Here is a 60,948-nt window from a genome sequence, read left to right as displayed (position 1 = left end):
TGTAATCGACGATGTCTTGAGTTTGTGGAAATATTGATAAAATGTCAATGTCGATGAATATTTCTGCAACATTATAAAAATAAAAGTTCATAACAAATATTTAAATTAAAAAATAAGTATTTCACCTCTTAAATAAGTTAGAAATTAGGGTAAAATATATTTGGTGTCCTTGAGTTTTAGACTTAGTTTATACTTGGTCATAATTCTTTATCGTTGGGAATTAAATTTAATTTCAATTTGATTCTTTTGAAGTTTTGATTTACTTTTTAATTAGTCCCTGAAGTTTGAATTTTTTAATTTCTAATTTAGTCCCTGAGTTAAATTGACAATTAATTAACTTAATGAGATTATTCATTCTCTTTTTCCTAAGTAACAACGTTTACTCAACCTATGTTAATTGCGAGATCATCATTCTTAACTCAACTAATGATCAACTCACTTCAGGCACCAATTAAAGACCAAATTCGAACCTTATGGATCAATTAGAAACCACACTCAAACATCAAGGACCAATTAAAAACTAAATTCAAATTCCAAACACCAAAAATGTCATTTTTTTAAACTTAAAAGGACACTAAGTAGAAACTAAATTTAAGTCCGAGGGACTAAAAGTAATAGTTTTTTAAACTTAGGAATCAAATAGAAACCAAGTCCAAACCTTAGGAACTAAAAATGTATTTTACCCTATAAATTATTAATGTCAATATTATATCTATATTAGTGATATTTTATTGATATTCTTTAATGGAAATATCGATTCATCCTTCATATTGATGTCAAACTTGAACCTATAGTCACATAGAAATGTCAGACATAAAATTTGTTGTTTTTAGATTCATATACAATTATTTTTTTAACATTCAATTAAGTTCCCATTTATGTATAAAGGAAAATTTTCATTTACATAGTTTGATAACCAATCTTTATAACATTGGTATGCTAGAAATTGACAATCTCATAAAACTTGCCGTTTTTAGATTCATATAATTGTCATTCTTTTAGCATCCACATGAATGGCAAGAATTTTATGGTAAAAAAAGATTAAATGAAACTTTTAAAATAATAAGAATAAAAAATTATTTAATAAAAAATTACCCAAACATTTTATGGACTAAATTATATATCTAGCCAAGTTAATACATTGAAATTTTTTAATAGGTATCTCCGTTTTCTAAACTATTTACAAACAATGTATTCTTTTAAAAATTTAATTACAAATATAATATTTTTAAAAAGCAATCACAAATCACAAATGTATCATTTTCTTTAAATTTATAAACCATTAATGAATTTTGGTAAAGATAATTATTTTATATAATATTTCACGAATTAATATAAAAACGATGCGTTTCTTACTATAACAAATGTAGGAATGGGGATTGCACATTCTAACTTAAAAGGAATGCTCATGTCTCAACCATTGAATTATGTTTGATAATGACAGGACCTGCCCCAGAACACTCTACTAGTTCTAGAACGAGTCACGTCGTGCCCCAACTAGTTGCAGAGTCTATAGTCACATTAACTGGTCTATCATTTGAGAGTTCAATCGTGCTAACAAATTTTGTCTTAAAGAAAATCATAAAAATTTCGACAGAATTTCCTTTGAAATTTGATAAAACACACCGAAAAAGAAAATATTTACACTTCAAACATTTTATCAGCAACAACAACAAAGCGTGCCTCACTGCACACTAGTTTAGAAACTATTCATGCACATAAACACAATTTTAAAGCAATGTACGTTGTAGGAAGAATGTTAGCCATACTAGTTACATAGACAAAGCACATTATGATGTTTACATGCAAAATGTTATGCAATCTAGACGAGGTTGGTGGCAGATCTTGATCCCAATTAGCTCGTTGGAGACTCAAGTGCTACCTAGAAAGAAAAAAATAAGGATAAAAGAGTGAGCTGACAAGCTCAGTAAGTGGAGACAATTTATAACAAAGTAACCCCGAGGAAACTATTAACATATATGTGTTAATGTAATCGGTTAGACTACCATGAATACGTTGGAAAATAAATAACTTGAAATACTTAATGGTAATATATCTTTTCAAACATCACCTTTAAAATATAGTCATGGCTAGGATCCTCTTCTTGGATCTCACATGTTCTGGATATAGAATCTTTGGACCTAAGGAGAAGCTAAGATATTTCTACAGTTTTTTTTACGTATTTATTTACCCTCTTCCAGATAAATTTAGAGATTAAAATTTTGTCTACATACTTCAATAGGCTTCTAGATATATTTAGTTATTTTTAACAAACATAAGCATATTAAGGTATCTATTGATTCTCTCGAGGCTGAAAGCGAGTAAATTAACTCTTTGCTATTTTATAACTACAACTATATTTCATAGAAATTAATGACAAGAAATGTTACCATTGGTGTGAATATGTTTTTTTTTTTTTTTACTTCCAATGAAAGAATATGTGAAGTCCAACTCAATACTGGAAGAGACAGTGATAAGACTTCACTGAAAAGTAGCATTTATGATACAATATGTGGTGTTTGTAGGAAGGAACTATATAGAAACAATTGATGGGATTTCACTGAAATGAAAGCATTTATGATTCAACATGTGATGGTTTGTAGGTTTCCATTGAATTAGGGTCGCAGGTGAAACTAAGCTCTTGGATTGTCGTGTAAAAATAACATGGTAATATTCTTGTTTCTAATTTTTTTTTAGAAATGTAAGTGTTTATTAATTGGTACTGTATCTCGTTTCTTACTAAGAAATGTTTTCAACCTTGTGTAGAAATTTTGGAAACAATAAAGTCAATGGTCCATTTGGTAATGTTTTTCGTTTTTTGTTTTTTGTTTTGTCATTTAATAAAGAAAAATATAATTGCATTTTGTAAGTATTTATTGTTCTTCACTTTTTATTGAAAAAAAAAAGAAACTTAATTGTGTTGAAAATGGGAACATAAAATAAGAGACTTGCATTTTTTTTTCTAAAATTTGTATACAATTTTGAGAGCGTTTCTAAAAAAAATGAGAATAAAAAAATATAAATAGTTGTCTAATGTCTAAGGTTCTTAATAAATCTAGAAACAATAAACAAGAAATATGAATCAAATGGCCCAAGTTTCTTGTTTATTGTTAATATTTCCGGTTTTCTCCAAAATGTAAATAAAAGCATAATTTTATAATTTTTTACCTATACAATTTAGAGCAAATATCAAAAAATAAATATAACATAAAAATTTTGAATATTTGATCCAGTGGGTCTATCCCCAATGACGTACCATCTCTCAAAAGTACTTATCCAATCCATCTCCACAGAACAAAAGACAAACTGAGAGAACAAAGTGAACCTATGAAAAATAGCTTTCTACGGATTTTTGGGAGTACCTTTCAACTCCTACCGAAAGGGACAAAGACCGTACTTGCTCACAATAACTTTACGTAGTAAAGTGTTGGACTCTCGAGGGAAAATACCATAAGTACTTAGCCAATGAGACATCATTTTATACCCTCATATTACCAATGCCTAAACCTCCCATAGCTTAACTAAGTGAGAACTCTTCCCTTCATCTATCTCTTTCCATAAGAAATCCTTCGTGACCTTTTCAGGCATTACCAACGGAAGCGGATACCATAAACAAGGAAAGAAAGTAAATTAGAACCTCATTCAAGATGGATGAAATGAGAGTTCCATCTAAACAGAAGAAAGAAAAAAATTTAGAGACTAAATTGTTACAAATTTAAATATACACGAATTAAATCATTATAAAGTAAAGTTTATGAATTAAATCGTTACTTTAACAAATTACATGAAATTGTATTTTGTTTTTTACACCAAATAGTAAATTATAGTCTTATTTTTTAAAAATTATTTTATCAAAATCAAACTTTCACATCTTTCTTTGTTGTGGTTTTTCATAAGCAACGAATTATATTTTATTTTTTTAACCAAAAATATAGTCTCACTTTTAAAAATTATTATAAAAATCAAATTTTCACATCTTTCTTTGTTGTTGTTTTTTATTTTTTATTTTTTATTCTTTGGAAGAAGAATCTAAAGAATCATCCTTGTTTTGCAAAACTACAAACATTGTCAGTTTTTTGTTTTTGTATTTTTTTTATTCTTTGGAAGAAAATCTAAAGAATCATCCTTTTTTTTTCAAAACTACAAACAAAACAACTATCATTTAATAATCATTTCCTTTTTAATTTTCTATTTTAAAAAACTACACTTATTTTTTAATTCATTTGGTATATTATTTCACAATTATTAAAAATACATTTATTATTTTTTTAGTACAACATGAGAAGATGAGGATCGAACTCATGATTAACGGAAATATATGCCAATTACCACTAAAATAAATTTAAATATTGGGTCAAAATTTAAAAAACAAAAATAAGTTTTAAAAAATTACGACTAGGATGGGTGGATAACCATTCCGTATTTAGTTTTCTATTTTGAGAATTACCTTTCAATTTCTATAGGTATATTTTTACCTTTCTTAAAAACCAATTTGAATTCATAAAAAAATAAAAAAATAAAAACGAAAATTTGGATGTATCCATTTAGTTTTCAAATTTTGACTTAAATTATAAAAACATTAAAAAAATAGCTAACAAAAGAAAGAAATGTACGCTTACTTTTAAAAACAGCAACAAAAAATAAAGGACTCGTATAATAATCATTTCGCTTTTTATTTTTTATTTTTTATTTTTAATTTTTCTATAAATAGGATTGTTTGATAATCCACTCAGATTTCTGTTTTTTGGTTTTCCAAAATCCATTTTGAAATTTTATGTAAATTTAAAAAACGTAGTTTCCAAGACATATGTCTGTTTCTCAAAATCTGATTTTTTCTTTAATATTCAACTGTTTTCTTTTTTCTCGTATTTATCTCTAAAAATTTATTTCTCATTCTAAAATTTTTTTCTTTCTAAATTTCTCTCTACAAAATTTATTTTTCTCTCTTTTAAAATTTTCATATTTTGAATATTTATTATTATTTATCTCTCTCCAAATTTTTCTATTTTTAATTTTTTTCTAATAAATCAGTTTCATTTCTTTCTCTAAAAATTTAATATTTTCCCTAATTTTTGTCTCTCTAAAAATTATATTTTGAACCTTGTTTTTATCTCTAAATTTATTTTGTTCTATAATTTTTCTCTTTCTTTATAATTTTTTTTTTCTTTTAACATATCTTTTTCTCTCGATTTTACTTTTTTTTTCTCTAAAATTTTTCTCTTTTTGTCATTTAACTTTTATTTCACTATTTTTTTAAATATTTTTATTTATCTCTCTAAAATTTATCTTCAAAAAGTTTATTTACATCATATTTTGATATCTCATACATTAGGGGATGACAAAAATTTCTACACTCTCAAAGTCTCAAAAATAGGAAATCCATGTCCCAATCTCGTCCCCATCCCCGATTCCATTTTTTAAATAATTAATATATATTTATTACACTTTTTTTATACTTAAATTCTAAAATTAATTAAAAACAATTATAAAACCGATAATTTTTCTCGAAAAGATCTCTCGGACCGAAGAATGTTCTTTGGTGGGAACGGAAACTAAAAACTTTCACCAACACGAGAATTGGGGAGAATATCCTCACTCGCACCCACATTATTGTCATCTCTACTTTACATAGAATTTTATTTCTCTAATATGTATTTTCAGTTTTCTAATTTTTAAAAAACAAAAAACTAGGTTAGGTTTCTGTCTAAAAAAACAAAAAATAGTTATCAAACATATAATTTTTGTTTTTTAAAAACAGAAAACCAAAAACTAAAAGCTAAAAGCAAGAAAAACCAAAAACCAAAAATAAGAAAAACTAAAAACCAAAAACAAAAATGGTTATCAAACGGGCCCAAAATGATTATCAAATAGACTCTACTTTTTTTAATTTTCAAAATTTGGCTTAGATTTTGAAAACGTTTCAAAAAGGTTGATAACAAAACAAAGAAACACATGGATGAAAGTAGCGTTTATAAGCTTAATTCTAAAACCAGAAAACTAAGAACAAAATAGTTATCAAACGATGCGTCCAGTATTTCATTTTAAAAATCTACAAATGGATATGTTTTCAAAAAGACTGGACAATGGAAAAACAAAACGGTTGTTAACAACCAACCTATTTTAACAAAAAGAAGAAACAAGAAACAGATACAAAAAACCCGACATTAGCTTCGAGATCAGTTTGGAGACCTTTCCTTCCCTACTTCATATACAATAAATTTGGAAGGAACTAGGAAGCACCTAATGGCTAATCATTCAACAAGACTAAGTAAACACAAACACTCAATAAATCATTCATCAGCTGCAACCAGTGAAATCTTCCCTTATCCATTGAAACCAAGCAAAACAGATACAGTCATACAGAATAGAACAGATTCCTTTACCAATACCAACACCAGTAAAACATGGCATAGTCCAATAAAGAAAATTTACAGAATCAAGTAGGAAACCAAAGGTAATGGATTTTTTTTTTAAAAAAAAAAAACCAAAGAGAGAGAGAAATGATACCAGTGACCAACAGAAAGCAATAGGCCAGTCTGTGTTGTCTACATCAATTTGCTGTGGGGAAGCATCCACTGAGTGTCTGTCCCAATTTTCTCCACGTGCTTTACTGTTCCTGAAGGAATTCAAGGTTGTTTCGGGAAAAATGGCTCTAAGAACAGATAAAAAGCTGAACCAATGAGTGGTTGTTTAGCATCTAATGAAAAAGGTTAAGAGTGGGCAGTACTAGTACAGCAGCTTTCACGTATGATTTCAACATGTGTATTACATGGCAGAACTCAGAACATACATTATTATAGGAATATCAATCCACACACGTCTGGCTTAAAAGAAAAGGAAAAAGAAAATTCTGAAAACAAGAGAAATGGGAAAAGGAAAAGTAGATATTCTAGAAGAAATAGGGATATGGATGGCTAAGCAAATGGATAATCAAGCATTTGATAACCTTATCATTGCCCCTTGGAGTCTAATGTAATTAACTAATCTGCTTAAGAAATCACTTGAAGGCCCCCCCTGTCTCAGGGAAAGTTCAACCTTCTTCTTTAGCTCCTTGGCTTGCTTTTGGATTTTGATACCCTCTTCGTCGGCAAAGAGAGTTTGAATGGCCCTTTCGACGTCTTCTCTCGACAATCTGTCCTCCAATTGTAAGCCAACCCTCCAAACATGGCTTACAAATCTTGCATTCACCCTCTGATCCCCGACTCGGGGCCAACAAAGCATCGGGACGCCTTCTGATATACTCTCAATCGTTGAGTTCCAACCATTGTGTGTCAAAAAGCATCCAATTGATCTATGTGCCAAAATTTTTTGCTGCGGCAGCCAACTAGCAATCCAGCCTCGGTTTCGGGTAGTCTCATGGAATTCTTTTGGTAACTGCTCTACCCCACCTGAGCCATTGACTAGACAAGCCCTAACCACCCACAGGAAGGGTTGGCTACTCTTGGCTAGCCCCCAAGCCATCTCTAACAGTTCATCCTCGGACATAGTAACTACACTACCAGTGCTCACATAGACCACAGAACTTGAAGCTTGTTTGTCTAACCAGGCAATGCAACTCTGCTCTTCACTTAAAGAACTGGTGGAGAAGCTGCCACTGTGCTTTTGAAGAGGTCCTACAGGAAAGATTGGAACCAAAGTGTCATCTTCAATTTTCTCGAACAAGGCATCTTCAAGACACCAAAGGGAGTTCCAGATGATAGCTGAAGCAGTTCTCGTTCCATTGTAAATGCAGGTTAAAACATCCCTTGTTTGTTTGCATGTGCGGAACGATGGCATGTCCTTAAATCTCAGTAAGGGAAACGCAGCTACCGGTTCTTCCATTCTGCGTCCTGAAATGAAGTAAGATTTGAGTATCTTTCCACAGAAGTACACAAACAAGTTCTTATTTATCCTAATATACATGTGAGAGTTCATGTAAAAAAAAAGGCAAATATATTCAAGTGAACTTGCTCCCACCTTGGATTGGAAGACAGTCATTCTCATCAAGAATTGATAGCCCGATGTAGTTTGCGGCACTACTTGTCCGTAAAACAATTCTAAAAATCAGCAAATGATCAGCAACTGCTGCAGAAAAATACATGACAGCGTCATATATTATACAGGAGATTGGATTGTATTGACTGCACATTTGCATTTTTACCAAGCAGTCATGGAATGGGATTTCACACTTCAAGTTTAGTTCTGAAAGAAAAGGCATAACATCCCCTTCAGAGGCACTACAGCTCTCCAACAGGGCACCACCAACGGATTCAAATGAGAACTCAGGGTAATGAGATTGGTTTGGAGAGTTAACTGCTGTGTGAATTATGGTAATAGAGAAACCTTGAGCATGAAGAAGTTTGGCCAAGTGAAGCATAGGAGACATGTGGCTTGGTAGAGGGCAAGGAACAAGCACCAAATGGCCTTTTCTCTCTTTTTGCTTCCTCTCCATGACTTTTTGGAAGTGTTTGGTCTTTGCAACATTGGTGGAATTCTACATTATTTTATAGGGCTATATCATCCAATTTTTTCTTTGACATGACAGCTTCATTCCCAAATTGCCCAAGAAGTTGGATTACTTGATTGGACTCACTTTTAGTTTTAAAATACTGATAGCAACTTTAACCCACGAATCTAACTATTGTACACCACTTCTTTGCACACTCCATTGCTATTCCAAGGACATATCCTGCTCGAGAACTAACAACCATCTAAATTCTGTTTTATTAAGCAATACAGTTGAATTGGTTTATAAATTCATTGTCTCTGGGGTTATTGTTTTCCTAGGGTCAAAACAATTCAATTTCCTTCTCAATCCCATACAGACCAAAAACCCTAATCTGGTCAAATACAGAAATCCGTTTCTTAATCAATCAAAAGGGCAACCCCCAAAATCAAACCCAATGTCCAATAATCGTTAAAGATCAATGCAAGTTATAGAGTAATTTTGAAGGACGAAACGTATAGGAATTCTCTTCCATCTCACCTGAACATCAGCTGAAGGGAAGTGGTAGAAAATTGAATGCGGGAAAGTGGAGCCATGTGGCGGTCACATGAAGGAATGAAGAAAAGGATGTAGAGGAAGGAGAGGACATGATAACAAAGGGTGGCCGTGGTCCAGCGGCGGAATGTGATGGTGCGGCCATGGCCATAGCCATGGGTCCCAATTCGCCATCTTCAGTGTGGGGCCGACATTGGAGGGTCAAATCTTTCAACTTTGTCTAATAAATGATGAAGATAAGAAGAGCGAATGGCTGATTTTTAATTTGCACCCAAGGGATTGTGTGCTAAATTTATGAAATACAAAAATTTTAATTTGAATTTCCATCCACCCCATACGAAAAATACTTTTACTATTGTCAAAATCATTTCGGTATCACGTAGATGATAATATTGAAAAATCAATTATATTTAAATTTCTCTATTTTTTTAAATTACTCATTCTACCATCATTCCCAAATACGCCTTATATAATTTGAATTCAGTTGTTATTTAATGCTCACGAGGCACGTTAATTGGACTAAACATAAGCAAGGGAGGAGCTGATGTGGATAAAATAAGAGGGGCCAATTGAAAATTTTAATAGTAGGTATTCGTTCACGGATTTGGGCTGTACAAACTGAACCACCGACTTATCCCTTGTGATAGGTGAACACTTCTTTGCCTAAGTCAGTAATAAAGTTAGATAGTAAGTAGTATATCAACAGAGTAATAAGATACTCTGCCTTTTTAGAGGTGGTCATAGACGAGTTAGTTCGATAGGGGGCCGAGATTCTAGCCTTCCATCTTGGCAAGGACTAGCTTGACGATGGTGCGCTTATGATGGAAACTGCCTGGCAAAAAGTCGAGTCGATTTGCACCCTTCGACAATCTGGTGGCGCTAGTTCAACGTGTTCCCTGGATGTCCAACGTCCAACACGTGGCAGAATACATTAACTTTCCATATGTAGTTTTATGTAGACGTCTTCTTTCTAATTCTACAAATGAAAACGATGTGCATGTGTCAAGTTCACTGAAGCATTAGGTCTAAGAAATTCAACCACTATTGTGGATTGTCCTTAGGTAAGGCAAAATTGTAATTAATGCATGTGCCATGGCCTACCTCCACAACCTCAATGTCCCTTTCAATCAGATTGGACCCTATTGGGAGGAGGTTATTATAGTAGTTTCAAGTAAAGATTTTAATCTTGCTTAAGATCGTAGTATTAATATCCGTCGGCATGTCGACATGTTCATTGACATATTCATGTATCCATGGCTTTGACATCGACGTAAGGGATAAATCGATATTTCCATAATATTAAAAAAACGACAAAATATGAAAAATATCAACAAAATTTTCCTAATATAAACACAATATTAATATTAATATTTTTAACTTGTTTAGAATTGTGAGACAATTACTTGTTAATTTAAAAAAAAAAAATTTCTAAGTTTTTTATTTTTATAACTTTTTTAGAAATATTCATAGACATCAATATTTTTTATCGACATTTCCATCGATATCAATATTTAAAATCTTGCTTATATCCCAAAAAAAGCTTCTTTTTACAATGTCATATAAGTGAGTCTACTATATTAGTCTATCTTTCCTACCTAATGGAATGACTTCTTTCGTCGAATAATAATTAATAATAATAATGAAATGGTTTCTTACTTTGAATACCAAGTCTTCATCATAATCAAATCTCTTCTTTTCAATTTCTCTCTCAACGATATATATATATATATATTGTTTTCTTCACTTACGTAGTTGTAAGTTTTAGGTCTAATTTTAATTACCATTAAAGTTCAAGAGAGTGCAATTGTAACAACCACAATGAATGATTTATGAAAAAATTTTCTTTTTATATTATCAATTTAAGCATACGTCAACTGGTTAAGACATATCTTCGATCAAAATGTAAAGATGTTAGAATGTCTAGTGTAGTTAGATTTAAAGATATATATATTTATAACACTTATAAATGGGTGTGAGAAAGTAAGTTTAAAGCCATTAGTGTAAAATAGCGTGTGGGTATAGTTTTGAAGCTATTAGTGCCTAAGTTAAATGAGTGTGAAAATAATGTAAAAAAGTTCTAGAGCCATTATTGCTAATCATCGCAATAATATTTAAAAATTATTCAATAATATATATATATATATATATATATATATATAAGATAAATAATAAATTAGGGCCAAAAGAGAGAACTCCAAGTTTTTCCTTAAGCCATTTTTTAGATTGAAAAATAAAAAGATTTTTCTATTTTTAAGGATAAATATGATATTACATCTTTTAAATAAAAATAATTAGAAAATTTAATTTTTCACACTATCAGATAAATTTATTGAAAAACTAAAATGTTTACCTAAATTTGGATATAAAGGAAATATTATAGGAAATATAAAGGAAAAATGAAAATATAATTTTTTTTTCTTCCCTTGCACCATTTTATTTTTAACTTGTTTAAAAATTATTTAATTTAAAAACTAAAAAAATAAATGAACAAAAAAATTGAAGAAACAAATTACCTCATCTGATTTTTTTTTTTACGGTTTCTCCAATTACCACTCATCTAAACTTATGTTAGCTATTTTATATATACTCTAGAGTTGTAGATATATACTAACTTTTATTGATAATAAACCTACGAATCAAATATATATATATATATATATATATATATATATATATATATATATATATATATTACACATCCGATATAATTTTATAATTTTAAACACATATTACACCCATCCAAAATTTCAAAACTTTCAATTTCATAAAACCAAATTTATTGAAACTAGAGTCAAATGTGGCATTAGAATCTTCAAAACATGTAAAAGAAATACTATGAAAATAAAAGTTTCAATTCATTTAACCTTTTTTTAAGGTTAAAAAGACTTTATATTCCACAAAAAGGGGAAAAAAAGAAAAAAAAAACTTCCAAACAATTTTGCAAAACATCTGTGGGGTCAACCAACTTCTCAAGGTTCTCTAAACCAAATCAAATTTTTTAAAGTCAGATTTGACCTTCTCAAATCACATCCCACAGTTGTATGTACCTTGATTTGGAGTGCAAAATTGTCTTTAAATTTAATTATTGGGCGGCATTTTTAAGTGTTCTATAATGACATGAAAATCGAACAGGTGTCGTTTCAAGAATTGGTGACCTAGCAATACATATGTTGCTGATCTACTATTATCGATTGAGACCTCATGTACTTAATTAAAGTAGGCTTCTCAACATGACATGTCTATCGAACAATGTATAATACAATATGTATCATGGAGGACCCATAGAATGAAGAATATTTCGTCTTGTTGATGTAGAAATTTGGCCTCTTGGGATTCCGTCAAAGAGATCGACGAAACCTGCAAAACAGAATAGCATTAAAAACCGGTGAAAGCAGAATCGAAGTAGTTGAGTATAGAGTGTAGAGTGTTGTGAGCATACTTTCCGGATATCTTCTCCTTTTTTAATATAGGATATCTTCTCATTCTTTAATATATGATATCTTCTCCTTTTGAATATAAGATATCTTCTCCTCAACCATAAGATATCTTCTCCTTTCGCCTTTCTTTTGAATCAAAGTAGGGCGGGGGAAGCTACCGTTTATACGACAGCTCTGCTTCCTCGTCTTGCTTCTGGCAAAGCTTCGACTTTGCTTGCTTGTGCAAAGGTTGAAAGTCCTTTTCGCTAGGTCCAAAAGCTTCCCGAAAGATTAGATCCAACAGAAATCCTGCATATTGAGTGCAGCTAATATGCGGCTACGGCTAGGCGATCATATCATGCCATAAAAGAATTCCTTAAATAAAGGGAATTTGAATTGTTGAAAATTGGGATTTTCTCATCCATAACCATAGCCCACACTCTCAAAGTTGAAGATTGTCAAAGTTCTGGTTTGAGAGTATTTTATCGTTCATGGGTTGACTATTTTTGTGGAAACCTCTTTTTGTCGCTGTTGATTGTCGTCTAATTAGGCTGACTTTCCTAGCCCCCATTCTCTTTTGTTGTAGTTCGCTACTATCAAGCCTCTTAGCATTGAGAGTACTTGTCGTTGTCAGTTGTCACTTTTTATGGGTTGACTGTCATAGCCCCCATACCCTTTTGTTGTAGTTGGCTGTAGTCAAGTCTCTTGGTTTACTCTTGGGTTTCCAACTACTTGGCTTTTGCCAATGGTTTTGTACCCTGAGTCCAGTCGATACCCTTTTGTTGTTGTCGGTTGTCGTTTTATGGGCTCGCTGTCATAGCTCCATTCTATTTTGTTGTAGTTAACTGTAATCAAGTTTATTAGGCAATGCTATACGGTTAGTTTTTACCGTTAGATTTTGGCTTTGAGATTTTACTTCTTAGCAGGGCTAGTGATATTTCTTTGAGTTTCTAATCGATTTGGCTTCTGCCCATGGATTTATACCCTAAGATCACTTTTGGGTTTCTAACCTATTTGGCTTTCGCTAATGGTTTTATACCCCGAGTCTAGTCAGCCTTGGGTTTCTAACCTTTTGGCTTTTGTTGGTTTTTTTACCCTAAGTTAATCAACACCCCTGGGTTTTTAACCTGTTTTGGTTTTTACCAAACGGTTTTCCACCCCTGGGTTTTAAACCTGTTTTGGTTTTTACCAAACAGTTTTCCACCCCTGGGTTTTATTGATTGGTTAGGCTTGCCTGCTTTTTATTTTAACCTTGCTGTGTATGCATGCTTTTTTCAGCACGTTGGGATTCTTTTCCCTGGTTTCACTGATTGGCTTTTAGCTTATCGGCCTACTTCTAGGTTTGTCCCTGTTCGAGTTCCTTGACCAGCTGTTGATTTACTTACCCATGCCCCCACTTGAGGGATTTCCATTTAGAGTAAAAGATAAACGCTCAAGTAGTAAAGATGTAATTATATTTTAGATGTCAATAGTCTTATTCAGAATATATAAAGAGATAATTGCTCAAGTAATAAGTAATTAATTAAATTTCAGATGCTAGGAGCTTTTTTAAATCACAAACGAGTAAGTATGTTTGGAAACATAATATCAACACGCGATTACCAAAAAATCAGTCCTAAATTATGCGATCTACCAAATATGCAGTTACTAGAAAATTAAACCTAAACTCTCGTAATCGTAAACAACCAGAATTACACAGTAAACTTACCATCGTCTGAAGTAGAAACTCTATATGTTAATCAGTTGCTTTTTCTATTTTGGGATTTGTTGACTCGTTTATCCTAGAGTCTGTTTTGGAATCCGTCGATTTATCTCATCCAGGATCTGTTCTGGAATTTGTTGATTCGTTCGTTCTGGGTCATGTCTTAGAACTTATTGATTTGTTTTTTTTCTCAGCTACCTCAGGTAAGGGAAGCTCTCGAGTCGTATGGCATTCGTCGTTAAAAAGTTTTGGTGTGCTCCAGAATACATGTCGATTCATTTCTCCTGAGATCTCCTTGGATCTAAGCAGTTCTCGGTCAATTTGTCGTCAATCGTCTTGACTTTTAGATCTTAGTCATTCCCACAGACGGCACCAATTGTTGATGCAAAAATTTGGCATCTTGGGATTCCACACCAATCTTCAAGAATAAAAGGGATCGACGAGACCTACAAATCAGAATAGCATTAAAGACCGGTGTGGCTCTTGCACACAGGCTCCGATGCTTAAGTCAGAATTCGAGTAGTTGAGTATAAAGTGTAGAGTGTTGTGAGCATACCTTTATGATTTGGCTTACTTCCCTATTTATAGGAGTTGAATCCTGATCCCTCTAGGATTGTGGAATTCGAATCATGATACATCTAGGAAATCTGTGTTGGGTGTGTTGCCCTAAACTCGTAGTTTGTATTTTGTAAAAACAAATGTCTATTTAATAAAGTTTTATTCAATAAATTTGTTGTTGAATCATAGCTTTGCATTGTCCAAAATCCAATAAACTAAACATCCAAGGTTATTTATGATGTAATCGGGACAGTATATATACTGGGTATATAGTTGATATACGGGGTATATATTTGATATACCCCTGATATATGAATGGATAATGTCCTGTGAATAACCTAAAGGGTCTATAGTATATGGATAAGGCTAGGTACCTTATCCTGGCAACACTATGGATACGACCCGCTCTATAAAGGTTACAGACGACTCGATCTAGGTCGTTCGTGTGGAGACATGCGAGTGGGGGTATCCTATACAATGAGTTTGTATAAGACTGGACCACGAAATAGGCAATCTTTAGATGTAACACCGTTAACTAATAGGTTGTTATTTCTTAGGATGACCAGGCAACTCATTCTCAATCCCGAGTAAGTTATGGACTCCTGCTCGTGAGAGCTCGTCCTTTGATCTGTATGGGTGAGAGTGGCCCGAGTCGCCAACTCAACATTCCTACCATTTTGGGGACGAGACCGAGTGGGGAGCTGGGAACATAACTTCACAAGATGGAATTCACTCCTCCCCGACTTTAGGGGAGTAAATGAGTGTTCCCTTAAATGCTGACTCCGGGACTTGAACAAGGGGCCTCACCCTCTCATTGGCCGAGAGGGACTTCCGGTTATTGGTTGGACCATAACCGGGTTGTTCATTAGAGGAGCAGTGGTGTTTAAGGAGTAAGATGTAACTCAGGGGTAAAATGGTAATTTGATCCAACTTGAGTTACGAACAATCGTGAAGGATTGACTCGTCATTAATGGTCATATATCCATGAACACGAAAACATTCTGCAAGAGTGCAACTACGAGTCTTTAGTGGAATGACTCGTAGTTAACGAATCTAGATTAACTCAGTCAATGAGTTTGACTGATTAATCTTGCATCGTTGGAGCTTCGGATCTGTAAGTCCATTAGGTTCCCTTACTAGCTCATAACGGGTAAAACGAGGATCAAGTTTTTGGAAGAATTTGAATTGTTCAAATTACTTAAGGGATTATATGTATATTGATACATTATAATATATATAGTTAATTGTAAATTAAAACTATATATTATGAGAGATATTATTTGAATGAGATTCAAATAAAATTAATATGAATGAGATTCATATTAAAACTATAGGTTAAAAATAATGTGCATAAGATGTACATTAAAACTATAGGTTATACAAGAGAAATGTTTTAGAATATGATTCTAATTTTATAATAAATAATTAAGTGTTAATTATTTATGTATATATATATTTATTAATTATTAATTGGATTAATAATTAATTATATTAATTAATTTGATTAATTAATTATATATATATTAATTATTATATATTATATATATATATTAATATTAATATTAATATTAATGTTATTATTAATATTATTATTAATATTAACTCCCCTGTAAAATTGCAGGGGAGTAGGAGGTGTTGTGATGTGGGGAGTTACCCCACGTCACCCTTCTTCTTCTTCTCCAAGTGTTGGAGAAGAGTGAGAAGAATTTTTGTAACAGTACAGAAGAAAAAAAACTCCCAACGATTTCTCTCCAAATTCTCTCAATTTCTCCCTCTCTTCGATCAAGGTGCTACCACAAGCACGATCCCGAGACCCAAGAGGATAGCGAGGAAGATCCGGTGGTGGTGTTCGAGGGGAATTCACTGAAGAAACGTTCTTCAAAGGTTTGGAATTTCTCCTGTTTTTTCTTCTTTAAAACTCGATTTTGTATCAGCAACGAAAATCTGTTTCCGCTCCGGGATTGACATCCCTTCAATCTGGTTATCTGAATCTGAGGAGAATATTGAGACAATCAGGATATCTTCTCATTTTGAATATAAGATATCTTCCCCTGAATCAAAGATATCTCCCTTTTGAATTACTTAAATAATGGAAATTTGAATTGTAGAAAATTAGGATTTTCCCATCCATAACACATAAATTTGAAAAATCAAACTAATATTAATTTAAGAAAAACAAGTCGTGGAGCTACCTGTTGGGTTTTGGCAAAATATTGGAATGGAAGTTGTCCCACATTCGAAGAATACAAGGATGGTCTACATGTGCTAGAAGTTGTCCCACATCAGAAAAGTAGAAGGAGGAGGTGTGTTCCAATTACTATAAAAGGAGATCATGGACTTGAGTTTTAATCATCCCAATTGAAATAATTTAAGCCTGGTATACCAGCTCTAGTTAACTGAGCGGTATTTGTTTGCTTTGAAAGTGTGTTTTGTGTAATTGGGGTCGGGGAGAGAAATTGTGTGATTGTAATAATTTTTCATATAGTGGATTTTTCCTTGTGGGTCGTAGTTTTTTCTTCGATTTGGAGTTTTCTATGTTAATTCTTGTGTTTCTTTATTTTATTGTCAGAGCTTTAGGTTTGTAGTTTCTAGAATTTCTGAGTATGTTATGTGGTTGCAGCACTGTCTGAACTTCCACATTAGAAAAGATATCTTGAAATGAGCTACAGGTCTGTGAATAGTGTGGGATATTCACCATTTGTAAATTCACTAAGAGTGTGAAGCAGATATGTCATTCTTTACAAGTTTAGTGAAGATTGAGGTGGAGAAATTTGACAAAATGATCAACTTCGGCTTGGGGCAAGTGTAAGTTAAGGATATGCTGATACAATCTGGGTTACACAAGGCGTTGAAGGGAAGACCAAGTGAAAGTGCTTCTGAAAAGCTAAGCGGCGATAGTTCCAGTACAGGTTCTAAGAACTCGAGCATGAGTGATAAAGATTGGGAGGAAATGGATTTGAGAGCTGCAAGCGCGATACGAATAGGTTTCGCTAAGAATATTCTGGCGGATGTGCATGAAATTTCGATAGTGAAGGAACTTTGGGAGAAGCTCGAAGCATTGTATCAAGCAAAGGGCATCTCAAATCGGCTGTACCCGAATGAGCAGTTTCACACGCTGCGAATGGAGGAAGGTACGAAAATTTCAGATCATCTGAGTAATCTCAATAGCATCATCTTTGAGCTGGAGTTGATCGAAGTGAAGATAGATGACGAAGATAAAGCACTCAGACTCATCTTGTCACTTCCACCTTCTTATGAACACATGAAGCCGATCTTGATGTATGGGAAAGATACTTTGAATTTTGCCGAGGCTACTAGTAAACTATTGTCAGAGGAAAGAAGGCTGAAGAGTGAAGGGCGTACTATACATGAAGATTCAGCACTGGTAGCTAGCAATTGGAAGAAGAAGAAAGCCTCCGTACAAAAGAAAGCTTGTTGCTGGGGATGCGGACAGTCTGGACACATGAAGAAAGATTGTCCCAACAGAGTCGATTCGTCAAAAGGTCCTGGGTTGGATGCTGACAGTGTTTCTCTTATCAGGGGAGACGATGATCAGTTCCTTTGAAGAGAGAGAAAAAATCCATCCTCATGGTATGTTCGTTTTACCATGATAAAGGATGTGATGTTAGCAGTTCTACAATTTTGGGCATTGGCTTGGCGATTATGTAATGTGTGTGTGGTGGAAATTATGTTGATGGTTGAAGAGCTTACAGGTGAGCCAAGTAGGTGGAAGTTGCACCATAAATCTCAGCAGGATTTATCGACATGTGACGAGGAAGAAAAATCTTGTTACGCGACATTCCAAGTGATCTATTTTTATGGTGGAGTAGACTATAGTTCTTCGAATTGAGAATTATGATTGTCGGCGAAGACAATGAGTGTAATAGAAGCTGTGAACTTTTCAATATCTTGTCAAGGTGGAATTTGTTGTATTTTGACAAAATATTGGAATGAAAGATGTCCTACATTGGAATAATACAAGGATGGACTCCATGTACTAGAAGTTGTCCCATGTTGAAAAAGTACAATGAGATGTGTTCCAACTACTATAAAAGGAGCTCATGGGCTTGAGTTTTAATTGGTGTAATTGGGGTCGGAGAGAGAAATCTGTGTGATTGTAATAATTTTTCACATAGTGAATTTTTCCTTGCAGGTTGTGGTTTTTTCTCCAGTTTGGAGTTTTTCGATGTTAATTATTGTGTTTTTTTATTTTATTGCTTTCTTTAAAATTTTCAGTTATTTTCTGCTTATCCCTACAGTAGAAGTAGAGATTTTTTCACATCACTACCCTTATTCAAATCCCAACAAACATAATGCATAAAGGAAAATAACCTGAATTTCTTAGCAATTTCTCGAATCTCCCTTTATGCATTATGTTTGCTGGGATTTAAATAAGGGTAGTGATGGGAAAAAATCTCTACTTCTTTACTTGTTTCATTCAACATGTGTTTTGCTCTATGAAGAGTGAATTGCTTAAAGAGTATCGAACCCCACGAAAACTTAAACTTCATTCGATTTGCAAGCTAAAGATCTCTTAAAATCTCAAGAAGCTAAGCAAAAAGCAGAAAATACAAAATATATAAAATTTAACAAAATTTAACAAAATTATTTTTTTAATTAATTGATTAATCTTATCAACAGTATTATATCAAAGAATAAATATTCATTGCTAATTAATTATACCAATGAGTATGAAATCTGCATAGAAATGTTCCGACAATCTATTTCCGTTTTAGTCTTTTTTTTTACTAGGAATTCAAACCCATAGAAATATTTATCTTAATCTCGTTGAACTATACTTAAGATGACAGTACTATTTCTTCTTTATTATCGTCGGATTGTAAATTTCTAACACATAGAACAAAATTTTGAAGGTCCCATGGGTTGTGGGATATGGCAGATGCCAATAGAGTGGAGTTAAGTTTGAATAGAGGGAAAGGGCAAAGCCATGAAACGTGTGGAGGGGTTGGTTTAAATTGTTTATTTATTTTTAATTAAAAAGGGTTCAGATCGAGTGGAATCGAGCCCAATTTTTTAGACGTGCAAATTGAACCGAAAATCAGGTTTTGCAACATAATAATCCAACTCAGACTAAAAAATTATCTAACTCAATCCAACTTTACGATCTGGATTGGTTGTCGGGTTCTTGTGTTGGGATGTATACCCTAAGTTCGTGACATTATACTTTTCTATTTATCGATATCAATAGTGACATTTAAAACCTTTAAAATGCATAAACAATATCAGTGTGCAAATAAGTAAGGTATATTTCATTCGGAAAAAAAGAACAATTTAATATCCTATAATATTATGACACACTGTGGGAGTAGGACCGAAATCATTTATCCTTTTAAAAGTAAGATGATCATGAGTTTACGTAAGGGTAGATAAATCAATTTATACCTCGACCATTGAATCATTTGGAAAAAAAAATGCACATTGATTCAATTAATAAATTTTACAACTTTCTTTTAAGTGAATCAATTTATACTTTCTCATGTGATTTTTTTTTAAAAAAAAAATCGTTAACAAACATGCATGTGTGTATAGATTTCGGTTTTTGGGCCGAATAGCCATTTTCCAAGACGATATTGATTTTTATCCATATTTTTCAAAATCTATGTTTTCTAATATTTTGCTGACATAATCCAGATACGAAATGACCATGCCTGCCCCTCCAATAATTTTTTAGACGATAAATTGCAAAAACCACTCCTAAATTATAATAGTTGTTGCATTGGTTAGGTTATGTTAAGTTCTCATTTTAAAAAACAAACTGATGTTTTAATAAATAAAAATAAAATAAAATAAAGCCCTTCCTTGAGTTACATAATCACGCGTAACAAAGAAAAATCTTTCCACGTAACAAATAAAAATTTTTCCTGGGGAGATGGAGAATATGAAGAGTTTTCAAGATTTTTAGAAGAAGACAAAGGCAAAATCGATTTTTAAACAAGATCACTACTTGTATTCCAGTTTCGATCATAATATATATGCTCGACTTGGGAGTGTTCAATGGTAAGTAATCAACTTGATAACAAGAATGGTGCATATACAATGTTGTGACGTCGATCAACGAAAACTAATTTTGTGAGGTTTCTTCTAGAAAAATAACAGTAGTTTCATTTACTTCCACCTATGAATCTCTACGAGTGAACACACAAAAACAATTCAACAACCTTCCATCTCCACTCTTGCTATAATATCAACATCAAGTGACTTAACAATAAAATTGAGAAGGAAAAGATCAAAACTCAGCTGCGAAACTCTACCGTCAAACTTATGAAGATGAGAAAATTTAAGAAGATGATACTCAGTTCTATATTAACTAGTGATCTTGTTTAAAATCGATTTTGCCTTTTGTCTTTTCCAGAAATCTTGAAAACTCTTCATTTTCTCTCCCTCCCCACGAAAGATTTTTGTTTCTTACGCATGATTTTGTAATTGAATGGTTTTATTTTATTTTTCTTTTTATTTTTTAAAACATCAGTTTGTTTTTTAAAGAATAGCTGAACGGAAGGTTAACCAGGTCAACCTAACTAACAAGTTTAATTTAAACCACTATTTAAGTTGGAGGGTTTAATTTTTATCATTAAAAGTTTGTGGGTGTCTTGCAACAACTATGGTTGATTTTTGCAATTTACCCTTTTTTAGATTTCCCTGAATTATTTTTTTTTTTTAGATTTTTTCAAAAACATTCATGAACATCAACATTTTTATCGATATTTCTATCCACGTCAAGATTTAAAATCTTAGATATTATTATTAATTTAAGGTTTTAATTGATTCAATCAAAAGTATAAATTGAGTTTTTCCCTAAAAACTTTTTTCGTCCTCCAAATTGTTAAATTAAGAAGATGAACACCAACCAAACAAATGTTATTTTCTCTTATTTCTTACTATTTTCCACGAGAAAGGAAAAAAAAAAGGGTTTCATGTTAAATAGTCTTTTTGAAAAGTTCATTGTGAAATGTGGCACCTCTCCTCGTATGTTTTGTAAACATTTGTGGACATCACCGTCAATTTCAAATTACTTTCCTACCCCTCCATTAACATACTTAAAATTGTTACTTTCCCCTTCTTTTTTCATTTGAATTTCATATTTTCTCCCTCCTTCCCCTTATCTCTCTCGGTGGTTCTTCTCCTTCTCTCTCTTCTTCTCTTTTTTCAATTTTTTTAGATTTTTACAAACTTCTCATATTTTTCTTCAAATTTTTAGAATTTATGGATTTCAAACTTTCTCTTCGTTTTTTTTTTCGGTTTCGCATGAATCAACGAAAAATCTCTCTCCTCTGTTTATGTTTTTTATAAAAACTTGAGTATTCTTTGACCAACGAAATAAGCTATTTGGGTTCTATATAAGGAACTTCGTTTTTTTCTAACTGGAAATACCTCGATTATAGATAAAATCAAAAGAGATTGAAGAAAAAAATGAGAGGGAAGAGAATGAAAACGATAACAGAGAGAGAAAGAGGGGAGAAAAGCGAGTAAAAAAAAATGCTCTCTCTTCTCTCTCGTTCTCTCTCCCCTCCCTCGTTTTCTCCTCTCTCTCTTAATCGGGGCTCAGTTCGGGATTGTAGTTTTTTTTTTTTTTTTTTTGCGATTTTAAAAGTATTTGCAAAATTATATTCCAAACTTTTTTACTTTTACAAAATATTTCTAAATAGTTTCATTTTTTTAAAATATCTATGCATTTATGTATAGCATTTAAATTGATTTACGTGGATTTGTTTTTCTTTTTTAAAAAGATTTCCGTAATTGAAGATTAAGCCATATATATGGAGGATTTTTATTAATTCGTTGAATTGGTAATTGATTGTGAAATTAAAAAGATTTCAGTTTTGAAAACTTTTGAAAACTCAATTACCAAATCAACAAAAATTCTCTCATATCTGATATTCCAATAACAGAATTCAACCAAATATTTTCAAAAAAGGGAAAAAGATCTACGTAAATCAACTTAAATGCTCCATATAAATGTATTGATATTAAAAAAAAAAACTGAAAAAACTCTTTTTTTTTAATCCCCGTTTCTGTTTTTTCTTTTTCTTTTTTTTCATTTTTTTTTCTTTTTTAATACCGGTGCATTTATGTGGAGCATTTAAATTGATTTACGTGGAATTTTTTTTGGTAATTGATTCTCAAATTAAAAAGATTCATCATTTCAATTTTGAAAACTCATTAAATTTTGTTAGACCTCTCTCGTTCTCTCTCCTCTCTTGTTCTTTTTCTCCCTTTCTCTTCTCGTTTTTCTCCCTCTCCCTCTTCTCGTTTTCTTGTTCTCTCCATTTTCGTTTTGTTGTTCTCTCCGCAATGCATTTTCTATCCTTACTTCAGAATCCAAATAACGTACTTCGTTGGTTAAAGAATACTCACAAGTTTTTTCGAAAAAAAAAATGAAATAGAGAAGAGAGATTTTTCGTTAATTCATGCGAAACTGGAAAAAAAACCGAAACAGAGGAGAGAGGTAGAGAAAAATCTAAAAAAACTTGTTCATTTTAATTTTGAGAAAATTTGAAGAAAGAGAAGGTTTGAAATCCATAAAATTCTAAAAGTTTTGAAGAAAAAAAAAGAGAGAAATTTGAAATCTGTAAAAATCTAAAAAAATTTGAAAACAGAGAAAAAGGGAGAGAGAACCACAGAGAGAGGAAGATGAAGAATGAGAAGACGGAGAATGAGAGAGAAAAGGAGGTTGAAATAAAAATTGTAATAAAAATTGTAAGTATGTCAGTAGAGGGTATAGCAATAATTTGAAATGGATTGTTCGATAAAAATTGTAAGCCATATTTCGTAACCACCTTTTGAGAAATATTATTCAGTCCAATTTTCCCAAAAAAAAACTAGAGAACAATAGTTCGTCCAAGCATGAACCAATGAATAAAGCACTAATTATCCTCCTTAGGTCGAAAATTCAGCCCCATCCGTGACTTATTGGAAAAAAAAAACCTAGAGAATAAATAACCATCAAACTAAATTCTTTCAATGAATAGAGAAATAGAGAACAAAAACATGATCAAACAAATATAATACATTAATCATTTAACATGTGTATTAGGTTCCATTTCAAAAATTCAATCCACTTGTAGGGGACAGAATACAAATTCATCCATCCATCCATCATAGAAAATTCATGGCATCCTTTTTTTTTTCTTTTTGAAACTTGCATTTGCTGTTCTTCGTACCAATGGTACAGAAATATACAGGACAGGATGAATTCCTGGAAAAAACTCATGTTAGTTTCTTTACAAATAGATAAAACTTGACAAGATTGCTCCAATGAGAGGAAGACAAAGGACTAGAGTTTTATGATTTGATAAAATACAATTATATTGACAGTAGAGTCGATAAAAAAAAAGTCATTTCATCAATGTGTAATTCCGCGTCGACGCCCTATCTGTTTCGGATATTCCTGGAAAGTCGATGGATTAGAAGAGAAAGGTTAGCAATGGATCTACTTCAAATGCAAGAATCATAAATTTCCACAAGATTCACAATGAGGTGGTAAGTAAATACATGGCAATGGAGCTAATTTGTAATCTAAATATTTAAAGAGAAACTATGAAATCTTAACATACTAACCATTTCATAAAGGACGAATAACAAGTTTAGTTACTAAATTTAGTGTTAGGTCTAATAGGTCTATAAACTTTTAATAAGGGTCTAATAGGTCCGAGACTTCTGATTTTGCATCTAGTAATAGGTCTTGAACTTTAAAAAGTGTCTAATAAGTCACTAAACTTTAAATTGCGTTAATAGATCACGACCTATTCGAAAATTTTTAAATTCATGAACTTAAAGGGAACTTTTAACCTTTCAATTTTGTGTTTAATAAGTCCATGAATTTTAAAAAATGTAGATTATGTACTTGTTAGATCCAAAATTGAAAGTTTGAGCGTTTATTAGACGCTTTCAAAGTACAAGAACTTATTAGACACCAAATTGGAAACTTTTGAAAGTTCAGAGACTTATTAGACCCAAATAAAAAACAGGTAATAATCAACTGAGTACTGAAATAGCAAAGTAGCATATTATGCACAAACATATTTTCTGTGTTTTCATCTCTTTATTGAATGTCTTGTTTCAAAAAGTAACAAAAACATATTTTCTGTGTTTTCATCTCTTTATTGAATGTCTTGTTTCAAAAAGTAACAAAAGACTCCAAGGAATTGCACAAATAAATGAACTCACCTGACAGGAAGTGACTGAGAACCAATTACAGCCCCCCTGGGTGCACTCTGGCGCCGTGGCCTTTGATCGCTTTCTCTACTTACACGCATAGCAGCAAGTTCCTTCTCTATTGAAACTACTTCTCTTCGCATTTTCTTCGCTTCAACTTCCATAGCTTTATTCAAAGTATCGACCTTCTTTGCCAACATCTGTACAAAACCCAAAAATATGCACAATAAGCCAAGCATGAAATACAAGAGAATAGAGATGAATGGATAATCTTCAAATTCAGTTTACAAACTAACCTCAATTGCATCATCCTTATCTTTAAGGGTTATATCCTTCTCATGGCAAGATTTCCTCAGAGATATGACTTCTTTCTGTAACATGTCATACAACACTCCAGAAACAAAATCTTCTTGCTCTGTTTTGGTTTTTCCAACTGAGATACCGTCTTCATTCTCATATGGAGCAGTCGTTTCAGAAAATTGAATCTCACCACTGGTTGTTGTGGCTGAATTATCTTTGACTACTGCATCCTGTACCAGCTTTTCTCTGTCCAGTGATCTACTACCACCATCAAATGATCTAGAAGAGATTTTTGTAGTCTTCAACAATGCACTGGCGCTATTTGATTGCAGTGATCCCGTGTGTGAGTTTGTATTTCTCCTGGATAAATAGCCATTTGAAGACAGTCTAGACAAATGTTCCGTGCCTCCAAGTGACTGACGTCTGGAAGGTGCAGTGCTTATGCTTCTTCCTTCAGAAGCAAGTTTTGGGTTGCCATTTGATGATCTAAGCTTTTCCTCCAAAACCTTGAAGCGCAGCTGATATTTTTCCTAAGGGGCCAATCAACAAAAGGCAAATTTTGTAAATAATTCGAGAGGGCATAAACAGCTGATAATTAATTGCAAAAGTTGCATTTCCTCACTTTCATTTGTGCTTCAGCCTTTGCGGTACGCTCAGCAACTGCTAGTTTATCGCGAAGTTGCTGCATTTCTCCCTGCAAGTATATGCAAGACTACATTAATTAACCTCTGTAATATGCACAGATATTATTCGTGGAAACTACATCATACGTTCTACTGTCACAAATACATCGTCCAATTTAGTTACCACCAAGTTTATTTTGCAGTTCTTATATGGCAACCAAAATATTTATTTAATTTTAGGAGTAAAAAGGTTCAAACAAACTCAGTATTGGAATTTTAAAATGTGTCGTAAAGAGGAACTGCAACATAAGAAAGTGATAAAATTCACATAGTCAAACGAGTCATACAATCCCAAGGAAAAATAAAGAGTTCCACGTCCCTCCCAACTCAATTTAATGGTCCAAAAAGAATCTCACTCAACATCAGATTACCCATATACTTATTACATTCATCCCATTCCCGCCAGATAACTAAGTTAGTTACAGAGGCTACACTTACATTACTCAATCTCCATCAACTGATTTACTACCATTCAACCCAGAGCAACAACCCATTTGTATCTTCCATAAGGAATCTCCAACATCCTCAACGCATATCAACCATCGATATTGGTCCAGTATTCTCTTTGTTTCTGACAAGCACCACTGCTCACTCTACCTTCCTTAGCTGTTACATTGAGTACTACCCTAATGGGCGTTTTCTACCATAGTTGTTTGCCAAAGTCCCTCCAGCTTCTTAATCACGCATCCACTTTTCTTTCCAAGGACCTCTTGAATTCTTCCTTGATTTCTTGAGCACTTCCTCAATAGTGTTCTGCGCTCTTGCATCTTCTCCACTGCATCTAATCTCAATTCCATTTTTCTATTTGCAACCATTTTAGATACACAATATTCTAGTACCACTTCTGATAGAATATATTTCGTGATATGAACTACCGCAAGGACTTAAAAACATGATCCACTTTTATTTAAGATTTTTTTATTGCTTTCCATTTTTACCTTTGAGTATGTTTAAGTTAGGATACTTTAGTCTTTTTGTTTATGGGTATGATATGGCCTCCCATTAGAGTTTCATTAAATAAGAACTCCATCCAGGATTTGTCTTCCTTCAACAAAGGCTACTTGATATTATGAGAGTAATGGGGAGAACTTTCCTTAATCTCTCGGCTAGAACTTTAGCAATAATCTTATATAGGCTAGTGACATAATAGGTCTGAACTCTTTCACTTTCCTATCCCTCTCTTTCTTAGGGGTGACACATATAAAAGTTTTGTTTGCACCCAAGGGGTGGCTCCGTTAGCAAGAGCTAGAGGTTTCTTGATCATACCGACTTAGAGGTCTCAAGTTCGAACATTTGGGTACACTTAATATAAAAAATTTTAGATGTCTCCCATGTACGGGAGACCAGGCCTTGGGCCCGGCATGGGTGCTCTCAAGTATAGGGGAGCAAAGCTCCGACTTCCGGTTATCAAAAATAGAAATATGCATACACACACACACATATATAAAGTTTTGTTCATGAATGATCAATGATACCATCTTTATTTATTTATTTTTTTAGTAAGAAACCTGAAAGATATATATTACTCACAAAAAAAAATTACAAACAAAGGGCAGGGGAAGAAAAAACCCCCTCCCCATCCCTAGAGAGCTAAGTCAGAAAGGCCTTCCAATTTTGACAGTGAGGGAATAATTATAAAAAAGATTGCTACAAGTGTAGCACCACCTAGAAGTTGTGAGTTGTACAACATTCCAAAATTAACCAAGTTGTAAAAGTTATCCTAAAAAGACCTGTGGTTTCTTTCTAACCAAATTTTCTAGAGAAGGGCAGCCATTGTGAAGTTCCAAAGAGTTTTTGTTTTGCTTTTGAAGTGACCACCATTGAGAGCTTGCATCAACCAGAAACCATCTTCATAAAATTCATTGAATAATTTCCCCAAATCATCCATAATTATGTTCCAATCATTTTGAAAGAGAGCCATCAATTAAGGTTTGAACCCAGAACTTCTAAGTTGGCAAGGAGATTATGAAGCCACACCACCAGAGCCTCCTCGGCCCTTGCCTTTAGTTTGTTCTCCTCCTTTTGTTCAATATATTCAGTTTCTTATAAAATAAAAATAAAGAAAGAAAGCCATCAAGACCAAGGGATTTATTTCTATCAAAGTTAAAAACCACCTTCCTGATCTCCTCTAAAGTGGAAGAGGCCTCTAACCCCTCACTATCCTTGCCTGACCCGATATAGGGACCAATCCAAGCCTTCCATTGGAGGAGGGAGGGGGGTCCTAATCTCCTCTAAAGTGAAAGAGGCCTCTAACCTCTCACTATCCTTGCCTAAAATAGGGGACCAATCCAAGCCTTCCATTGGGGGAGGGGGGACTGAAGAAATATAGGACTTCCTCCTCTACCGCTTTATCCCCCACTGCCTCCCTACCATCCTCTCCCACAATAGATTGAATAACATTCTAGTACTTTCTGGAACTCGCAATTTTATGGAAGAAGGCAGTGTTGCAATTACCCCCAGTGCATCTAATTTTGACTTTTTTGTCTAGCACATGTCCTTCCACCTAACAATCTCCTCAAACTCCCCTTTTAGTCTAATACTCTCCTCTATCGCCCCCCTTCACTGAGAAATCCATCCTCATCCAATCTGTCTAGGCTACTAACTCTCTCCAACACTTCCCTATTTTTTGATCCTAAGATCTTCAAACATGTCTCAATTCCAACCTTCTAAAACCGACTTAACAGAAGCCAACTTTTGCATAAAACAAAAACCTTCCCAATTTCCCACAACACTGACGCCTCACTAAGAAGAGATAGAAGCTTGAAAAGAGAGGTGAGAAAGCCACATGTTCCCAAATCTAAAAGGAATGGGACCCCAGGGAATGGAACCTGAACTAAAGCAAATGGGCCAATGGTCCAAAGTTACTCTAGGTCAGTAACCTCTTTAAAACCCCCAGAAAGCAAGAATCTATCAAGCCTGCAACACATCACCCTTTCCTGGAAGTTAGACCGCATAAATCTAACGTTAGAAAGGGGAGGATCCACAGGAAAACCATCATCAATAAACCCATTAAACTTTCTCATAGATTTAGAAAAACCCCCAAACTCGATTATTCCACCGGAAATTTTAGCAACATTAAGACCAGATCAAACTGTACTCTTTTGGGTTCTTTTTTTTTTTTTTTGGTATGAAACAATATTTCATTGAAAGTATGAAATATACAAAAGGCCACAAGGACAATTACAAGAAGGCTTCCCAGCTTGTAATAAGCTCATTTAAAGAGTAACTACTGAAAGGCGGATAAAAGCATTTGCACCACCCCATAGCAACTACAATGACCCTATCAAAAAAGTTTTCAAAGGAGAGTGCCTTGTTGTTGAAGACCCGATGATTCCTTTCTAACCATAAAGACCAAAGGAAGGCTCGAATCAGTTGTGTCCAAAGTATAGCTTTTCCTCTGTTGAAGGGGTGCCCCACCAAAAAACAATCAAGTAGTGTAGCTGGTTGTGTGTGGAGAGCTGTTGTCCATCCGAAACTTGAGAGCAAGCGGTTCCAAAATCGAGTGGCAAATGGGCAATGAATAAATAGATGGCTTTGTGTTTCCGAGCTTCCAAAGCATAGAAGGCAGCAATTTGGAGACAGGGACAATTGGGGGTTCTTTCTCTGTATTCTGTCATGAGTGTTTAAGGCCCCGTGAGTGAGTTCCCAGCAGAAAATTTTAATTTTCTTTGGGTACTTACCGTGCCAAATGTTAGAGTAGAGAGTGGATTCCTGTTGGTCATGGACAGTGTGTGAGCAGAGTAGTTTGAAGGTTGATCTGGTGGTGTATAAGCCCGATGGTTCGTGGGGCCATCTCCATTGATCTTCGTTGGGTGAGGGGACAACCGGGTCAATAAGGGAGACCAGTCTCATCCACTCATCAATTTCCTCCTCCTTTAGTGGCCGCCTGAAAGTATAACTCCATGAGGAGGTTGTCCTGGACCAATGATCGCCAATGGTGGCGTCCTTTTCCGTGGCTATACTCTTTTGGGTTCATTATATTCTTGATTGGCTTATCCATATCTCAATACGTTAGAATTTAATCTCTTACTTGACTTTTCTTGTTTTTCCATTCCGCAATGTTAGTTTATCATTTTTATAAAAGAAATGACAAAAAAGAGAACTTAAAAGACAAATTAAGAAACTCATTCCAGGTATATAATAAATGCATATACTAACTATGACATGCCTGAAAAAATCTTCTTTCTTCAAGCCATTGTTTCACTGGCATCACTTTATCATTTGCATCTTTCCATTCATTGGCAACAACAGTGGCAACCCTGTTGGCAGTAACTTTTGCACGAGCTACCTCACGTTCCAAAGTTCTTCTTTCCTCCTATACAATCAGCAAAATTAGAAAATAATCTGAAAATTCATCACATGGACCCAGAGAATAAAATAGATAAAAATAAAATTTTGGATAAGAAACATTTGATTTATGATATCAAATTACAAAATGAGGGAGATAAACATGATGAAAATTTGAAACTAGAATTATTACACTCATCTCTTGCACTTTTCGCTGGTAATCACGCACAGCATTGGCTGCAGCACCACCAGCCAAGACAGCCTCCTCTAGCTCGCGGACAGTTTGCATTAACTTTTCAACTTCCGCAACCTTTTGTCTGTGCAACTTGTCTAATATCTTATTCTCCTCCTGACATTGTGGCAAATACAAATAAAATTTACTGTCACGTATTTGAACTAAATAGGTGGCCTGAAAACTACTGAAGAACTTTGAGTGATTGACAAACCTGGCATATTTCAATTTGCTTCATTAACTCTTGGTTTTTGTTTTGTAAGTCATCAACCAACGATGCTTTTGCCAAAGCAATCTGGACGGTTCTCTCAGCCTCAAGTAGTGCAGCCTCCTTGGATTTCGTAAGTCTATCTAGAGCTCTATTGTCGTCTTGCAACTTTGCTACCTAGAAACCAGATAATCTTCAAAGTTCAAAAAATCCTTTTTCTCAGACGTGTATGGAAAATAAGTGCTCTGTCATGACTTCTACAGGGAGCTGAAAAAATGTTCTAACAACATACCAAGTACGCTCAGATAAAAAAATAATAAAAAAGAAGTTCTAGTTCAACCTCAAGCCTGGCTAGCTTAAGCTCTGCCTCCAATGGAGCTATAATGGCCTCAATCGGAGGCATTTCATCATCTTTTTGGGCTGCATGAACTCTTCGAAGAGTGGCTTCAGCAGCAAACTGTGCAGCTAGAGCAGCCTTTTTCTCATCATTAATCTTCTTGATCTCAAGGTTCTATAATTTTTTAAAAAATGACATTAGTGGAGGCTGCAAGTAGGGGATGGATATGGGAATGCCAACCCCTATTATCAAGAGATAATAGTAACTTCATGTTATACCTTGCTTTCCAAAAGAGCTTCAGTTGCCTTGAGCTTTTCATCTACTTTCTTCAACTCATCTGTTAACTGAGATTATGAGCCAAATAGAGAGCAAGTATAATCAGTGGTCTACCGCCGTGTTTCTAAGCACCATTCAACACAGTTCATCAATTATTCAAAAGTTGTAAAATAAAAATTGAAAAATGGCTTGTGGTAGTTGCAAAATCAACCAATATAAAACTATTCATTTCAGTATCAACGAAGGTTTTGTTTCATATCCCTTACAGATTTACAAAAACAAAATCAACTTTCAACTAAAGTATCAGCATTAACTTTCTAATTCTTAGGTACAGCTAAGATCCATGAATAGATTTTTTTTTTTTTATAATTGGGAGTCGAAGCTTTGCTCTCCTAAACCTAGGCGCGTCCACCCCAAGGCCCATGAATAGATTATTAACAAAAAAGATATCCAAGTGCACTAAATCTACTGTTGAAATTCATCAAAAGCATGAGAGATTACATTATAACAAGAACATATTACTCCATAGTAAGAACTCTAAGACAAACCACATGGCTCACTATTGCCACATTGACGTTAGAAACAAATGAACACGCCTATGTTATATTCAAACTCACCCCAAGTCTGTCACCATATTGAAATGCCTTAGACAATCCACTGACACTACTTGCAAGCAGAATAGCAGATACAGTATAAACTATGCAAATAAATTCCGTGCCTTAATTTCTGCATCATAATCCACCTGATATAGGGATTGGCTGTGGCATATGGATTTTAAATATGAACTGTTGGGAGGGAACTGATGGAGATTTATGCAGGTGGACAGGGGAGAAATAGTGTTTGAAGCATTATAGGAAAACGAAGGAGTACTTGGGATTGGAGGAATATCAAATGCATTGCAGTCACGTTAATCGATATGGTTTCCACCAATTAGATTCTTTTTATGAGAAATAGAGTTTTCATTGAGAAACATGAAAAAAAAACAAAAAACAAACGTTCTTCTACTTTCATATTATCAATGAAATTATTTCTTTTCAAAAAAAAAAAAACATGAAAGAGAACAAAATGACATACAAAAGGGTAGTCCAACAAGAAGACCCAAGCAAAAATTAACTATACAAAAAAGGCTCCTCACAAATGATTACAAAGATCCTTAGAAACTAGCACCCAGAGAGAAGCATTAAGCCTAGCAAGAGACCAAACCTCTTCCCAAGACCTCTACCCTCTTAATGTCCCGCAAAATAGCAAAAGAACCAGCATGCCAAAGTATCCGACTCTCATCACGAAATGGCAAAATATATAAGGACCTCTTGCTTCATAGAACAACAGTCTCCTTTGGTTGTTGGGATGATTAGATTAATTTTTCCATTATCTTCTCTAATCTAGTCAAATCAAGTAGGACTGGTTCCAAGGTCAGTCATGCTAGCACACTAGTGTTGGAGATCCAAGGAGTTGTATCAAAGACAAAAATGGGACTTCAAGGATACTTGATGATACTTTTGAACCCACAAGAAGTCATCAATATACATTTCCAATGCTTCCTCAATACTTGATTATCCAGGAAAGGAACAATTGTCACAATTGAAATCTAGTTCAACTTCTACGAGAATATAGCATGGAGGAAAAGTAGTAGGATTATTGTCATAGCAATTTGTTGATTTGCATTCCATTTTGGTTCACGATCAACATAGAACTTCTAAAGTTGGTATAAGAATAAAATAGTACCTCTTCAACCGCCTTCTCTTTGAGCCGTTCTGAATTTTTTAATGACTTAACTTCAGCAAGAGCCTCCCCCAATTCCCTGTCTTTATCTGCACGTATGAAAAAAATATTCAATTGGATCCAACGGTTCAGAGATACTTGATGCCATTGAAACCTGAGTGTCTTCTCATTCTAGTCATACTTCATTCTTGAAACATGGAAAGGACTATTTAACACTTCCTAAGACCAAAAATTAAAAAGAAAAGAATAATTATAAAAATAAAAAAATTATAAGAAGAAATTTGATTTAGCATAAGGAAAATGAAATGCCAAAAAATTTATGCAAACGTAGAAGGGTTGTCTAAAAGGAAACAGTGGCATTCGTTGTAGGGTATGATAATGTATATGCTTGAGATTGTTCGGCATTATAGTATGACAAGGAGCATAAGCAAAAGCATGAAAGCAAGATGCAATGTGAGCCATAGAAGCAGTTACAAAAAAAAACAACCAATGAGTTCTATTCTCATGGTAAATTTTTATGTGAGGAGCTGTCCTTATTGTAATGCTCAATAAGACAAGAACTATAATCTGATAAATGCAGATCACTAATAGTCTGAAGTGAAAGTAACAACCAATTACAGTATAGACTGCAGTGACAAGTTGCAGAAAGCTTACATGTAGTCTCCTTGAGAGTTGAGAGTGACAGGGATAATTGATTTGCTTTGGAAGTGAAGGAAAATGATATAACCAGATGATATAGCGTAAAAATGTGGCAACGGTTATTTGAAATTTAGTTCAGAAAACAATTATTCTTTTCGAATGACATGAATTAAATTTCAGTTTAAATTCTTTCAAAAAACTTCCCCATATTTCAACTTTGGCATCAATCATTATTTGAGTATTCCAGGTACTCCTACACCATCAAGTGACCAAGTAGACTAGATTTTTGCATCAGGGTCTCACATCAAGCTAGAGAGAGAGAGAGAGACCCCAAGATTATACAAAAGACAAAAAAATATTGCCTTATTCACACAATTTAGCCCTCTTGATAACAATCCCAAATATAAAGACTTGATTGGTGGCATTTCTATTTCAATCTCCCTCGGTTGAGTGTAGGGATCAATATACTGCCAGTGAATAAGTTACGACCCATACAGCCATACTCAAAACATAAAATTTGAAAACCCATAAATAACAGCTGTCAATCCAATCCTATAATCTAAAGTGGAGTATTAAACACGAATAATGACAATGCTCTAGCAAAACACAAGTGACAAAGAAAACGACTAATTAAAGCTTGAAACAGATAGAAGCCCCACAAAGAGGTATCAACATGACGAATCGCACAGATATCAACATACTCGTGTTGAATCATAGAAGAAAATTCAGGCGCAAAGATCTTTCCAAATCCAAATTGTTTCCTTTAACATCAATGTTGGGCATATATAAACACAAATATGGAAGAAATCAGCTCATACTTCCTGGGTCATGGCAAATATAGGAGCTTGTGTGTTTTTTATATTTAACTTTACACGATTAACAGTGTCCAGTCCAGTCGGAGAGCTCACAAAGAAATTTTCTTCATTGACTCTATGGGTTTCAATAAATCTTTAATTTCAGAAGTTTTGTCTTCCCATTTCTTGTTCATTACTAGAGAGCTGGTGTTAAGAATAAAAAAAGAAGGAAAAAAATTGTCTGGAGAAAATGCAGTATCGTTAAGCTAAAAAATAAAGAATTCCTTTCTTCTACGCAAACAACCGTGAATTTCCCTATAAACCATATCTAGTGGTTTCGCTCAACTATTAACTATAAACCCAGAATATAAAATAAGAAAGACCCAATTTACAAAAGACATGCATACAAATCACCAAAAACATCGAGGAAAAAACTAAATAAGAAACACCACAAAAACACGATACAGTAAGATTAAGCTTGCATCGCGAGCACATAGACGGCTCCATTCCTCACAATAACGTGCATTGCAAAATTTCATCAATAATTTCCTCCAAATTCCCAATAATTCCGCTTCTACTTCCTCTCAGGACAGTAAACAATCCAAAAGACACACACACACACACACACAAAGAATTCAAAATCGATCCAACACAACAAACACACATAAAACTCCAGCAACAGCAAATCAAATTCCATCAAAACAACCAGGAATCGGCGGTTGCACATGCATTATGCGAAACAAAAGCGGAAGAAATAGGTAGAGGAAGAGGACCTCGAGCTTCATTCTCAAGGCGGTTGAGCTCGACGCGAACTGGATCAGAGCCGTGCAAGAGAGTGACAATATCATCCACATCGGAGGCAGCTCGTGAGATTAGCGGAGGAGCAGGCTTCTTCCGAGCCTTGAAGGAGCCGGAGGAGGAGAGAAGAAGCTTGTTACCATTAGCAGAGTCGAGAAATTCGCCGGCATAAGCAGTGGCGCTGTTAATGTGGTTGCCGGCCATGAAAGAAAGATCTAGCTTACAAATTACAACACAGAATCGTCTCCTTCTTCTGCTCCTTGTTCTTGCTGTCGTTCTCGTTGAGCCCTAAGAAATGGGGGAAACGAGGAGGAGAAGGAGGAGGAGAGAGAAACAGGGGAGGAGAGAGAGAGAGAAGTGAGATTAAGCAGAGCAGAGACGGGGTTTAGGCGGGGATTTAAGAAAAGAGAGAGAGAGATTAGTTTTTGGATTAAAAGCTGATGAGAGAGAAAGAAGAGAGAGAGAGAAGAGGGGAATTATTGTGTACGGCCAGGAATAGAGAAAGCGTGTTTATGTTATGATGTGGACCTCTTCGATTCCGTCTGATCATGTGATTGTGGGACCCACGATTTGACTTCCTTCCTTCAATAAGCTTAAATTAAACAGCTGCTTTGTTTAATTAATTTTTTTTCGGAATTGACTCTGGTTTTTCTACTATATATTTATTTTTATATGCTGCTTGCGTGGCAAATCTAATTAGTTCTAGATATAGCAATAATACTACGTACTTGTTGATAGACGCAATCAATTTAGTAGAGAATTTTTTGGTTGTCGATGGAAGATCTATTTAATGATAGGTGTAGTTGTCGAAATTGGGGAGTTATAGCCTCGACTCAACACCAGCTTCAACTAAGTACAAACTTAAGTTTTGGAGTGTACATAATGGAGCTTTAGAATGATGTAAGATTCTAATTGTAGGTAACCAATTCAGCGCCTACGTCAGCCTCAACATTAAACATAAGTTGATGGGAGATCCACTTAATGATATGTATAGGTGTCGAATTTGTAGAGTCGTGCATCCACCTCTATAGAGAGACTCGATTCAACACCAACTTGGATTAAGTATAAACTTAAACTTCGAAGTGTACATGGACTCTGCACCGATACAATATTCTACTTGTAGGTAGCTAACTAAGTGCCTACGTTAATCTCAACATTGAAAATAAGTTTGAATGTTTGTCACAACCTAGCTATCGTTAATAGATTGATTAATATATGTAATGGGGGTGAGATCAAGGGTAGAGAGGGAATTATATGGAAATGTTTAAATTGGATGTTTAAAATTTCATTGTATTTGTAAAAGTATAATTTTATTGTTGTGTTAGCAAAATATCACGATATGAAATTATAAATTATAAAATATGGGTTTAAATATAGTTGGCTAAATGATACGAACATGAGTTTCAATTTCAACTCGATCTTTTAATTTCCTAAAATAAAATTTGTCAGGTTTGAAATTCATTATAGTTGACTCTAACATGATCATAGCTTAATAGGTAAAACACATATACTTTTTCTTTAGAATCGAAGCCTTAAATCCCTAAAATTTGACTATAGCCAAAAAGAAAAATGTTAGAGACAGTCTAAAAAAAATAATAAAATGACCGAGACAAAATCGAAAATAAATTTATGAATTAGAGGTAAATTTGAAACCAACTAAATTATGCAAATGACTTTAATATATGTAATTGGTTTCAACTGTCCCTCTAAAACTTCAAATTTTTCAATTTTATCTCATTATTCTAAATTTTCATTAGGTATTTTAACTGAAAATGACAGCAAAAGGTTATTTTTTTATTTATTTAAAGCAAATTAAAAGATCACAGGGAGTTGAATGAAAACTTTTAAAATGTAAAGAAAAAAAAAATTGAAATCGATCACATATACGTGGATGGCAATTTGTATCTAGTCAATATAATTTTAGTGGTTAATTCTTTTTATCAAAATTTTTAATTATTTATTTTATTAGGTAAGTTTTTTTATTGATTTTATATTTGGGCTGACTTGTAAATTTTCAATTTTAACCTTTGAATTTTATTAGTTTTTACATTTATTGTAAAAAAATATTGTGTCCAATTTGTTAAAAATGTGACATAATCTTACTCATTATCTATATGTCATAGACTCATATCTATATAATCACATTTATGATATAAACTGAATATAATATTTAATGAAAGTTTTGCAAAAACAAGTTAATGAGAAAAAAAAAATGCAGGTGAATTTCCTTTCTAATAATAATACCGGTAAAATTTTATGTATGGATGTTTAAATATGTTTCGAATATCTATTTTAATTCCTAAATTTGAAGAAAAATAACAAAATGTTTAACATTTAAAAAAAATATTATTTCATGCGCTGTTAAACATTCATCTCCTTACGTACCCAATTTAAAAATTCAATAAAAAAATTCACTTACTCTAATTACCCAAAAGAAACAAAAAATTAAGGTAGACGATTTTCAGATCATCATTTAAAGATTCGGTCATTTTTAGAACATCATTAACTAATATAGTTAAATTACAAGTTTAATCTCTAAACTTTCAAGATTGTAAGCGAACAAGTCTCTAAACTTTAGAAAACATCTAGTAAATATCTGATAGATCCCTGAATTTTCAATTATGTGTTTGTCTAAATGGTCCTTGTCCTATTCGTAATTTTTTAAAAGTTCAACAACTTATTATACACAATTTAAGGATTAAACTCCTAATTTATTATTAATTGTTTTTAGTAAAAAAAAAAACATGGAGGTACGTGGATTCGAACCTCTGACTTCAAGGAAACAAGTAGATGTTTATTGATGATCTAGGTTCATGTTGGCACTAAACACGTCATTTAATTTCAATCGTCCATTCGATAAACAATGATCGAAAAGAGATTGGAAAGAAATGAAAGAGATTTAAAATGAAAACCAAATGAGAAAAAAGGAAGAGTTAGTTCAAAAACGGGAAGGCAAGAAAAGAGGCAAAAAAGAGTGGTCCCTTGCTTTGTTTACCACCAAAAATCACTTTCCTAAGGCAAGTGGAACAAGCTACCGTTATACCTACTCCCACTCTCTCTCTATATCAAATTTTGTCCATTCTTGGGAGATCCAACGTTCGCTTTTTCATGGGGTGTAATCGGATCGGTATACTATGATGTAAGTTTAAGATTTTGATCTCTCATCTTTTATGTAACTATTCATTGATGTATTAAAAAAAATTATTTGGACTCCGTTTAGTCACTTGAAATTAGAATATAAGGAATTAGAATGAAATCCATCAGAAAAAAATGTTAGGGTTGATTTGTTTTTAGATTCACACATTTTATAATATAATGAGTTGAAATTTTGATTTCAACCTTTTGATTTTAAATTTGAAACTTTAAAGGTTAGTATTACATTAAATTAAAAAAAACTATGATAAATATATTATTTCATTTTATGAACTTTATTTTTGTTAAAATCAAAATAGGTAAAATATAATATATTATAAATTAAATCTAAAATCTGTATTTTAAAACATTTGAAATTTAGATAGGAAAAAAGTTGTCAAACATGATAACCATTTTATTTTTAATTTTATAATTTTAAAAATTAAGCTTATATACACCTTTTTTTTTTTTTTTTTTTTTAATTTTGCATATACTTTTTAAAAATACTTTCAAAATCTATATCAAATTTTGAAAACTAAAAAAAAAAAAAGTCATTTCTAACTACTTGTTTTTTTGAGCGAGCAAATAGCATACTTTTCAAAACATAAAACAAAAAAACGAAATGATTATCAAATGAAACCTAGCGTGTGAATACAATGTGTTGCAAAAATGGTGTTAAGCATTGATCACTTTACTACTTGTAAGATCCTTATTAATAGTGGGTTAGGCATTTAATCTTTTAATAATGCAAGACAACCATATGTTTACTACATAAATATTCACCATCTTAAAGTATTTCGAAGATTTAATCCAAACATCTCGAACTAAGAGGTTGTGAGTTTGATCTCTCACCCCCACATGTTGTAAAAAAAAAATCAAATAATCTCGAACATGATTTTGCTAATTGATTGATCGATCTTATCATCATTCCATCAAAAGAAAAATCTTCACTCCACATTAATGAATGGTAGGATCCACAAGAAAATGTTGCATCAACTATACCAAAAGATCATATTTCCACAACTGAATATATTTAGAACATCTAAAGCAAGAAAAGGAAATTATAAAGCTCTCATTTACTATAGCTCTATGATTAGGAAAAAAGAAATCTTCCTTTCTCTATTTTTCTTTCCTATTAGTAAAAAATATAATAATGGGAAACAAGAAATGTGTGCTAACTGATGAGCACCTAGGTATCATTCAAACTTAGATATGTGGTAGGCAAAGTGACATGGTACAGTTCCCCACTCCATGGAACTATAAAATTAAAATGACAAAGACGATGCAAAATGCAATTACAAATTCACTCTAGTAAAAAAAAAAAAAATTATTTTCCCCAAGTATACGCATGTTGACACGAACGTGATGTCCTACGTAAAAGTCAACATCACTATCTTGTTTGCAAATATAACCCTATAGTTAAATATAGTTGCAAACAGACCCCCAACAACGAGACGAGTGCATTTCACATTTGAATCACAAGGTATAAATATTCACTCAAAAGAGAGAGAAGTTAAAACTACAACAATGTAATACGTATTTATCTCGCAGAAAAAATCAACCAACTATTTTCGTCCACGTAGTGAATTTATGAGCAGACAGTAAAAGTATCACTCTCAGCACTTGAAAGAGACCATGTGGAAGAACATAGGAACTTAGTGTAGATTATCAGTAAGTATCATTGGCAGAGCAAACTGCTAAAGCAAAGCAGATATTAACAAAAAAAAAAAGAGGGCATTGAGGAGAAGGTTGGTTGATTATGACATATCAAACATGACAGCTAGTGAATCTAATGGTCCAGTTCTGATTCTTTTCAACAATATGCAATCAGTGGACAATAAATCCTGCAGTTGGCAAGCAAAAGGGCTTTCTTATCCCATTCTTATCTTCATTTCCATGAGTGTTAGAAAGGATAAGAGAAAATCCAACCCAAAAATATCAGAGAGTGAGGAACTTAGATGAAATGTACAATCCTAAGGCGTTGTAGATGATACTTCTGCCTGTTAAAAACTTTTCCCCATAGCAGCTTCTCGTTGCTGCTGACGACGCTCTCTCTGCGGCCAGAATATTAGAACATCCATCACAAAAACATATAATAAAGAGGCCCATTTATTTTTTTGGGACTTTTTGATCTGGTAATAGTAAATGTATATGAGAATATTAACAGGTTTGTGGATGCCAAGCAGAAAAGCTCACAAACTACTATATCTAAGTAGTGGGTACGTAGGTAGGCAAGTGCAATACAAAATAACAGCAAAGCTAGTAACATTCTTCTCCAATGAAAGAATACAAGGGCGTACAAAGAAACAATCCAAACCTAGAAGAAGCCAAACTAAAAAAAGGGGGCTCCGAAAGTCCTTAAGCACCCGGGCCCAAAGAGAACATGGAATCTAACGAGGGACCAAACCTTCTCCAAAGATCTCTCAATCCTTCTAAAGATTCTATTATTTCTCTCAAATTAATGTACCCCAAAGAGAAGCACAAAAACAGGCCAACCACAAGAAACAACCCTCGTCAAGGAAGGGCACATGAAGAAGGCCCACCCCGCTAACAGGCTACATCCTCTAAGCTAGACCAAACTATAACCAAACATTTAAAAATATCCACTCCATATCACGTAAGCATAATCGCAACTCCACAAAAGGTGATCTGGGTCCTCAGGTGCTCTCAGGATACAACACTATGGCCCTATTAGCACGAAAGACTACCCCAAAACACAATCCAAGATATTACCTCTGCCAAGAAGGATCTACCACATTTAATCTCCTTGGGGATTTTGACCTTCCACAACAAGGAGAAGACAGGGTTACTGGAGAGAGATTGATTCACCAAGCAATGGAAGAGAGATCTACAAGAGAACCCTTCAGAAGGATTAGGGCCCCCAGAGGCGTAAATCCCTTCTCCCTGAGTAAATAGAAAAGTCCCCAATCAAAGAAAGGAGGGCCACAATATCTGTCATTTTTATATCTGACAGTGGACAACAACCAAGAAATATAGAGGAAGAACTCCCAAAAGATGGAAGAACCAAGGCCACTGAGTGGTTCCTGTTAGAGGACAAATGGTATACGAGGAAACAAAGAGGAGAGGGATCTATCCTCCAATCGCTTGTGCTCCCAAAAAATAAGAATCCATCTAACCCCCATAGAACACTGCACAAACTGGAAAAACCAGGAAACCCCATCAAAAAGCCACCACAGATTTCTGTGGGTGCCTTTCAAAGCCCTGTTTGAGAACAACTCAAAAGGATGAGGGCCATACTTGCTCACAATGACCCTGTGTCATGAGGTGTTATGTTCTCAAGGAAACCACCACAACCACTTGGCCACCAAGGCCTCCTTACATGCTCTTAAATTACCTATGCCTAGACCCCCAAGATCCAAAGGTTGAGTCGCCACTTCCCACCTAACTAAGTGAGACTCCTTTCCCTCGTTCACCCCCTCCCGTAACTACTTGGCTAACATCATCAAATATGGTACATGGAGACATGGAGTAGTATTTCATTGATAGCTCTGATGGCTGAAATAGTTGAAGGGAAAAAGAACTGTCCATTACAGAATGATGGAAGATGCAGAATAGTAAGAACAAAGAGAGATTCAAGAACAATATAGGTTGTTTGGAAACCATTTCCAAAACAGTTTTATGTTTTTTTTACAACTAAATTTTATGAAATACAAATATGCAAAGCTACTTTTTTTTTTCTTCCCTTGTTAGCTTTTAGGTTGTGCCGTGTTTTCACCAATGATAAATTTTTTTAAAGGAAAACTAAAGTCGTTATTCCTTCCAAAATAAAATATTTTGTAAATAATGATTTCAATATGCACAATTATGCCTCGATTTTAACCATAAAGAAGAAAATTCTCTTTTTTGGTTGTTTGATTCACCCTCCAACTTCCTCTTATTTCCTTTTCAAAGATTTCGTTGGTCCCACTTCCACTATTGGTTATTAGAATTAGATTATCCTTCTAATTACATTTAATGACTTGAAGTTTGTATGGAACATTGGAACTATAGATATTGTTGCTTTACTTTTTATTAACATTTCAATGTATTGGACATTGATCATTAATTTATTTATTCAAGTGTGCTTTCAGGTAACACTTGATTTCCATAGGGCAACTAAGAGACTTGTCATCTTAAAGTGCACCTACACTTTGAAACCACCGACCCTGTGAATCAGTCCAACATCTACAACCGAACTGTTAACTTGTCCTCAAGGTAAGTAACTGCAAATTGAAACCGATTATTCTAAGTTAAATCCCTAGTGGTTAGATAACAATGAAGAAATATCATTGTCCAAATACCCCTACAGCAATCTAAATATGGACGTTTCCTCCTACATTTCTAATCTTATCCACAGTGCAACCAAAGGCTGCAGTATAAAGCATTAATTGTTGGTGGCACATCCATCATACAACAGAACCTTCCATTAAGAGCATAGTTAAGGCATGTTGTACAGGCTTGCTTAAATGAGGACTTCCATTAGACGAAGGTCCCAAGGAATCATGACATCATCTAGTGTATGGTAGGAATGCTTCATACATCATTGTTGCAACTCCAAGGTTCAGCGGGCAGAGCCAAGCAAAATAGAAACAATAACATGGGCTACCACTACCTTGTTAAACAATCTCGTTTACTAAGTCCAAAGAAGAAATTGATCAAAGCAACAACAATTAATACAAACACCTACTAAAGACAAGTCTATCTTGATGGATGAACTGGATGAGAAAGTTCCATGGTTGATCTAGATGCACATCTCCATGCAGCCCAAGGTCACCACCAAAGAATACCATTACGACAATATAAAATCTTGTTGCTTGATGTCAGTAATAATGACAACTATTTGGCGTCCAGGGCTGCAAACACCATTATGATAATATATATATTATATATATATATATATAATTTTTAAATATAATCTCTCGATATCAACAAAAGTGGCAATCTTACCCCCTCAATCTCACATCATTGACTCAACCTTAGCAACCATTGACCACAAGCTTCAAACTAGCTAGCAAGGGCAAAATTTTCAAACCAAGCTGTCCAAGTTTGCTCTGGCCAACATTGACCATGCCAATTGAGGGCATCGCCAACGATACTAAAACAATACTTCTATCTTCTTTGACTCACCCATTCTCCATATAGGGAAAAATAGCTACAAATCTGTGAGTTTGAATATGCAATGCCATACCATCATAAATCGGTCTTTTGCAGGAGATGATCCAGTTTTATCCTCCCATTAGGGAAAAGGTAATGCACTTTGGAGGACTGGTTTCTTTTGAAGTTTTATGGTGTACCTGAATTGAGAGGAATAATAGAATCTTCAGGGGTGTGGAGAAATCTTGTAAGGAGGTCTGATCTTTTGTTAGGATTAATATCTCATTTTAGGTTCTGTTTCTAAAGACTTTTTTAATTATTTGGCTAGGCCTTGATCTTTTGGTTTGGAACTCTTTCTTCTTCATTAGGCTAGTTTCTGTTTGGATCCTTTTTGCGCTGCTGACGACCTATTTCCCTGTTACCCTTTTGTATTCTTTCATTTTTCTAGTTCAATTTCTCGATTACAAAAGTCATAAATTGGGAAACTTGAACCATCAAATGCAGATTTGATTATGACTACTTCCCATTATGCCACTAAACCTATATACATCCAGGGATAGTCCAGCTTCTGTTTCTAACATCATCACCCATTATAGTATAGTGGCTACATGTTCTAGTAGAAATTAAGTGTGTGGAGGATGGTCTTGATTGTGCTCTTCAACTTCAACCACTTTTGCAATGATGGTTCTCGTTTGACCAAAAGTCTACTGTAAGCTTTAGCAATTGTTGGTCAGATGCTAATTGATACTCCAAGTGGATGGAGCAATAAATAGAAATTCTGAGGGTTCAAGAGCTTCATCCTTCCATGTGCATAAATGATCTTCGAGTTTCCTTGAAATCATCCCTCCTCGCCCCCCTGGGGTACATATTCACATTGTCAACCTCCAGTTCTCACACTAGAAACTAACCAATCCCCTGGCCGACTACAGCTTTACCCTCTCCAGTGAAACATAACAATAAACACATCCTGGTTCCAAAATCCTATCACAAGTTCTCATTTTAAGGGAAGGAAATAAAAATAATTATTAAAAAAAAATACTTATTTGCATGCACACAAATAACAGCACAACGAACCCTAACAAGATGCTAGTTAAATATTATGCAAATAACAAGTTATGTAAGAGAAAATGGAAAATACCCTTCTTTCCCAATATGGATGAAAGCATACAAAATCATAGACTGGAGTGATGGTTGATACCAGCACAACATTGAGACCAGTAAATACAAGAAGTGCAGTCATAGGTCGGGTTCGATGTGGCATAGTTTTCAAATCACTGTTTTAAATCCCTAACAAGTGCTGAATCCGAATCTTATAAATGGATCCAGAAATTCTGAAAAGATAACACAAAAAACACCATGAATAAAATTAAATAATCAAAAGTAAAATAAGAATCAAATTCATAAAATTAAAAAAAAAAACCTAAAATAGTAACCCAACCTGGATGTTATTCAGCTTAAAATTGCTGGCTATGAAAATTCAATGCAGTGCAATGAAAGATAGTTTAACAAATCCATCACCTATATGTTATATTGAAAACAAATTGCTTAAAGACCAAGAATGTATGAATAATTACTCATTTGCATTATTTCACCTGAACTCAAATGTATCATACTATCATTTCTACTGATGATATATCATATTTTTTACTTTTCAAATGGCTGATTTGAATTAGAAAGCTTGCACCCATGTCGAAGCCAATTCAATTCGACATCACAAAATAATAATGCAAAGCAAAAGTGACAGACATTCTAAGAGACATTTCATCACTCTTATCAAAGCCAATTCCATATCACAAAATAATGATGCAAAGAAAAATAGTAAGAAGCATTTCATCAAACATTTCAAAACTGAATACTAAGAACACATTTAGACTAAACACTAGGAAAAAAAATTCTACAGCTCTACCCAAGAACCCCTCCACTCCCAAATAAAGCCTTCTTTTCCTCCAGTTCTAAGCCACCAAAAACGTCCAACATTTCCAAACCTGAAAAATAAGAGAGAACAATACAACCTTAACTTTTTCAATACAATCTTTCTAATCCCCTGCTTCTTCTCAACCTTCAAGAAAACTCTCCGCCCAAATGAAGAGGTGGGTCTGTTAAAGGAAGACCCACTTCCATCACTACCCAACAACTCTACTGCTCTCAAGTTGGGAAGAGAGCCACCAAATCAATCTTTCAAGGCATCCCACCCCCTCACACTTCCAACCCATCGAAACAATCCCGAAGAAGAATTTTTTCTACACTCCCACAATACTTCACCAAACACACCTTTTTAATTTGAACACACCAGAGCAGCAGCTTAAGAAGATGAATGGCCGTTTAATGCAAAAAAAAAAACATCCGAAACCAGGAAGGAAAAGGGGGAAAATGTTACCAAATGAAATGTGAACTTCCGAAATCAAGAACCAGGTGATCACGAACCTGCCGAACCGATAATCAAGAAGAATATGATCTGATTTTTTCTAATTGCCAGACCGAGAATTGTGAAGGTCGAGGGAGAGACTGAGCGGAGAGAGTGCAGAAAGAAAAGCGCTGGCTACTGAAAGCGGAAATCAATAAAAATTACAGAAATGCCATTTTCTTTTATTCTATTAGTTAAATCATAAATTTTGCCACGTCTCCATATTTCCAAGTTCCAACCATATATATATAATTATTTCTCAAAAAAAAAAAAAAAAAAACCATATATATAATTTTTTATGCCCATTTCCAACCTTATTTTTTAATATCGAATTTTTCGTGAATCGGATATATTGACACGAGGAGTGAAGAAATATTTATATAGTATTTTTACTCAAAAATATCTGTTTATTTGTTAATTTACATGATTGTTATGAATTTTTTATTTCTATAACTTTTTTAAAAATATCTAATCACATCGATATTTTATCAATATTTTTATTGATATTTGTATAAAGTTGAGACATCGATATTTTCATTTACATTGACATTTAAAAACTTTGTTCCTATGGAAGAAATTTGTATTTTTAACGATTCTACCGTCTAATCATTATATTCCGCTACAAAACACTTTAATATAACAATGAAAATTCATATTCAAAAGTTTTTTCGATATATGAACAAGATGACTATGGAAGAGTTGGCAATATTAGTTTCTTACTCATAGCTCCAAGATGACTAGTATGAATAAGTCGGGTTCAACACCACCTAGACTTAATATCATAAAAAGACTCTTAACGTTTTATATAATTCCTGAATTTTTTAAAAAATCAAATTTTCAATTTTAATTTTAACAAGTAGCACGTTCTATACCAATCATTATGATTTCCATATCTTCAAATTGTTGTATCAAAAAAATAATAAATTAATGAGTTATAAATTAACCTGAAATAGCACGGTGAAGTAGTTAATAAAACAAGGTTTAAGTGTCCAGTCCACAAAAACTTTCAATTTAAAGTGTATTTCTTCTCCGTATCCATTGAATTTTTTGATTAATATTATTATTACATATCATATGATAACAAATGAGACAATCTAAAATAATTGATTTTAGTTGGTTACTTGACTACTTTTAATTAACCTTCCACTCGAAGCTTATATGATTATTTAGTTTTTTGCTTTTAAAAATCATGTTGGAATCGTGTCATCATAATTTTGTTTGTCTTTTAATATGAAATATTACGGGTTAAGTTTTAAAATAATGACATTTTAAAAAGAAATTACAAAAATAATGTTAATTTAAAAATAATAACTAAATAAATGTAAATTAAATAAATAAATACAAAAGTAACTTAGGTTTTTGAAACTATTGACAAAAATGGGTTAGGTCAAAGGAGGGGTCAAAACTCGCATACAATGGACACTACTTCCGTGCAACGTGTATTATCTATGTGGCGGGTGGGTTGTCGTTGACGTGGAAGTCGTAGGCGATGTACGCAACTTCCTCTTATTGAAGTCGCATGCAACGCACGCGACTTCCACATATTTTCCTTTTTTTTTTTTCCGCTGAAGTCGCAGTTGTTGGCTACACGTGGAGCCACGTCAAACCGAAGTCGCAGTCGTTGGCTGCGACTTCAGTGAAATCGTGGCCTAGGACCGCGATTTCGTCCTAAATCGCAGTTGACGGCCGCAATTTCGTGAAATCACAGCCAACGGCTGCGATTTACCTACCCTATTTTTGGAATTAGTTTTGATCCTAGCATACGTTTGTCATTTGTTTTTAAAAAGTAATTATTTAAAAAAAAAATCCAAATATTACCCACAATTTTTCAAACAAAATATATATTTTTTATTTTTGAAATATGGCTTAAATCTGAAATAGGGAATTAAAAAAAAATTCAGACAATTTGAAAAATCATAGCCATCCAACCAACTCATACGTTTTAAGTTGGGTTGAAAACTAATTAGAGTTAGATATCGGGTTCATTTTTATAAAACCAGTTAGATGGTTTGATTGTTAAGTCCACAAGCTGAACCAACCCAACTTACGATAATATATAATAATATAAATTTATTATTAAATCAAAATTCACTTCATTTATATTTCTAATCCAAATTCTTTTAAACCCAAATCCAAATCATATAGAATTTGGTTAGTTGTTTAGAAGTTTCAATAGTTAAAAGACACATTTGAAAAAGTTATATGTATCTACCTAACATATGCGAGGCTTTATTGAAATCCAATAAAATCAAACGAAATTGGGTTCAGTTCGTAATTTAATAACGGTTATTTGGGTTAGAAATCTATAACCAAAATGATTGAATTGAGTAAAAAATATATATTACAAAACTCAAACCCTCCTAATTTGAAAACTAAAAGGAAAAAAATCTATAAGGATACCACGTTTGTTTCGTAGGGGAATTTACAAGGATATCAAGAAATATTTGGATAGTGAAATTTGTTTTTTTTTAGGATTGAAATAATTTAATTTTTAAATTTTTTTATATGTTATTTTGTACAACAAATTAATTCCTATTAACTTAATATATATTTCATTTTCAACTTTAATAGCTTTCCAAAAAGACAATCATATAATTTATGCTATCTTGGGTGGAATTATTTATCCTATCATCACATTATGCTATCTTGGGTGATATTTTTTTAAGAGTAAAAATATCACACATATGTTGGGCGTAAAATAAATTTTGATTATATATTTATGATAATAAATATTATTAATAATATAATTCCTTCAAAATATTAAAAATAAATGAAGATATTATATAATTTAATTGCAATTTTTTTTACATGTAAATCTAATGTACAAATATATTTAATAGTATAAAGTTGTTTATTAGTCATGAGTACATTAATTTATTTTAATTATAAATTTAAAATAATAAAATAAGAAGTGTAAAATATTAAAATTTTAAAAAGATTGATGAAAGAAAATATATGGAAAAAAATGAAGCGCAAAAAATGCAAAAAAATGTAAAAAGTAGATGTCCTCAACACGGGAATCTTGGAAACCCGTGTTTCAAAAAGGCGTCCAAAACCCGTAAAATGCATCTCATATGGACATCCTAGGATATCCGGACATCTCAAGATTCCAGATATCTTACATTCCCGCAAAACAAACATGGGAATCAAGATGTCCATTCAACGAGAATCTCGAATTTCCATGAAACAAACGACCCCTAAGAAATTTTATCAAGATATGTTAAAAGTTATTTGGTCATATTTCATTTTCTACCAAGCTTTATGGTACTACAATTAAATTGCATTAGACAAAAAATTGGTGCAAGTGGGGAAAAAATAGTGTCCCTTTCACAAAAGGAATATATTTCTTTTTTAAATAGAAGAAACATGGTCCAAATTCATATTTTTTAATCAATGTAAGGTAATGTAAGGTAATGTAAGGTTGTTGTCTTGAGTAGTAAGTCGTAATAGATAAGGGTATATACTGGTTGAGTTAGGTTGAGTGGAGAATTTTTTGGACCAACTAAAAAATTCACATAGATTGATTGTTCTAGATTGATTGTTCTAGTCGAGGGAGAACTCAAAACCTTTTTATTTCATTCCATTCCATTTTCGTGGCTAAATTAGTAACAAATGATGAAAACTCAAAATCTCATAATTTTCTAATATGATCCATCACAACGTAAAATATAACTCATTGGATTTATATTATTCCTCAATAATGTCAAGGGTTTATACATAAGCTCTAATGAAAAAAAAGTTAAAGCATTGCAGTATTAAAAATCAAGTTGACACTAACGTGATGATTAATGCATAGAGACTAAACATATAATTTAACCATGATTTGGTAATCATATGTCTTTTCTTAATTCATTAACCGTAGGGGTGAGATATAAACGAACTTTCAACTGCAAGAAAAATAATTGATATCTAGCTCGAAGTAATACACATATATAAATACATATATATATATATATATATATATATATATATATATTTGTGAGTTTAACGATGCAATGGTGGACATTTAAATATTTAATTTTAATACATGTCTAGTTTAGGCTATATTGAGGTTTGTTAAATTTTAGATATTTGGGAATTATGTATGTTAAGTCTAAATATTTGGACCATTTGTGCATTTTAGATTGGATATAGGATTTCCAATTGAGAAATTTTGACATTCACAAATATTTAAAGTAGCCCATTGGGTAGGTCTAATTTATAGTTAGTCTTTGTTGGACTAGGTTTTGAAGACTTTAGCTCGTGATTCAAATAAGAGCTCAAACTTTTATACGTACATGAAAATTGAAAAAAAAAAATTAAGGGTAAGTTTGATTGGTGATCTGAAGGAGATTCAATGAAAAATAGAATTGTCTCCTCTCTATTTTCAGTGTTTTTGGACATGTGTTTAGTAGCAGGTTTAGAAATTAAATCTCAAATTTAAAAACAAGGTATTTAATAATATATTTGTAAATTAATGGTAGGTACGAACTAAATTTTTAGTTCAATCGAAAATAATATTAATTAATTTTTTATATATATGTTATAAATTGTAGAATTATTATTTTACAATATTATATAATTTATAATATATAATTTTTCAATTTTAAAAAAAATTAATAATAAAGCGAGTTTATGATATGAAATAATATATTTATCAAAGTTTTTATCATTTTTTAATATAATTCTATATTTTATAATTTTAAATCCAAAATTTGAAAATACTGACAACATAACAGATTTTTAAAAACAAATCTACCAAACAGTCACTAAATCAAGTGAATCTATGGAGCAAGAAACAAATAATTGGGAACCTATTTTTTTTTTTTCTAATCTTACAAAAATGGCATAAATTACAAACTTAAACAATCACACCATCACACCAGACTAATTAAAACTCACTTTTGTTACATTTAAATTACAAAAACAAAAAATAATGATATTTTTATAAATACATATACTTTATGTCGTTTAATATAATTTTTCTAATTAAATAACTTTAAACTTGATCATGAGTTAAATTACTAGTTTAGTCACATATAGTTTCGATCTTGTTTTTAAAATTCTTTAATTATTATTATTATGTTTTGATTTAATATCTTAAAATGTCAATTGAATATTGGACTGCTCTAGAAAAACATGTCTAACTATAAAGTTTTTAATTTTCTTTTTCAATAGAAGACTAAATATATGCTTCAGTCTCTAATGTTAGAGTCAACATAGTTCAGTGATAAATGACATCTATTATTTCTCTCGAAGTTGATAATCATTTTTGTTGGTGAATGTTAACATTATTTTAATGATCAAGCCCGACCTAAGGTATAGGATAATAAGGTGATCGTCTAAGGCGTTCAATTATAAAAAGCCTCATATTTTTCTATTCTAAATTATATTTATAATTAAAAAAATAAAATAAATAGATAATGATATTATCGTGTATATATTATATGTAGATGTTTTTGCTAAAAGATGATTATACTTTTTAATTTTAATTTTTTAGAAAGAAAAAAAAAAGTAGAGAAAATGTATGGAGATTGATGACTTGAAATATCATTTGTTACTAAAGTAATTAGCCACAACTTAACAAACCACATTTTGAATTAGAAGAAACATGGAATTTACCAATGATATTTGTGTTAAAATGTTGTCCTAATGTGAAGGAAAATTGGATACAAATTATACCACCTTGATTTCATATTTATTTGAGATAAATCCCTAAATCATTCTTGAATCATAAATCTAACTACTTTATTTCTTTTTAAAGATTAATCTCACATCATGAAATTTGACTTTTTTTATCCAAAAATATTAAACAAATTTATTTTAGATTTGATATCTATATACTTAAACAAGGTACACAATTTATCTTCTTGAACATATATTATATATCATATGAGACATTAATTTGTAGTCTAATATATTGTACATCTAACCATCAAGGTGGTTCATTGGTCTAAAGAGGTTAGGATCAAGGTTCAAAATTTCGCTCAGACATGTCGGCGTGTCGACGGTCTCAACATCGACAATGGGGGAGAAAATCGTTTTCCCCCAATATCGTCGACATGTCAAGAAAATGTCGACATGTCGACCAAATGTGATTTTTTTTTTTTTTGTGCATTGAATCCCTAAACAATTGAGAAGATCTGGATCATGGTGGCCTTCTAGTTAGTTGAGACTTAAAGGAAGATCCGTTGGTTTTTCAAGAAAAAATCTAGATGGAAAATTTTGAATCCAAACCTTTAAAAAAGAAGGATTTCTGATCAAAACGTCAAGTGTAAATTCAAAACTTGTGGAAGAACAAATAGAAAAGTCGAAAATAATAGTAAAAAATTATTACGATATTGGGCGTTTTCTATTTTTCTTTTAAAGAAATTAAGGTTAAATTCTTATCATTTTGGTTCAAAAAGGAAAAAAAAAAAAACCTCCAATTAAATTTAACTATAAAAATCTAATAAAATCTTAAAGAAATAGAGTATAAACAATGATATATAAAAAACTTAATTTAAATTAAATTTAACAAAATCTTTAAGTAATTGATTTAAAAGAAAAACAAATTTTAAATTAAATTTAACTAACCAAATCTTAAAACAAATTAATAAAAGAAAATCAATTTAACTAAATATTATTAACCATTTAAATTTTAAACTAAATCTAATTTTTTTTAAAATTATTTTATACTTTATATATATCTATATTTCACATATTTTGTTCAATTATGTAATTAGATTGGATTAGAAATTATTAATAAAAAAGCAACACTAAACTTTAATTTACTGATTCAAATAATTTTCATATATGTATACATGATTTTCTTTCAACATTTTCATCGTGACTATATTATTACTTATATGGTTAGTTATGATGGTTAGAAGTGATTAGTTATAAGCCAATTAAACTATTATTTACCAATTTAAAAAATTTTCATCAATATCCACTATTTTCGTAATTTTTCCCAAAATATCCATCGACATCGACATGTCCGTAAAATCAAGACCTCGACATTTTGAACCTTGGTTAGGATTAATTGAGAGGAAATGAGTTCAATCCTTACGGTACCAAATTTTGGTATGGTCAGGCAGTTGCTTTGTTAAATTTTTCATATTCCAAACGTAAGGTAAGTAAATACTCGTGGTCATCGATAACTTTTATAAATGCAAAAACTTAATTTGAGAGAGACATAAATGATGATGTAAGTAGCCTTCTTGAAATTTCTTTTAAAGATTGATTTTTATGTGGATGAAATTTAGTTTAAAATGATCTCCTCAAGAGATTGAAGAAACGGGAGAATTTTTTTTTTAAACAAGGGAGAATTATTCAATCCTCATAACTCAATTATATTAATTAAGATCAAATAAAACTTATTTGATTTGATGATGGAATTGACTGAAAATAGAACTTTTTGTGTGGATGGAATTTAGTCTAAAATGATCTCCTTAAAGAGATGAAAAAAGGGAGAATTATTCAATCCTCACAATTCAATTATCATATTCTCATAACTCCTTCTAGGAAAAAAATTCTTCTTTTTTCTTAAATTTTAAATATTTTGACCTATCGATTTAAACTAAACTCGTAAGTCCATAAGTTATAAGTATGTCAATTCACTTTAAAATACACTTTTTTTATAATCATCTTTCAAATATTTTGTCAAAATTTTTTTACTTTTTATTCGTTTATTCATTTATCACCGAACATGGTAGATTTTTAAAAAGTATTTTCAGACATTTAAAATCACTTAAAGTATATGTTAAATACACTATAAGTTAGTAATTTTTTCAAAATTATTGTTTTTTTTGTAAAAGATGATCCCAAACACACTATTAATTATTAACAATTTTGAAAAAAAAAACAAATAAATTGTTCTAACAAAAAATTCTAAACATCTCATTAAAAGCTTTGAATCTTGAATAATCATACAAGGGCCCACCACCCCACACACATATCATACCATAAGCTTAAGAATAAAATTCTCAATCAAATGATCAATCAATTAGTTGCAACTTTTATAAGCCAACTTTAGAATCTTCAAAAGTCAAATACATGATCTTGGTGGGCTCATTTGCCTCCTTCTCCTCATTGTTATTTTTAATTTTATTGTGAATAACTAGGGCCAACAGCATGAATGAAAAAAAAAACGCGTTTTGAAAAATGACTAAAAGTATTAGATATAGTAAAAATGACTTACTTTTTTTTCATAAAATTTAAAATTTTATTTGGGATAAATTTATCGGTTACAATAATATTTAACAAATGCTTTTTTTCAACCAATTGTACAAGCAAAAAATATACAACAAAATTATAGGGATGAAAATTACAACTTCAAAAGTAAACAAATTAGTTTAAGATTAGAACATAATTATTTTAAAAAAATAAACTAAAAGAAAAAAAATAGTTGATTTAATTTTGATACTTTATCATTTCAAGTCTAAAAAAACCTATTTCAATTTAGAAACTACAATAGGAATGGGATGAGAGGTTTTTAAAAACCACTTAAAAGTTGAATTAAAGGAGTTGTAAATGGATGCATTAGAATTAGGATTCAGAATGCGGAGTACCATTTCAAATCGATCATAAAAAAAACAGGCTTCCTCGTTAGCTTCTCAATCAAGGTTGAGAGTCTAAACATAAAAGATTGTGTTTTTATAATATAATGTTATCATGGGGTAGGAAATCCAAATTCATGATCTTTTAGTAAGAGACATATGTGAGTTATTGGTGAGAAAAAAGATTGTTATTTAAAATATCTTTTTAACTCATTTCTAATTTTGTAATTTGGTATAGAGATTAAAAGAACAAAAGCTAAAAGTATTGGAGTCCAAAATAGAAGTAAACCACCGTAGAATCAAATAATAAAAGAAAAAGAGGGAGAAAAGGTTAATAAACAAACATGATTTTGTCAAATAATAATAACAATAATGGTTATCAAATAAATCCATTTATTCATAAAAAATGCAAATTACTAAGGTCATCTGTCCTGTGTCTGTCTCATGTCTCATATTTGTTGAAGAGAAATGTGACATACTGTATAATATTTATTATAGGGAAAAACCAATCAAACCAATCAATAAATAGGGTACATGACATTTTTTAAATCAACAAACTGAAAAAGTTGTCATAGTTATCCAAAAATTGTTCCTACATTAGATTATGTATATATCACATCCTATATCTACTTTTTTTTTCCTTTTTTTTTTTTGAGACATCCTACATCTATTTAAGATACCATGACATCATAATTGCATAATAGTATTAATATAGAAGCAAATAAAAATTATAGTGTCCTACTTTTATATATATTAGTATATTACCACATATACTTACACACACACATATGTATGTATTTTTTAATTTTGTAAGGCCAGATTTAAGATACAGATTCGACTCATGCATTCTTTGCAATGATACCGTCAACAAATCAAAGTGAACATAGTTCAATGATAATCGACATATATCTACAACTTCTTGGTTATGAGTTTGATCCTCACCCCTAAATGTTGTATTAAAAAGATATATACCATCAACATGATCTTGAAATATTTTTTAGATTGAATAATTTTTTAGAGCAGTATTTTGAGAGAACAAGTGTTGTGAAGAAAATAGTGAGAAAGCCTATTTTATATTAGGGATAAAATGTTACAAAACAACAACTTATAATTAATGTAAAAAAAAAATTAATTTTACTTGTAGAAAACTTTTTACATTCTAATGTTTTTTTAGGTCATATACATTTATTATTATTCGTAATTAATAATTAATTTAATATTTATAATAAATTATTAATGACATAGTTGGTAAATTAATAAATTGAGGAAAGGGATAATATATATATATATATATATTTGTTTTTTTTTTTGTTTTCTAAAAGTTATTTTTATTCTAGTATAACTGATTTATTTTTTTTAAATGAACCAATTTATTATTTATAAAAAATCATTGGGCAAACTAAAGTAGGGAGGTCCATTCTCGCGGGATGGGGTCTTGCCTAAACAGGGGCAGAAAATTCCCATTTAAATTCTCCGCGAGGTGGGAGTGGGGAAGGTTTTTTCCCTATTACCTGCACCCATCCCTGTTTTCCACCTCGTCTCGCTCTTTTTATACGTATATACACTATAAAAATCTTATCATTCTCTTTCTATATTTACCTATACTAAAAAAATAATATTCTGCTCTATCCATTAAATATATAGAGGAAAATTAGACCATCTAAATAAAGTTTTATGATTGATAATTAATTAATTGATTAGAAATTTCCTTACAAAATATTTAATTGAGAAATAATTTTAAAAATAAAAGAATAAAGGGAAAAAAATCTCTACAGATAACTCGATCACCATAAATTCCCTACAGGAACCCTTGCCTCGATCCTTGTGAAATTTTTTTGAAGAATTTTGTAAGGATGGAGAATTAAATAGGGGGGGTGGGGAAGCCTTCTCCATCTCCTCCCTAAAAATCTCTAGTGAAAAGATATTCTCAAATAAATAAATAAATAATAAAAATCTTATATGTTAATTGTAAATTTAGTCTATGAATTGGTGATAAAATATCTATTTAGTCCTTACTGTTGGATCGGTATGACAGTCTAGAGGGGCGAATAGGGTTTAATCACAATTTATAAACTTTTTAACAGACCCAATTTAAACAATTATGTAAACTTTTTACAAATAAATAATTTTAACACAAAATTAATCGATAAATTGGAAATAAATTTGAAGCACCCTAATTAATCCAAATGTGAATATTTACCATAAACATGAATAACAAATTATAACAATTAATTTCATGCAAATTATGATAAAGAAAATTAATTGCAAATATTAAATAGTGCAGGGTTAGAGAAAATGACACAGGAAATTTATAGTAGTTCAGCAACACCGACCTACTCCAGTTCCCAAGCTCCTCTTCGGTGTTCGATTAAGAAACTTGACTCTTTCCACGATAGGAGTCAAATCGGTACAACGCCTTCGTTTTTTCAGGAGCAAGAAGAAACTTGATCATTTCCATTGTTTAGGATCAAACCGTTAGAATGCTCTTTTTTCGACTCAAGAACAGCCCTTACAATAGATCTAAAATTGGAAAACAATATTACAAACTCTCTCAAAGAGTGAATTTACAAATATAACTTATAAGATTTGTAAGAAAAATTCTTACAAAATAAAACTTTCAGATGGCTAGAAAAAATAAAATTGGATAGTTCGAAGATCTCTGTCAAAATAAATTTCTCTCACAGAAAATTAGAATAACATTGAAGCTTTAGAGAGAATAAATATTTAAGAGTTGGAAAGAAAATGGGAAGAAAAATATTTTCAAATTTTGAGAGAAGAAAGATGTTTAAATAGGAGGGAAAGAAATTAAAATTGATTTGAAACCCAAATCTAAAATGGTTAAAAATGAAAGGTTGAGATTTAATTGAATAAAATAATAATAATAATAATAATAATGATAAATTATATATATATAACCGCTACCTCTAACCTCTCTCTTTCTTTCTCTCTTTCTTTCTCTCTTTTTTTTCTCTCTCTTTTTTTTTATTTTGTATTTCATTTCCTCATGTCATTTTTTTCTTACCTCTAACCGTAACTTCCTTTTATTAATTTCTTTCTTTTTTTTTTCTCTTCTTCTCTTCTCTTTTATTTTTCTCTCTCTTATTTTTTTCTTTTATTTTCATTTCAATTTTTCTTTAATTTTTTTTAACACCATGTTATATGTCAACATTTCATTGGTCTATTTAATTCATTTAACGGCCACTTCATCATCTTGGATACTTTTCCTTCCAACTCCTTTTCGACCATAATTTCTTCGTTTGAGCTTTGACTTAGGTAATTGAAAAGATATTAAGATCGTTGTTTCGAGCTCTACGTGTTGGACACTTCAAAACACTAAAATTGTCAATTAAAAATAGATTTGTTGTTATCAAAATATTAATTAACAAATTAATTAAAAAGTCAACACTTCCAACTTTAAAAAATTTTAATCTATCATTAATTTTGCATCTAAATTCTAATAAGTTCCTATCATTCATTAAAAAGAAAAAATAAACTATTTTTAGTCCTATTACTTAAAATAAATATTAACCATTAATTAAATTAATGAGAGATAGATTTTTGATACCATAAAGCAACAGATGGCACAAGAGTACATAGACCATGTGGATGAATAAAGAGGTAAATGGACCAAAAAATTCGATTAAAAATGTATTTCCCTTCACTCATCCCAGCACGTTACCTATAAGTTTATCTAACTAAACTTTTTTCATCCTCACATTATGACTTTTTTTTTTTAGTGCAATCACATTATGACTTATAGTATGTTAATACACTACAAGGAAGAAGAAAAAAAAATTCCCGACGTTTCTATTTTCAACGCGCAAAAAAAACGTCGGAAAAAATCTCTTCTCCTGGCGTATATAAAAAGGTAAAATCAATTTATCCCAACATGAACTTATCTCAATAGTAATTGACATCTATACTAAAAAAAAAATAGTAATTGAACATCTTATTCGACCAGATATCAATAGTTCGAATTCTTCGTTGCTTTTGTTGTACTAAAAAAGATTTAATTAAGAGTATTAATGGTAATTGTTTCTAAAATTGAAAGTTGAGCATAATTTAAACTTTTTAAAATTTTAGAAATTAAATAAATACAAAAATTTGAAATTTTACTTTTGGTTTATTTTGGACAAAGAAATCAGCGGATGTATTATAAATTCAATAGATACAAAATTTGAATATAATTTTGAAATTCTCAGTTGCAATTATTATTATTATTATTCTTTTACGCATCAAATTCTCAATCAATTTAATTCTTCAAAAGTCGTGTCTCAAAAAAAAAAAAAAAATCTTCAAAAGTAAAAGCACGTGGTCTCTCAAAATTTAGATTTGTCAAGTGATTGTTCATGTTTTTTTTTTCTCTTTAAATAAAAATTATTGTTCATCTTAACTCTCAAAAATTTATTTTGACATTTAATTAATTATAAAATTAAATAAACTACAAAAATATATATATATACTGCGTAAGTTGCACATGGTAATTAAATTAGTAGTTTAAAGTTCCATAGTATCTGAAAGCCTATTGGTTAGAATTTTAGAAATACTTTTTTATAAAATAAGAAATGTAATTTTACAAAAAGAAAAAAAATACTTGTTCTTTTAAAGGCCTAAGATAAATACAAAATACAAAATGATTAAATTAACCTTAAATCCTTAATCTTACACCTAAATCTACCTTTAAGAATGATACAATATCATACCATATTCTATAACTTGATCAAATTCTAGAATGAGATAATTTAAAGCCTTCAAAGAAATAAGTGAGTTCTTTTTTTTCCTTTTTAATTTTTAGTCATGATATGACAAATATTAAAAAGGGATGAATAGGATTTTCTCTTCATTTAACTTGAAAAAAGTATTTAAACTAAATCAACCAACTAATTTTATATATAAAAAATATATTTCGATTTTGTTTTTAATAAATCTCTATTGTTAAGTCCGTATTCTTTAATTCAAACACTACCTTTAAAATTAGTTTTTTTTTTAATTATGACATGTGGGGTGGAGATCAAACTCACAAAAAAAGAGTTTGATCCTGGTTCAGAAGGAATGCTAGCTATATGCTTAACACGGCAAGTCGAACGTTGTTTTCGGGGAGCTAGGTAGAAGGAAAAGAAGCTCCTAGTTAAAGGTAGCTTGTCTCGCTTTTCAAAAGCGGTAGGAACAATTGAGAACAAAGTGGCGAACGGGTGCGTAACACATGGGAACTTGTCGGAAATTGCCGGTTGGGTTGGTCCAACCAAGAAAGGCATGGGAGTCTTTGGGCATTGCTTGGGCCGAGTTAAGTAAAGACTGGCTACCTAGTGATTTACAACCACCCTTCATTGCATTCATGAATTCTTTGTTTGATTCTTCGGGCTTCTTCCGATCCGCTTGACATCATTTCCCTCTACTCAAAGTATTCCGAAGTATGTTCCTCCTTTCGTGGTTCTTCAGGTGCATTATTAACCGAGCTCTCCCACCTTTTCTATCGAGACTTACAAGTAGGGCGAGTGTCCTACCTAATTCAATGATTAGAATAATGGAGAAGGGAGAGATCTTCAAAAAAACCTATACTCCCACTTCCCCTTATTTGAGATTTCCAAAAGGTGAGGTTGATTGAATCTCTCCTTATCTGATTGTCGGTCTGCTTCACATGGATCCCCCGTTTCGTTTGAGTGCTGCTTTTTTCTGATCTTCATCCAGGTTCCTAGTTTCAAGCAAATGCCCATTCTTATCTTTTTTTTGACATACTAGACAAATCTTTTTTTTTTCTTTTGATAGTTCGAACCAAATTCTATATAGATATACTTATTATTTTATTTAAAAACTACGTTGAAAATCAAGCTCTTATATGATTCTTAAATTACCGTTTTCTTCATGGAAGTGCGTAAATTCACTATACATTAATAGAATCACTTAACTTATTCAATTAAAACTAATTAATAATATGTTACCCACCAAAATTATAATAAAAATTCTAACATGTTGAGGTAGGGTAGATTGGTCTCTAAAGTCAATAGAATATTAATGATGCCGTGTAAATATTTATTCAATAATTTTGAATAATACAATAAAATATATTAATTTTATAATGTATTTTTACACCCACTCTATTAAAATCTCTAACATTAAAGAACGACTTTGTTTTTTTCAATATGAACATAACTTACTGATAATTGATATGTATTTCTTTCTTTGAGGTTGGAGATTCGATCTACCATAATCCCAAATTGTTATCCTAAAAAAAAAGCTTTGTTTTTGGAAAACGTCACAAAATTTTTGGTGACGTTTTTCTTACAACATTACGTATTCCACAAATGACAAAAAAATCCTTAAATTTAATTTACAGAAATAAAAAAACAAAATTAAAACCAAATAATGGTAAAGTAATCTACATTTGAAAATAGACGCGGGGATAAATAAGATGGAGGCATAAATAGGAGAGTTGATTCAAGCTAAACAAATTAACAAAATAAAAGTTACAAAATCCACAAATAAAAAAGATCTAAATAAAATAATATAGTATTTCGAAAATGGAATTGTGAAAGCTTTCGTGATCACGTTTTTTAAGTTTCATCCTAAAAAATTTATGACTTTTCGTGATATTTAAAAATCGTGATAAATTACCAAAAATCATGCATAGGCAAATATTCATTGTTTTAGTAAAAAAAAAAATGCGCTTAATATTTTATAACATTTTTAAATA

At 32.0% G+C, this 60,948-nt stretch overlaps 3 protein-coding genes across 4 annotated transcripts; all 3 read right to left on the bottom strand.

The window, feature by feature from the left end:
• Positions 1 to 6,665: 6,665 nt before the first annotated feature.
• Positions 6,666 to 8,920, bottom strand: LOC111021289 (UDP-glycosyltransferase 76B1). Its single transcript, XM_022298185.2, has 2 exons — positions 7,957 to 8,920; positions 6,666 to 7,829 (listed from the first exon to the last, which is right to left on the bottom strand). The coding sequence occupies exons 1-2, from the start codon at positions 8,429 to 8,431 to the stop codon at positions 6,931 to 6,933; spliced, it is 1,374 nt and encodes a 457-aa protein (XP_022153877.1). The 5' UTR covers positions 8,432 to 8,920; the 3' UTR covers positions 6,666 to 6,930.
• Positions 8,921 to 23,666: 14,746 nt separating this feature from the next.
• Positions 23,667 to 35,515, bottom strand: LOC111021300 (microtubule-associated protein 70-1). The gene is given in 11 exon segments (XM_088121009.1): positions 23,667 to 24,065; positions 24,845 to 25,032; positions 25,129 to 25,662; positions 25,755 to 25,822; positions 29,980 to 30,130; positions 30,296 to 30,451; positions 30,549 to 30,719; positions 30,883 to 31,053; positions 31,158 to 31,223; positions 32,881 to 32,966; positions 35,084 to 35,515. Coding segments are annotated over 11 exon segments (1,839 nt in total). The 5' UTR covers positions 35,313 to 35,515; the 3' UTR covers positions 23,667 to 24,046.
• Positions 35,516 to 39,878: 4,363 nt separating this feature from the next.
• Positions 39,879 to 45,921, bottom strand: LOC111021335 (uncharacterized). 2 transcript variants are annotated; one of them, XM_088126835.1, is made up of 4 exons: positions 45,712 to 45,921; positions 44,773 to 44,852; positions 44,473 to 44,665; positions 39,879 to 40,294 (listed from the first exon to the last, which is right to left on the bottom strand). In XM_088126835.1, the coding sequence occupies exons 3-4, from the start codon at positions 44,593 to 44,595 to the stop codon at positions 40,244 to 40,246; spliced, it is 174 nt and encodes a 57-aa protein (XP_087982961.1). In that variant the 5' UTR covers positions 44,596 to 44,665; positions 44,773 to 44,852; positions 45,712 to 45,921; the 3' UTR covers positions 39,879 to 40,243. The 2 variants fall into 2 exon arrangements, with proteins under 2 accessions (XP_087982961.1, XP_087982960.1); XM_088126834.1 differs by lacking the exon at positions 44,773 to 44,852 and having other exon boundaries at positions 45,712 to 45,914.
• Between the last annotated feature and the right edge of the window lie 15,027 nt (positions 45,922 to 60,948).

Source organism: Momordica charantia (assembly GCF_013281855.1).
Source record: "Momordica charantia cultivar OHB3-1 chromosome 1 unlocalized genomic scaffold, Mcharantia_2.0 BLBB01000001.1, whole genome shotgun sequence".
Classification (NCBI taxonomy): domain Eukaryota; kingdom Viridiplantae; phylum Streptophyta; class Magnoliopsida; order Cucurbitales; family Cucurbitaceae; genus Momordica; species Momordica charantia.
Note: the sequence above shows the minus strand (reverse complement) of the source record. Positions and strands in the feature narration are given on the sequence as shown.

What these genes read in the sequence shown, in the direction of transcription:
- LOC111021289 (XM_022298185.2), bottom strand. Translation starts at nt 8,431, where the DNA reads ATGGAGAGGAAGCAAAAAGAGAGAAAAGGCCATTTGGTGCTTGTTCCT. An exon ending in TGACTGTCTTCCAATCCAAG is followed by an intron (nt 7,830 to 7,956) that starts GTGGGAGCAAGT and finishes ACTTCATTTCAG; the next exon opens with GACGCAGAATGGAAGAACCG.
- LOC111021335 (XM_088126835.1), bottom strand. Translation starts at nt 44,595, where the DNA reads ATGCCACATCGAACCCGACCTATGACTGCACTTCTTGTATTTACTGGT. An exon ending in ATCCATATTGGGAAAGAAGG is followed by an intron (nt 40,295 to 44,472) that starts GTATTTTCCATT and finishes TTCTGGCCGCAG; the next exon opens with AGAGAGCGTCGTCAGCAGCA.